Source organism: Cynocephalus volans, chromosome 1 (assembly GCF_027409185.1).
Source record: "Cynocephalus volans isolate mCynVol1 chromosome 1, mCynVol1.pri, whole genome shotgun sequence".
Lineage (NCBI taxonomy): Eukaryota > Metazoa > Chordata > Mammalia > Dermoptera > Cynocephalidae > Cynocephalus > Cynocephalus volans.
In genome coordinates, this window is record NC_084460.1 from 84,515,207 (window position 1) to 84,587,295 (window position 72,089).

Below are 72,089 nucleotides of genomic sequence, written 5' to 3' on the forward strand. Positions count from 1 at the left end.
CATAATTCCTTTGAGCTCTGTTTAGTTTTATGTGGATTGTCTTATGCTTATTTCACCAGGGTAGTTACAACTAGGGTGGCAGAATTCAACCAACTTAAGAACTACTTCAATACAAACCAAAAAAGGGAGTCTAAACTCAAAGTAATTTTTATGAATCCATGTTAATGAGTGAAAAATGTTTATTTTTAGACACTGTTAGAGCAAGTTTGGACAAAAATGCATCTAGTTCATTTACAAAGTAGTTTTTGGCAGCATAACTTAAAAACTACCCTATTTCCCTACTGCTAATTTAAGAGATGTTTTAGTTAAACATTTGGAAAAAATAATTTTAAAAATTTGGAAAAGGATTCTGTTTTTATTTTGCATTTGCAGAATTTGTATTTTTCAGATGATGAGCATTTATTGAGTTTATCCTGTGTATGCTCAATAAGCACAAAAGTCATGAAAAAACAAAATCTGCATGGGCCAAAGGCACATTTGCATTGCCTTCCTTTGACTAGCTAATGTGTTTCTTGCTATTGTCTTAAGATATCATATGTAGGTTTATTTTTGTTTTCATAAATAAATTGAAGATTTGGCAAAGGTAATTTTTTAAAAAATACCTCAACAGAAGGAGAGCTGCAGTTTGGGGTAAATTTATTTCAGGGGAGTGTTAGGCTGTGTCACAAGGTCCAAAGCCCACCCCTAGGTTCAGGGATTCTCCAGTAAGACTCACAGGACTCAGTGTTAAGTCATACTCATGATTATGATTTATTAAAGAGAATGGATACACAGCAAAATCAGCAGAAGGAAAAGGCTCATGGGCTGAAATCTGGAGGAAATCAGGCACAAACTTCTAAGAGTCCTCTCCCTGTGGGTTCACACGGGACATCCTCAACTTCCTCAGCAACACACTGGAATAAGATGTGTGAAATATTGTCAACCAGGGGGGCTCGATAGAGACTCATGCCCAGGGTTTTCATTGGGGGCTGATCACATAGGTCTCCCTGTCTAGCGCAAATTCCAGGCTTCCAGAAGTATAGCAGGTATTCAACACAAACCGTATTGTTTGTACAAACAATTTAGACACAGTGAGCCACTCTTATGTTAATGGTGGGGACCCTCCTGAAATCTATGTTCTCAGATGTCAGCCAAGGGCCAGCCTCACAAGCAGGTCTTTTCAAGTAGCAGCTTAGGCCTGTTGTGTGAGTCTTTGCTGCACATAAGCCTATTTGGTGTAATACCTTAGCCTATCAATTTGATCTCCATCTTTCTGACTCCTGTGTCTTAGATGCAGGTGGATATTAACAGCTAAAGAATATAGCAGGAACAAATGAACAAGAAAGTGGTAAAGTTGATTGGTCCAAGGTGACACAGAAATTAGTGTTAGGGCTAGACTAGAACCCGGGCCATCCTTGAGCCAGGCAGGAGCATTTGACAAGATCTGGGAGGCATGGGAGCCACAATTCTTTGGGGGGAAGGAATGAATGAGCTACCTTTCTCTTTGCCTCTATTCCTCCTGAGTCATCTTGCCCTTGACGTCTTTGTCTCCCTCCTTTTCTTTCCTGGGAGAATGGGGTTGCCACAGCTTACCTTACCTGGGAAAAGGCAAGAGAGATTTAGGCACTGTTCCTCCTCTGGTGGGAATTTCACCTTGGAGAGCACATGAGACATTGCAAGTTAGATATTGGTGAGAAATATAATTGCTGAAAGCTGTGCCACAAGTAAATAATTATACATTATTTTATTCCTTTCCAAATTAGTTGGTTGGAGTTTGAAAGAACTTAAATTATCTTGGAGCATTAGTATTGCAATAAACCCTCACGTTTTCACAGGGCTTCCCCAATTATGAAGTGTTTTCCTCTACATAGTCACAATTGGTTATTATTTAAAATCACTAAATTTTGTAACCAGAAAAGAGTGGATAAAATTATTAATTCTGTTTTACAGCTGGATACATCAAAAAAACTCAGGGATGTTAAAAGATGACAGGTGGCAAAACTGAATCTCAGACAAGGGCTTCAGATATTTTTCCCTGCTATATCACAGTATTTCTATGATTCTGTGGTGTTTTTCAGTCCTTGTATAGAATCTTGCAAAAAGGAAGGGGATTGATTCCAGGTTAATAATTTTATATCCATCTCATCTGTATTTTAGTTTGAATTTAATGGTATTCTTATACCATAGGTCTCCTCTGTAGAATTTAACAACACAATTCTAAAATTTATATGAAATGTCAAAGAATGTAGAATAGCCAAAACAGTTTTGAAAAAGAAGAACAAAGTTGGAGCACTGATATACCCAATTTTACAATGTACAAAGCTACATTAATCTAGACATAAAGTGTGATGTTGGCATAAAGCTGGACATAGAGATCAATAGAATACAATAGATAGCTCAGAAGTAGACCCATATATATAAGCTCAATTAATTTTGATACAGGTACTAAGGTAGTTCAGTGGGAGGAAGAATTGTATTTCCAATAAATAATGCTGGAGAAATTGAAGGTCTAAAAAGAAAAAAATGAACCTTGACCCTCACCTCATACCATATACATAACTAGAAATAGACCATATATCTAATATAGAAGCTAAAATGATGAAACTTACAAAATAAAGCACAAGAGAAAATCTTACCACCTTGATTTAGGGAAAAATGTCTCAGATAAAACACCAAAAAGCAGAAATCATAAAAGAAAAAATAGGCAAATTGGACTTCATCAAAATTAAACATATACTCTTCAAAGGACAGAAGATGAGACTTCTAGAATGGTGATATGAGTCAATGACAGAACTGAAAGGAAAACTAGACAATTCAACAATAATAATTATAGACTTCAATACCCTACTTTGAATAACATATAAAAAACTAGGCAGAAAATCAACAAGGATGATTGTTTTAGTTCATTTGGGTTGCCATAACAAAATACCATAGACTGGGTTGTTTATAAACAGCAGAAATTTATTTCTCACAGTTCTGGAGGATGGGAAGTCCAAGATCAAGGCACTGGCACATTTGGTGTCTGGTTAGGGCCTATAAGTGACAAAAGAAAAGTTGATGAATTGGACTTTATCAAAATTGAACATTTTTGTGCTGTAAAAAATAGAGTCAAAATCTACAAAATGGGGGAAAATATTTGTAGATCATGTGTTTGATAAGGAACTTGAATCAATATATAAAGAACTTTTACATTTCAATAATAAAAGGCCAACCTAATTTAAAATGGGCAAAGGATCTGAATAGTCATTTCTCTAAATAAGATATACAAAATCATTAAGTACATGAAAAGATGCTCATTATCATTAGTCCTCAGGAAATGCAAATCAAAACTAAGATAAGATACCACTTCGAACCTACTTGGACGACTATAATAAAAAAGACAATGACAAGAGTTGCAAGGATGTGGAGAAATTGAATCCCTTATACATTGCTAGTGAGAATTGAAAACATATGTCCAAATAAACTTGTATACAAATTTCATAGCAGCCTTATTTATAATAGTGAAAAAGTGGAAACAATACAGATGTTTATCAACTGATGAATGGATAAATAAAATGTGGTATATCCTCACAATGGAATATTATTTGGCAATAACATGGATGAAACTTCAAAACATTACACTAAATGAAAGAGCTAGGTACAATATGCCATATACTGTACAATTCCATTTGTGTGAAATATTCCAAATAGACAAATCTATAGAGATAGAAAATAGATTAGTGGTTACCCAGGTTTGGCAGGGGGCTGGGGATGGGAAGAATAGAAAGTGAATGCTAATGGGTACGGGGTTTCTGTTTAGAGTGTTGAAATGTTCTAAAATTTGATTGTGGTGATGGTTGCACAGCTCTATGAATACACTAAAATCCATTGAATTGTATGCTTTAAATGGTTGAATCATACAGTGTATTAATTATATCTCAATAAAGCTATTTTAAAAGAGTTAATTAAGAAAATAAAAATGCAAGTCACATACTGGGAAACATTTCTGCAAAATATATTTTGATAAAAGGACTCATATGAATAATAAAGAATGCTTACAACTCAATAACGGGAAAACGAGCAACCCAATTTTTAAAAATGGGTAAAAGGCTTGAACAGACACTTCACCAAAGAAGGTATAGGAATGGCAAATAAACACATGAAAAGTTTTTCAATCAACATTGTTAGTCATCAGGGAAATACAAAGTAAAACTATCCTGAGCTATTACTGTACATCCAGTAGAATGGCTAAAATAAAAAACAAAACAAAACAAAAACCTGACAACACACAGTGTTGATAAGAATGTGGAGCAACTGGATGTCTTGTACATTTCTGGTGGAAATGCAAAAAGGCAAAGCCAGTCTGAGTAGCTATTGGGAAGTTTCCTAAAAAGTTAAACATACGCTTACTACACAACTCAGCCATCCCACTCACAGGTATCCACTCAAGAAAAATAAGAACATATGTTCTCACAAAGACTTATACTTGAATGTCCTTGATAGCTTTATTCATCATAGCCCAGACTGGAAGGAACTCAGGTGTTCATCATCAGGTTAATGAGTAAAGACACTGTTCTATAGCCATTCAATGGGATCCTTCTCAGCAATAAAAAGGAATAAACTTCTGAAGCACATAAGAATATGTATGAATCTCAAATGACTTATGCTGAGTGAAAGAAGACAAACACAAAAGACTATATATTCTATGAGTTAACTTATATGAAAATCTAGAAAAGGCAAAACTTTAATGAAGGAAACCAGATCAGCAGATGCCTAGGGCTAGGAGTAGAGGAAAGAGATTGACTGCAATAGGGCATTGAAGTAACTTTTGGGGGTGACTTCTATTTTATGTCTTGATTGAGGTGGTGGTTACATAATGGCATACATTTGTCATATGCCATTGATGGAAACATTGAGGAGTTTAAAACCAAATACATTGAACTTACAATATGATTTCTGGTCAGTAATCTCAGAGGAGGGGTATACTCCAATTTTATTTTGGGTTACGTGAACCCTGAGACAAGGATCTGAGAGGCAAGAAATTTATTTGGGTGATGTGGAACAAAGAATTAACATAGGAGGCCCGGGACTGCTTTCCTTTGGCCTGCTTGCAAGGTTGGCCTTGGTTGGCACCTGGGAACTTGAATTTCAGGTTTCCCACTGTTCCCTTATAAAAATGGCTCACTGTACCTAAACTGTAGGCAATAATATGGTTTATGCTGAATATCTGCTTTCCTCTGGGAGTCTGGGATTTGGGTACATGCTAGGCAGAGGCTGTCTCCATGACCAGCAACCACTAAGAACCTCGGACACTGAATCTCTAATGAGCTTCCCCAGTACATATTTCACACGTTTTTACAACTCGTTGCGGGGGAATTGAGCACATCCTGGGTGACTCCACTGGAGAAGACTCTTGGACTCTTACACTTCCGAGGTTCCCTCTGGACTTAGCCCATGTACCTATTCCCTTTGCCAGTTTTGATTTGTGTCCTTTAGCTAATAAATCAATGCCATGAGCATGACTACGTGCTAAGTCATGTGAGTCCTCCTAGCAAATCACCAAACCTGGGGGTGATCTTGGGGACCTACAACACAGGAGGTGATACCAGGAGACACTCAAAAGGGAAGGGATGATGGTCCTTAAAAGGGAGTATTATCAAATAAGTTACCAGAGTGGGCGATTGGGGCAAAATTCTTCTGGAGAACTCAGAGCCAGAACATGCACTTCAGAGTTATGCACTCAAGGGTTAAGGGGGATGTGATATTTATCCACCAACTCCCGAACTGGAATTAATTCCCTGGCACTTCCAGCCTACACTGTGCACAGGCTGAGTGGCTTCTGGTGGCTATCGACAGCCCTGAAGCAAAGAGCTGGATTTGGAAGTTGGGCCTGTAGGTGTGGAAATTCTCTCTATATAAAAAGCATGAAATCAAACATGAACATAAGGACTATTACCCTGTCGTTTTGCATGCTGCGCACCACCTTCCCTAGAAACACACAGAGAATGAATGACTTGGGTTTTATTCCCACTGGGGAACCCTTGCCTCCTAGGAGCGTTCTTCCTAAGCTGCAGCCTGGCCCAGTGCACACAAACACAAGAGGGAGTCTGCCTTACACACAAGATGGAGATGAAGTCTTTCTTCTCCTCTCTCTGCCCTCAAGTCCTGTTCACAGGATGCCCTGCCTCTTTTATTTTTTAAATTTTTTTCAACTATTTACTATCTCAGTCTAATTCATACAGTCAGTAGGAGGCTTGCTGTCCCAGAGATGGGTGTCAAGTCTGAGCTTCTGGCTCAGGACATATGGCTCTTCCATCTGGCTCCATACAGAGAGATACCTGGGTATTTTGTGCACCCACTGGGGCTGATCCATCCAGCCTGCTCTTGGTAGAGTTCCTTCATTTTCCAGAAATCTCTGGCTTACAGTTTCTTCATTCTATCTTTTTCTACTTACATAGCTAGAAATTCATCATCTGTAACATGGAAGTATTAAGAGTACATACTTCATAGGGTTGCTTTGAGAATTAAATCAGGTAATACAAGTAAAGTGCTTAAAACAGTGCCTGGCACATAGTGAGCACTCCATAAGTTAACTATTATTACTACCCATGTATAATTACTATACAGTTATCTTACAGTATATATTTGCTTCAACCTACTCATTGCAATGCAGCAGCAGACTATAATGGCAATAGGTCCTTCAGGAACTATTAACTGATTTTCAATTTCAGCCTTTGAAAGATTATCAAAACTTCTAGGCAAAATGCTATCTCTCTCAGTTATGAGTGATTTACTTATGCAACTCCTATAAAAGAGAAGCCAAGGCCATAAAATTAAAAATGCTCAAATTAGAAACACACAAAAGCCATAGAGCCTTACAAATGCAATGAGACAGGCCAGTCCCGGAGTTACAGGCAATTAACAACAAATGTTTATCAAGGACTAGTGCAAGGAAGAGGACACACTTCGAGGAACTCCTTCGTGAAGACTGAAGACTGCACTACAGGTGAACTTGGAACAAGAGAATAAGTAAGATCTCAGGGCTATCTTGCAACTGGTACAAGGGTTGTAAGAGCCCAGCAGGCCTGTGCCAATGGGTGACCACGTGTGGCAGAGCTTCTACAGTGCAGAGAGAAAAATTCAGAATGGAGATCAGTTCTTAGCCACATGTGGCTAAGGGCTGTCAAAAGGAGAGATTTAACTGTTGATATCAGAACTCAGTGCGTATCATTTGTTATCAGGTTTATTAGTCATGCTTATGTTTACCAAATATATAGCTTATCCTAGAATGGGGAGTTTGATTATACTCAACTAATCTTTGTGGTCTTTATTAAAACTTTTTAAATCTTTTTTTGATATGTTGTGGTATAAAATAAGGTACTCTACTGATAAAACACCTATTTAAAACTATCATCTATATGACAATTAATTTTAACAGCAAACATCATGCCTGATACAGATGACAAAAATAGCTGTAATCTGTGAACTTAAAGTTTTCTTTCTTTTTAATGTGAAAATTACCTGTTTTCTGAAATGAGCAATAATGAAAATTAAAGATGTACAGTTTAATACCTTAGATTTGCTAAGCATTCTCTTTCCCTTTAATCCACGAAGTAACTAATTAAGAAATTCTCTGGTCCTTAAGATTATCCTCACCTTCCCCCCCCCCTTTTAAAGCATCATACTTTAGAAATCCATTTAAAGATCATTTTTTTTTTAAGGCAGTGTTAAAAGAGGGACTGCAAGAGCTAAGTCAAACTGTTTGTATTTAACGACTGGAAACTGCTCTAAGTGAACAAACCATTGCCCTCGGCTGCAAAGGGATCTGTTGAAGTGTTACTCTCTCTAGTTCTCTGGACCTGTGTAGGCATTTCATCAAAGAGCAAAAATGCCAAAGGACAAAAAGAGCCACATGATTATGGTTTAGTTCCCATTGCCATAACTTTGTTCTTAATTTAGCTGACTTTTGTTATCAGATTAACACTACCACACACTTTGTTTAAATCAGAACATGTTGAATTGGCTTTCTTTAGCCCTTCGAAAAGCTCCCTCCTGTTAAGCATGTTAGTCTTGGGCTTTTAAAAAAAGAACTTGACCTTTGGGAACTCCCGCCTAGTTTATCTAATGAACACATAGAGTGGACTTTTTTTTTTTTTTTTTTTTGCCGTTTTTTCGTGACCGGCACTCAGCCAGTGAGTGCAGTGGTCATTCTTATATAGGATCCGAACCCGCGGCGGGAGCGTCGCCGCGCTCCCACCGCAGCACTCTACCGAGTGCGCCACGGGCTCGGCCGTAGAGTGGACTTTTAAAAGAGTTATTGTCCTAAAATATATGAACTCCATTTTCTTTCTTTTTTTCAGTTTTTCAGTTTTTCTAAGCAGAATAATTGATCTATAATATAGTTTCTTTTATTGTTGCTGACATTCCATTTTTTAAATTTGTATTTCTTGTTTAGTTCAAGTCCATAGACATTCCTCTTGTGTTGCACAAAAGAAATCATCTTTTCCACCTCTTCCAATGAGTTAACATTCCATCATAGATTTAATTTGCTATACTGTTTTAATTATTAAATCGTATTTTATGTTTAAAAAAAATAAGATAAAATATACGACTGGGAGGGATTCATCTTCTAGAATTTACCTCTGAAAGCAGTACTAGAGTGACATCCACTGGGCAAACAGCTCTAGTGGCTGTGTGAGAGAGATGTTACCTTGAGTGACAAGAGAACATTCAAAAGAATATTCAGAGGTGGATGCTCCATCTAAATAGTTAAACAGATCTATCGAAAAAGCTAATGATTTCTGCATTAAAAATTTAAACCCACTATTGTAGACATCTCTCCACGTTATTTCTGGAAATCATATGCCACTTTAGATTGGCAAAATTAAAAAAGTTTGACAGTACACTCCCCTGGTGAGGTTGTGGGAAAACAGGTATTTTCATAATGCAAAGTGCTACAACCCCTCTAAAAAGGAAATTTGACAGTACAGATGCTCCTCGACTATGATGGGCTTATGTCTTGCAAAACCTATTGTAAGTTGAAAATATCGTAAGCCAAAAATGCATTTAATACCCTGATGAATGCATAGTAAAATTGAAAAATCTTAAGTCGAACCATTGTAAATAGAAGACCATCTATATTTAGCAAAACTATATATGCATTTATCCTTTGACCCAGCGTATTAGTCTAAATCTGTTGCTTATAACAAAATATGTGGAACTGGGTAATTTGTAAGAAAAAAAAAAACTTATTGCTTATAGTTTCTGAGGCTGAGAAGTCCAAAGTCCAGGGAACACATCTGGTGAAGGTCTTCCTTGGTGGTGGCTTCAGCGACACAAGGTTATCATATTGTGAGATGGTATGGTGGAAGCAGAGAGAGAGAGACTCTCACATGCTCTTCTTTTAAAGTCCTCAGAACCATGCCCATGACAACCACTATTAATCCATTCATTATGGCATGGTCCTCAGAATCTAGGCTCCACCTTCCAATTTCCATAATAGGATTTCCCACCCCCTTAACAGTCACAGTGGGGAATCAAGCTTCTAATACCTAAAATTTGGGGGATGCAATTCAATCCTTACCACCCAGCAATCCCACTTTAGCCTGAAGACACACTTCCAAAAATATAAAAATACCTATGTGCAAGATTATTTATTACAACATGATTTGTAATCACAAAATATTGGAAACATTAAATATCCAAATATAGTAGAGTGGTTGAATGAACTAAGTACAATGCAGTATTATACAGGTATAAGAAAAAGAACAAAGAAGATCTGTATAAACTGCTACGGTGCTCTTCTCAGGATATATCGTTAGTAAGAGAGAGAAAACTTTTAAAAACTGTCATCCACATCAGTGTTGTTTGTTCATCTAATCCAGGACATTATTTAAATTTCTAGTACTAGAAGTTTGGGGTGAATCAGGAATGGTGGAGGTGGGTGGGGAAGGCATTTGGGGCCAGGTGTGATACTGATCTTTGCCTTCCATGGATCAGCCCTGCCGATATGCTCACTAATGCAGTCTGTTTGGGGCAGGTCACTTCTCTTCATTTACAGATCCAGATAGACAGAGATCACAGCAGATAATAAACATGTGTGTGTGGGTTTAGGTGCATGAATTGAACCAAACATTGACTGCCATGTTGTAGTTCTCACAGACCTTCATGCTCAAGTAGATGGCAGCAGTGGATCACAGCCTGGGAAGTTCCTCTACTCCAAGATTTTACACTATTCTGTTGACATGGGTGTATATTGATTTATATTTCTGCCTCATTCCAAGTAGCCCCTCTTTGGTATGAAAGGGTGAGGTGGCATCAGATGGGCAAACCCAAACTGTATTTTTCCAAATTGTAAAATCTGCTTCTGTACAAATATGCTCCTATTTCCCTTCTCCTTGCTATTATTCCAATGGGCTCATTATTTTTATTTTACTGTTTCTCATCCTGTTCTCTTTCCTCTTCTCACTTTGAATTTCAGAGTTACCTTTGTTGCACAGTTTTGTTAGAGCACTGTTTTCATATGTTTATTTCTTCTATTAAAACTATAAGACCCCCAAATATTCCACTTAGGAAAATACAGCAGGCTGGTGTGTAACAGTCACCTGTGCTGCAGGGACCTGGCAGTGGAGAGCTGTTGGGCGAGCACACCAGAACCAGAGGCAAGACCCTGTCTTCCAGAGACGTCTCTCTTGCGCCATCTACTGACAATGCTGAACATCGTGCCCCTGGCCAAGGAAAAAAACTTTTCACAGTGGGCGAAAAGGATGAACTCGGAGCTCAGGCAGTAAATCCACAGGAGGAGTAAACCCATAGGGGGAGTGTCCATGTATACTTCCTATAGCTGTTCCCCCAACAGGTTAATTTTTTCTTAACATATATTCTTATTCTTTTTCTTTCTGCTTCTTAATATGTAATTCACAAGTATGTACACGTTTTTAAAAATTGCTTAATATATATATATTTTTTTCTTGAACCAAGCTAGAGGGGCCTTAAAATTTTTTCCCTATTAGGAAAATGTAATATTATCTTTTTCTTTCTGATTCCCTTCACCTTTTATGAGGGAGGAAAATACGGTGAGTTTATTTTTGCAATTGGTCTGTAAAACAGACTTCCATTCACCATAGTAGTAAATTGATAAATGTATAGATAAGAAAACATATGGGTTAATAGAGTTGGATACATATAAAAAAAGAAAGCAAATAGAAATAGATTGAGAGAAGAATGCATACACAGATAAAAACATTCATAGTAAGATAAATGTGCTTTTTAAAAAAAATTAAAGTGTGTGGGACATAAATTTAATCAATGGTGCTAGAAATCTGGGACAATTTGGGATGGAATTTCATCCTAGGCATGGGACCTATCTTTGTTCCCAACATGTCAGGCTTTTTCCTCTTTGCCCTGACATACTCACCAATTTAATATTGAGGGTAGATCACTTCTCTTTAACTAGTTTTCAAGACCAATGATAAGAATGTGCCATTATGGAGGTTGGCATATGAAAGGAAACACACTCTTGCACATTACACTCAGGCACATACAGCCCTGACAGTCACACAGGGATCTGAGGGGTGGCAGCTCTGACCTCTGGGAGTGAGAGCTCCCCCCTTCCAATTTTTTACTCTTCCTAGTGGGAAATCTCATGTGTTTCTGTAGAAGCATGCTCATATTTGCTTTCTAATGCTGTTCTTCCAATGATCTAATTTGGATATTGATTTTTTAAAATCTTTTTCTCCTCATTTCGTAATTCTGTATGCGTACCTCTTTATTTGTGTTGTCATATTGCCTCATATATTCCCAATATTTCTGTTGAGTTCTGCATTTTTAATGAATTTCTTATTCAGTGAAATATAGTCATATATATTAATAATGTATTATCTTTTGCAATCTCTTTCCTTCTTTTAAAGATATTTGAAGTAGGCTATAAAGTAATTTACTGTCTAAGCTTTGTCCAGTCACTAACTTGCATTGCAGTCCCAGTGAATTATTTATTCTGCTTCTTCAGGACTCAAGTTCGCTATTAACAAATGAGGAAAACAAAATTATTTCCTTGGAACTGAATAAAACCTAAGTGGTTCCTGGGTGTTTTGTTATACAATAAAAAGCAATACTAAGCATGTAAACGTTCTTTCATACCTATACCCTGAGTTGTTCTAATATTTCTATCACTTGGTAATTATAAGTGCAATTTTGTTGGTTAATGATAGGTCAGTACAGTTAGAATTAGTAGAAATGGGCAGAAAGGGGTTTTCCCTGGCAATAAACTTTCTTTCTTACATGACTTGCTGACGTAACTCTCTCCTGATTTAAGGGATGCATCCATTCACTTAAGCATTTTTCAAGGTTGGCCCTGTACTAGGTGCTTAAGATACAAAGATGTACAAGGCTTTCAGGAAGTCAAAGTCCAATGGTTATAATTTCAAACTTAGGGGTCGGCCCGTGGCTCACTTGAGAGAGTGTGGTGCTGATAATACCAAGGCCATGGGTTCGGATCCCATATAGAGATGGCCGGTTGGCTCACTGGGTAAGCATGGTGCTGACAACACCGAGTCAAGGGTTGAGATCCCCTTACCAGTCATCTTTATTTTTATTTTATTTTATTTTATTTTTTTTGTCGTTTTTTCGTGACCGGCACTCAGCCAGTGAGTGCACCGGTCATTCCTATATAGGATCCGAACCCGCGGCGGGAGCGTCGCCGTGCTCCCAGCGCAGCACTCTACCGAGTGCGCCACGGGCTCGGCCCCCAGTCATCTTTAAAAAAAATAAATAATAAATAATAATTTCAAACTTATGGGAAAGTTGTAATGAGATAGGAGGTGCTTAGTCCCCCTGGGTTTGGGTTTCAGGTCACTCCCCTGATCTCAAACCACTCGCCTAGGATTCAAGCCCCTCCTCTTGATTCCTGAGCTACTGTTGCTCCTTGCACTGTTTTGGGCACCAACACTGGAGACTGAGACTGCAGGAGGTGGACTTATGTAAGTCCAGTGGCTGAGCATACTCAGTAGAAAGGAGTTTATCCTATGAATGACCTTCCACTGGAGGCATTAGAGAGCACCTAGCAATTTTAGGTGTACTCTGTGGAATTTGACCAATGAGCATGCTCCAAAGAGACCAATTGTGCATGTATGTGCAAGGCTATGTTACATAACCTGTTACATAATCGGGGACCACCCCTCAATTGAATATTCATTAGATAGCATGAAAATGTATATAGCCAAACTATACAAGTAGAATCCAGGAAGAAGGTGGGGTTGTTGCTTGCTCTCTCTGGAGCCAGCCTGCACTTTGCCTGTGAGATGCGTATCTCTGACTTTTTGTGTTAAACTTGCCTTTAGCAGGCTGCTGCTCACTCTCTCGAACCAGCCTGCATTTGTCTGTGAAGTATGTTATTTCTTACTTTTGTATTAAACTTAGTGTGGCTGCTGCTCACTCTCTGGAGCCAGCATGCACTTTCCCTACGAAGTATATTGCTTATTCTTTACATTAAACCTGTTTTCACTTTCTCCTGTGACTCTGCTCTTGAATTCTTTCCTGTGGCAGAGTCAAGAACTCGGTAGAGGATGGGGTGGGTTGAGGTTGGCTATCCGACCTCCCCAGACCCTCTCCTCTGGTATCAGTAAGTCGAAATGGAAAAAGTTCCCATATATCCTGTACCCAGATTCCCCAAATGTTAACATGATACCACATTTGTTTTATCCTTTCTCTGCATATACATACTGTCAGCCTAAATGCTCTCTAAAAGAATGAGTTCAATCACTAATAGGGCATTGCAATGGGAATGCCTAGTACATGCATACCATAGTAAACTATGTGCGTTTGCAGGGAGGTAAAGGAAAGGAAAACAAAGGTTTTTAAAGGAAAAATGATGAGTATTACATAATTGTTTTGAGATAATTTTCCTTAGCTACAATGATCAATAAAAAGGGTGAGGCCAATCTGAGGTTGGACAGGCAGTTGCCAGGCAGATGTTCTCACAGAAATATTTGTGTTTAAGTCTGCAGTGGCCTTTGTGTAAGGTTGTGGGTTTGCAGAGTCCTTTGTGATAGCTTTTGTCACCAGGCACGTCTGCACGAGAACTCCCCTGGCTCTGTCAGGAGTTTTAACAAACGCGACTCCATTCTGATTCTGATTCTGACACTTTCACAACACTGTGTACTATATGTTTACATTCCTTGACTTCTAAACATCTCCGTGTTTTCTAAAAACAAGTACTTTCATAACCAGTCCAATAATCAAAATCAGGAAATTAATGCTGATAGAATACAAATGATCTCACCATAGACCTTATTTAGATTTTGTTGTCTGTCCCAATAATGTTTCCTATAGCCAAAGAAATCCTGGATCCTGTGTTATACTTAGTTGTCATGTCTCTTCAGTCTCCTTTAATCAGGAATAGTTCCTTAGTCTTTTATGACATTGACTTTTTTAAGCAGTACAGGCATTTCACAGAATGTCCTTTAGTTTGGGTTTGTCTGGTGTTTCCTCATGATCAGATTTAGGCATGAACTTTTGTTAGGTATACCACACGGTGTTGTGTTCTTTTCAGTTTCAGTGCATATCAGGAGGCATATGATGTCTACCTGTCTCAATACTGGTAATATTAGCTTTGATCACTTGGTTAACGTGTGTGTGCCAGGTTTCTGCACTATCTATCTTCCCTTTATAATTAGAAAGTCTCTGGTGAGGAGATACTTTGAAACTATGCATATATCCTATTCATCCAGTTAGCAACTATTAATGATTCTTGCCTGAATCAATTACTATGATTGGCAAATAGTGATTTTCTATTTCCACCATTCCTTCTGCATTTATTAATTGGCTTTCAGGCCGGCCCGTGGCTCACTTGGGAGAGTGTGGTGCTGATAACACCAAAGCCACGGGTTCGGATCCTATATAGGGATGGCCGGTTAGCTCACTTGGGAGAGCCTGGTGCTGACAACACCAAGTCAAGGGTTAAGATCCCCTTACCGGTCATCTTTAAAAAAAAAAAAAAAAAAAATTGGCTTTCTACTGTATGGAAGAATGTCCCCTTCTCTGTTTAGTATTTATCCCAGGTTCAAGGCAAGAATCCACACTATCTCTGCTGCTATTTAATATTGAACTAGACATATTAGTTAGTGCAATTAGACCAGAGAAAAGACAACTGAAAAATTGGATAATGTCTATCTCCCTGAATATACAAGTTTGTAGAAATTGAAACACACAGGCTGCTGATGTGCCCTCTTTCTACATCCTCTTAGGCTGTAAAAAGCTGCAATGAATGTCCTTCCTTCCTTAACAAGAAAAAAAAGTCAGATAAAGAACAAAGTTATAATCTTAATTGAAAACATCTTATGCAGCTGTGGTTCTAAGGTGACCAAGTAACCTGAATTCCTGAGGGCAGGCCCCTCCACGTAGAGACTTCTCCCTTGTGACATCGTGGGAGTTTGCACTCGCTCAAAAGCTCTTGTGTCCTCCTCTGGTGCTCGGACTGCTGGGTACATGACTTTTTGGGTAACTACTATGATTTTTCTGGGTTTTACATTTTTATAATAATTTTTAAAACCCTGAGAGCATTAAAGCAAGTTTCCACACTCCTAGAACCAGTTTTAAACCTAATTAATCAACAACTACCTCAATTAAACTCCTTTTGAAAAGCCCCTCCCTTCTGAAAGTCAGCCAATCACAGATTCCCTCCAATAAATTCACTTCAGGGTAACAACAGTCTTACCAGAATGTCTACTCTTCTACAGATGATGTCAAACCCTTTTGCCTCTGAAATCCACGAACTCCATACTTCCCCAAATCCTCATATAGCATCAACAGCCTGCTCTGGCTGGAGAGACTGCCTATCCAGTGTAGCTCTTTCTCAGTAGACTACACGATAAATCCAGTTTTGTCTTTTTAGTTAAGATATTGAATGGTTTCCTCATCATCCTTTGACAAACCAAACCCTCAAACTAACTAAAAAGATCATTCTGATTGCTGTGTGGGCAACATGTCATAGAAATGCAACAGAGAAAGTAGAAGACCAAGTAAGGCTCTTGAAAATCTTGTGTGGGGAGCAAGCCCCTGAAGTTAAAGAGATAATTAATTATATGGGAAAAAAATACCATATAGATTCAGAAGAAATATTTGCAACTCATGTCAGCAACAAAGAGCCAGTTTCATCAATTAGAAAAAAACTGAATAACTCATGTGAAAAAATAAGCAAAAGATATTTAGAGAATTCTTAGAAAATATAAATGGCTATTAATCACATAAAAGAGGTTCAACCTCCTTCAATGTAATAGAAATGCAAATTGAGACTATACTATGGTAGCCATTTTTCACGGATTAGATTTATAAAGCCCACAAATCTGATAACAAGCTTGATTAGGGATGGTGTAGCAAAGTCTCTTCCTTGCATTGCTTGTGGAAGTGTAAATAAGGACAGCTTTTAATGAGAACAATTTGGCACTAACAAAATTTTTAAAATATACCTATTGTTTGACCTAGCAATTCCTCTTTTAGGAATTTATCCTACAGTTAAGTCAACATATGTGCAATGACCATTGTGCAGGTGATCCACCACAGCAGTATGTAACAGCAAAATACTGAAAACGAATTAAATGTCCAAATGCCAAATAAAGTACAATACATCCATGCACTGAATTCTTTACCTCTGCTAAAAAAACGAGGACAATCTCTATGCTATTTTGTTAGAGTGAAAGAAGAAAAAAACTGTGTGTGATAACTGGAAAAACAAAAAAGAATCTGGTAGTAGTGATTACTTTGCAAGATTATTAGGCACAGGGAGGCAGAAAAGACTTATTTCCAACTTTATTCTCTGGCATTGTTTGAATATCATACCAGGCATATGTATTTCTCATTAAAAATAAGCAAAATAACGAAATTTTAAAAGTTTGTTGTAGCTGTCTGGGTGATATACTGGTAAGAGGAGTAGTGCCAGAGAGTAAGCACAATTCAAGACATGTTTTAGAAGACCAGAGATGTGCCATTTACTTTGCTAAGGAGCACTTAGGGAGGAACAGGTATAGCATGTGTTATTCAAAGATACTTTCTTTTCCAACTGAAACATAATTGATTATTTCTGTGTGTGGGGTACAGAGTTGAATATCAATACCTGTGCACAATATGTGATGATCAAATCAGGATTAGCATATTCATCATTATAAAATGTAGCATTCTTTGTGTTCATTAACCAATTTCTGGCCGAACCCCCTTCACCTCCCCTTTTCCCACCTCTAAGTACCACAGTTCTGTTCTCTCAGTGATTTTGATTTGGATACGTTAGGTTTGAAATGCCTATTAGTCATCCTTGTGGAGATTTCAAATAAGCAGTTGGAACCGAAGTCTTATCGCTCAAGAATGGAGTCTGGAACGGAGGTATTTTAGAGGCATCAGCATATAAATTAGCACTGATAAGTACAAGTACAATGTTAGTCACATGTAATGTAAAATTTTCTAGTAGTCACATAGAAAAGTAAAAACAGGTTAATTTTAATGTATTTTATTTAACCCACTATATGCAAAATATTATCATTTCAACATTTAATCAGTATTTTTTTTTTTTTTTTTGTCATTTTTTCGTGACCGGCACTCAGCCAGTGAGTGCACTGGTCATTCTTATATAGGATCCGAACCCGCGGCGGGAGCGTCGCCGCGCTCCCAGCGCAGCACTCTACCAAGTGCGCCACGGGCTCGGCCCTTTAATCAGTATTAAGAAGACATTTTACATTCTTTTTTTTCATACAAGTCTTCCAAATTTGGTGCGTATTTTACACTTTCTGCATAACTCAATTCGGACTCGCTACATTTCAAGTGCTCAATAGCTGCGCGTGGTGAGCAGCTACCTATTGGACAGCACAGCAAGGATATTTAAAGCTATGGGACTGGATGAGTGGAAGAGAGCCCAGAACTGGGCCTTGCAGCCCTTGAAGCTCCAGAGTTCCGGCAGGAAAGGAGGAACTGACAAATGAGACAGCAAATGAGACAGTCCAGTAAACTGGGACGAAAACAAGGCAAGTACAGTATCAGACTCAGCGGGAGCGGGCAACTGCATCAACTGCATCAACTGATGCTAAGTCGAGTACGATGAGGACAGAGAAGTGACCACTGTATCTGGAAAGATGGAATGAAGTCAGTCATCGTGGCAAGACAGTTTCACTAGACTGGGTGCTTCTCCATTGGAGCAGAAGACAGGACAGAAGGTTGAAAGTGGAGACACCTATAGACACGTATAGACATCTCAAAGGCAACACATTCCAAACTGATCTATCTTCTCTGACACTCTCCTCCCACGTTCTTCTCTTCCTACATTTTGATCTTTATTGGAGGCCCAAATTAGAAATCTGGGAGACATATCCCAGTCCTTCCTGTCTTTTAGACCTCATATGCTATCACTTACAAAGTCATTCCCATTTACCTCCTAAATAATTATTGATTCTGTTTCCTTTGCGCACCATCCCTGTTTCTGGTGAGAGGCCCTCGCCATCTCTAATCTTTACTACTGCGGCACCTTCCTAATAATCTCAGTCATTCAGCCTCTAGCCTTGCCGCCAAAATTCTGTTGGCAAAGCCTGGGGGCCCCCTGAAAATGCTGTGTTGTCAGACTGAATCTTTAAAAACACAAATCTTGTAGCCTTGATATCCTTGCATGGTCCTCACGGAACAGGTTTAGTGCTTCTGCTCGAGTCCCTCCTCTCCTTCCCACATCAGTACAAACACAAACACACCCAGTTCTGTTTCATGCTTGTCTTTATTATCTCTCCTAACCGCCCGCCCTCCCACCGGCACCCCGAGTGGCTCGTTCTTACTAACTTTAACCTAGGTATCAACTTCAAGGGGCTTCAGCGTCGTGCCCTCCCCAACCCCACCCTCAGGCTGGTTGAACTGTGCACCTGTTCTCCCTTTCCCCAGTGCCCTTCCCAGGCCATTTCTCTGTAATTCAGTGCCCATTTCTGCCGCTGCTCTCACCTTTCACATCCGTTGGTTCATGCATCGTATCGTGTATCGGTTTCTGTTCACCTCTCCAACTAAACCCTGAACTCTTTGAGGTCAGATAGCGTGTCTCATTCTATTTTGTATTCGCAGTACCTGGCACACGGCTGGGCACATCAGCAAGCGCTCCATCAAGTCAAGGGCGCCGAGGAGAGCAGTGCTGCGAACAGGGCAGCGCGTTCTTCATGTTCCTAGCGCAGGTCGGATCACCCGGGAGGAGTCGGGTGCCGAGGCGAGCGGCAGGCCCACACTTGCCCGGGCGGAGTTGCGCCGATCCGAAATGCGCGTGTGCGTGGGCAGGGCAGGAAAGGACCGGGCGACGAGGCCAGCGGGGGAGGCGGGGCGCGGGCCGGAGGAGGCGCGGCCGCAGGGACACATTGGCCCGGGGAGGGCGGCCCGCAGCGCGCCCCTCCCGCCAAGCTGCCCCGCACGTGATCCGGTCCACGTGATCCTGCCCACGTGAGCGTGGCCCGCCGCGGCGTCACGTGAGCGCCCGCCTGCACGTGACCGCAGAGTCTTGCCTGGGCTCTGGCGGCGGCTCTTCCTGCCGGGTCCCCCAGCGGCTACCGCTTTCGCCTGTAGCCCCGCCGCCGGCACGATGGAGGAGGAGGACGAGGAGGCGCGGGCGCTGCTGCCGGGCGGCCCTGCCGCGGCGGGAGAAGGCGCCCGTGCCGCCCCGCGGGCGCTGCCGGCACTCTGCGACCCCAGCCGCCTGGCGCACCGGCTGCTGGTGCTGCTGCTGATGTGCTTCCTCGGCTTCGGTGAGCAGGTCGGGTGGGCGGCGCTGATGACAACCTGCGTCTTCCCCTCGTTCTCTCGGAGCCGGATCCGCAGCCACCTCTCCGGTGCCACGCGGCATCAGCGCGGCTTCTGGCTGCGGCTCCTGGCTGCGGCTCCTGGGCCTCCCTTCTTGACCCTTCGCCGCCCCACCCAGGCTTGGGGACGTTGCTGGTTATTGGGTGTCCCGAACGTGGCGGTCGGGGGACTGAGCTGGGCGAATTTTGTCCCGCTCCTTTGCTCTCCAACAAGTGCCAGAGGCTAGCACCTCGCCTCTGGGGCCATACATATGAAGGAATCTCTAGATCTTCAAGGTTCCTCTCTTGGTACACTGTGCTCAGAAGAAATTCAGAAAGCATTATCTAACCCCTTCCCCGCCTTCTCAAGTAACCCCAAATGATCTCTCTCTCTCTTTTTTTTTTTGTAATGATTTTGTTGTCAGTCTTAACGTGTTTCTCATCGTCTTTGGGAAGCTGTATGCGTGTGTGTTGCTGATAGCTTCCGTGAGTGGGTGTTCTCAATCTTCCTTTCTGCCACTGTGAAGCAATCGTACTGGAATGCACTTGTGGTAGGCTTGGCGGTTGGTGTCACTTACGAAATCGGATGACAGTGCTTGAGATCATTTTAAAAACGTCTTTCCTTCGTATGTTACAGTTTTTAATTTATTCAGCAGCTATTCTAATGATAATATTAGTTTGGTAGAACCTGCGTAATCAGCACGTTTAGGAACGTTATGGTGGATAACTTGATGCTACTGCTGGAATATATAAGTAGACCTAAAGGATGCTTGGGGCTTTGGTTTCTTTGCGAATTTTTTTAACCCCCACCTTCCCTTTTTTTTGGAAAGATGATTTCCGTCCATTAGCTTTAAAGTCTGACATTGAATCTCTTGCAAGCAATTAAAGCAGCAACCGGAAGTGTCTGGGTTTAGGGGGGAAAAAAAAGAAAAAGAAAAACAACAAAACACTTTAGAACAGTTGTCCCTTCTCTAGCAGACAGATTAGGTTTGGTAAGTTCTGGTTATCTGCCTAGGTTTCAGAAGCCACATTCATGCCTTTCTAATGACAATTTTTGTTCCTTTGAACTAGAAGCTTCGTGTGCTTAATAGAGAGAGTTAGCGAACAAGTGGAGGAGATTTTTGTAGCCTATCAAAGAATCTGGCAATTATTTTACCAATAAAATAAATCTGAGTGCATGAATTTCAAATCTCCACTTCTCTCTTTCTAATCCCTCAAAAGACTTTATTATGTTTTAATTTAATCCTTTAGAACTCAGTTTTACTTTTCTTTTTGTTTTTAAGATGACCGGTAAGAGGGTCTTAACCCTTGACTTGGTGTTGTCAGCACCGTGCTCACCCAGTGAGCTAACCAGCCATCCGTATATGGGATCCGACCCCATGGCCTCGGTGTTATTAGAACCACACTCTCCCAAGTGAGCCACAGGCCAGCCTTCAGTTTTACTCTTCTTCATTCCTGGCACTGTATTCGCTAAATTATTTGAGCTTGGTTATTCTGTTTATAGAATTAGAACTCGTTTCATGTATTGGTTTAGTCAGAATAGCTAAACGCCTTTCCTCTTCTCAAGATAGGTGGTGACCTCAGCTAACATTATTAGGAAACTGCTAAGGATATTTGTAAAAATTTTAATGTATGTGTGTTTTGGTAGTTTTAAATAGGGGAAATGTAGCTGCTTCACAGATGCTAATAAAATAACAGTCGGGAAGCATGGTGAAAGTAATATGGAAAAACAGTTGATTGTTGACTTCTTAATTCAGATTCCCAATATTTGCTGTATATGCACACTACTAATTTGTGGAAGTTATTTGGCTACAACTTAGAAAATACAGGTGGAGAAGGAAGTGATCCAAAAAAGTTCATAGTGTCAGCCCTGGAGCCCATAGTATAAACTTTTAAAAATTACCATTTGAGTAGTATTTGAATCTTAACTCTTAAATGGACAATATTACTGATAAAATATTTGCTCTTCCCTTTTCTAGGCAGCTATTTTTGCTATGATAATCCTGCTGCCCTTCAGACTCAGGTTAAACAAGTAAGTTGATTTTTCACCTTTGTTTCTTTTGCGTGCTTTGGAGCAGGTGTAGCTGCTGAGGCATCATCAGCTCTCAGGTTGCCTAGGCTGAAATGTCCACTGAATCCATTTTAACATCTGTAGTCACCAAATCCACAAGCTGCAAGGAGTGTTCTTAAGTTGAGATGAGATGCTACAAAGAATTCATTTATAGCACACATGTGATTTGAATTTGTATACCTTAAATAATTATGTGCTATTTCCATAGTGTTGCTAAAAATATTAGAAGATTTTTGTTTGTATTTCATTTTCCCGTTGCTTAATCATCTGAAACAAATAATTTGGTGGGATAGCTTTTTTTGTCTTCTTAAGTATTTTGTGTTGTTATTTTGTTTTTAAAATGTGGATACTGATTACAGAGGATTGTCCATGTCAGTATTTTTAGTCTGGTATTGTACTGTAAAAATATATTTGATATTTCCAGTTTTGGGGTATTTAGATAATCTTTTTCTTTTTGTAAGTTTTTTAACTTTGGACAAAGGATTGGTCCTTTGCATTCTAGAATGAAAGAGAAAGGAGGTAGGAGCTGGCAGGGGAGGCTGGATGATGGAGATGGAGATGGTAGCCTGTCTTAGATAGGCTAAGATTATTCTTTTCTATGTGGGAGGAGTCCCCAGTGCAGGTGGTGTTGAGGGAATAAGATTATAGAAGATATAGGTAGGCGGAGGTGGTCCCTGTAGCATGTGTCTGATCGTGGAATCCACAAAGCCCTTGAAAAGGGCATGTGGACTCAAGAAGTTCCCAGGGTTCCCAGGTGTGACCATTTTTCTAGGGCAGGGGCCATACCTTTCATGAGGAAATTAGTGACTTGTGAATGGTTAAGAAACTTGTGCTAACGCTGAAAGAATAGCCACTTACTATTTTAGATCATCATATTATAATTTGCTAGTTGCTAAACTTAACTGTTTGGAAAAAAAAAGTTTTGTTTTCTTTCCATGTAGGATATGCAGGTGGATACCACGAAATTCATGCTGCTGTATGCCTGGTATTCTTGGCCCAATGTAGTTTTGTGTTTCTTTGGTGGCTTTTTGATAGACCGAGTATTCGGAATACGGTAAGCTTGGAAAAAAACCTTACGGGTAAATCTCATCTGATTTAGGAAAATACAGAGCTAGATTAAGGTATTTCTCGAAAGAACTGTAAAACCTCTGTATTGACTGGTATTCTGCCTGAGTTTTAAAAATGATGATTATATCTCTGGAATTGGTTTTTGAAACTTGGTTGGTATTTCACTTAAGGCTGAGACTAGTAAATGGTGCTGATGGAATACCGTAACTCAGTTATAAATTGTGCCCACACTTGGGATCAGAGAAACCAGAGTCTGAATCCCATTGCTGCCACTTGCTCAACTTCCTAGCTGTTCTGAGCCATTTTTAGCTTCCTGAGCTTCAGTTTCCTCATTGGTAAAATATGGATAATAATTTCTACCTTGCAAGGTGGTTAAGAGGATTAAACGAGATATGTATATTTGGCACATATGTGGTACGTGCTTTTCCCAGCCCCAGAGAGATTTTCTATTTCTGCCTTTCTTTGGGCATCAAACTTTTTGTGACCCCTTCTATTAGATGCTGTGGGAGGAATAACACTATAAGCTTTGTCACTTTTCATTCTTATGATTGTGTGTATGTTGTTAGTGGACACTTAAGAGGGATGTAGACTGGGAATGTTTTCAGAAGGCAATGACCAAGATGATGAAGAGTCTTCAAACCATGTTTGGCGGACAAGGGTTGAAGAAATTGTAAGTGTTTAGACTTGGAGACTAACTTTTAAAATTTTTGAGGAGTTAGAGTATGAAGGAAGAGTTAAATTTATTTTGCTTGGTCTCGGAATAAAATTAGCTTGAAACTTCAGGGGAACAGATTCTACTTAATGTGATGAAGAGTTTGCTTGGTCACCTTAACAGGAGGTGACATAAATTGTCTTGGGACCATAGTGGATTTTTCAGTGCTGGAAAATGTTCAGTAGAACATGGTATGGCCATTTCACAGAAATCTTGAGAAGGATTTAAGTTTCAGAAGTACAGTTTACTCAGATGACCTTGAAGGACTCTTCTAATACTGGAATTTTTTTATTGTGGGGGACATTAGGCAGATATTCAGACTGTAGAATGTTAGACTTGTAATTGTATTAATATGGTTGATATTTGTCCTTGTAAAAATTGTTTTTCACCATCAAGAATTATAACCACTTTAAACTACTTACCGTAGAATTCTTTGCAGTCAATACTAAACTCTTAATAGAAATTTTATAAAGAAATTCCATTTTTAAATAGTTCAGACCCTGGGAACTTCTTGAAGATTATTGAATAAGTTTTATTTAAGCGATGATAATGGCTTAAACTAATATATGCCATTACTAAAGCCTCTGGAATCCCCTCAGAAGTCTAGAATTCTGTAGGTTAGCAGTCAGCCTAGGAAAGTTGCTGATTTCAGGGCCGACCCCGTGGCGCACTCGGGAGAGTGCGGATATAAGGATGGCCGGTGCGCTCACTGGCTGAGCGCGGTGCGGCCGGTCACAAAAATGACAAAAAAAAAAAAAAAAAAAAAAGTTGCTGATTTCAGAGGCAGATGAACACTTCATTTTTCTTTCCTTGGAGGGAATGCACAGGGGACTAGGAAACCCAAAGTGAACTCTTACTAAAAAGACTTAAGATTACTAATAGTAATGTAAATAGAAATTAAGAAATTTTCTTTCTTTCTGTCACACAGATGGGGCACAATTATTTTTAGCTGCTTTGTTTGCGTTGGGCAGGTAAGGAAGGCCAAAGCATTCATTGATTACTTGACAGTGACTTTTGTCTAATTAATTTTATGTTTTTTTTGGTGGCTGGCCGATTTGGGGATCCAAACCCTTGACCTTGGTATTATCAGTACTATGCTGTCCCGGGTGAGCCACCGGCCAGCCCCATGTCTAATTAATTCTTGTCTAATTAATTCCACTGGCAAAGATGTGTTTAATGAATGCCTGGTTTAATTACATGGGGCCCATAAGTGCCCATGTTTAATATGTGTAACTGTATTTTAAGCCTTGAAGTAAATGAACATTAATATTTTAATTTCACAGATTTAAGAAGGAATATTTAAGAAGGAATATTTAAGAAGGAATTCCTTCTTAAATTTAATTTAAGAAGGAATATTCAAATCATTGTAGAAATTGTGATTTGTCATAAGTTACTTTCTTGAATACCTTGAATTTAGCTTTTCATTGATTTTCATTGATTTAGCATTAAATTCTACATTATAGGTTGTTTTTGCTCTGGGTGGAATATTTAATGCTTTTTGGCTGATGGAATTTGGAAGGTTTGTGTTTGGGTAAGTTATGCATAATTTCATTTATCCTAACATATAAATTGTTTTAGTGTTTATTAAGAATTAAGAAATATATATTATTGTCTCTTCTGGAAATTACTTCAAATCTTTGGAATCTAATCACATGTATAAGACTATTTCTTAGTAGTCTTAATTTTCCTTTAAAATAAGAAACAATTTTGAGTGGTCATAGTTAATTCTGGGTGTTTGAATATTAAATAGTTTTCTAGAGGTGACATTTTTCTTTTTTTGCTTATTCTGTTGTACTGAAGACTGTGATTAAAATCCCATTTAGAAATGTATAGACCATCGATTTGTAAGTTGGTGATTCATGGACACTTCACCCGTTCCTAGTGGGTGATGTGCAGGTCCTTTCTAACCCTGTTCAGGAGTGTTGAATGAACACAATACCTATAGGCCGACTTCTCTGCCTAGTACCTGTAGGCCGATTGGTAGTATGAATTTCAGGTTCATTCAGAAAACCCATTCTGAGTCCAGCCCTGGACCCCATGGAACACAGACGGCAGAACTTGTTTAGTCCTAAATGCATACTTATTCAACATTTTCATAGGTACAAGGGACATGTAGATGTATGTGACGTACCCCCAAAAGTGCTCCAAGTGAGAGAGGAGGAAACAAAATGTATATAAAAATATGAAGGAGATTCAGGACCAGAAATGTGGTCAGAAATGGCCTCATGGATAAAGTGGGCCTTGACAGAAGTATGGGATTCAGATTAGCAGAAGGGTGGGAAAATATTTTTGGACTAGGACAGAGGAGCGAAGAGGACTGTGGAGGGGAGGAAGTTCCTAACTGCAGGTCTTCAGCAGGGATGGTCAATATGTGGAACTCACTGAAGGAAAACTAAAACCCAGGAAGCATGAGAATGCGGAATAAGGTAAATTGGGGGATTGACTGGTGGAGAGTTTTGCATATTGGCCTGAAACGTGTGAATTTTTATGTTTTCACAAAGTGTGGACCCCTCTCCCTCCCCACATCAACATTTTGTATAGAATAAATGGTGATATACAGTAGCCCAGGATCCTTTTATTGCCCATCACAGTTATTATTGTGGCATATCAAATGACTCCAACACTTGGCAGTGTAAAATAACCCTTTCATTATGCTCGTGGACTTTGTGGGTCAGGAATTTGGACCGGGTGTAACATGAGTGGCTTTTCTGTGCCCCTGATGACTGGGGCCTCAGCTGGGAAGTTTCATGGAAGGCTGGGAGCTGGAGTCACCTGAAAGCTCATGGACTCACATGTCTGGTGTGGGCTGGGATGCCTCGAAGACTAGGACTGCCAACTGGAGCATTTATACGTGGCCCCTCTGTGTGCCTTGCTTTCTCATAGCATGTGGGTAGTTGACCTTTTTAAAAGGTGGCTCAGGACTCCAGGTGCCTTGGAGTGAAAAGGCAGGTATCATCTCTTATGACCCAGCCTTGGGATCACACAACATCACTTTTGCCATATTCTGTTGGTTGAAGCAGCCAGAAGCCCACCTAGATTCCAGGAGTGGGGAAGGAGAGCCCACCTCTTGATAGAAAGAGTGTCAAAATCGCTAACTATAGTATTTCCTTAAAAGCTGTGACTTTTCTTCCTTTTCTGTTTTTAGGATTGGTGGGGAATCCTTAGCAGTTGCCCAGAATACATATGCCGTGAGTTGGTTTAAAGGTAAAGAATTAAACCTGGTGTTTGGACTCCAGCTTAGCATGGCTAGAATTGTAAGTATGATAACAACCCTAATGAAGCCAAATAGGAAGCAAAAGACTGAATCTTGCAGTTACAGTTATCTCTTAAAAACCACAGGATGAAGTGTATGGAAAATTAGGTATTGAGTTTATGTCTTTCTCTAGAACATAGTATAGCATTTACTTTAAGGTAAGGCATTTCTAACCTTGTTTCAGTTAGTAAATAGTCTAAAATGGCTAACGGAACATTCGTTAATTCAAAGAATCTGAGTATAGGGAGGGATCTTGTAAGTCTTGTTGTCTAATTTCTTACCAATTTTTGGCATCCCTGCTATAAAAGTCTCCACATACGGCCCTCCAGGTTCTGCTTGCACATTTTCATTGACTGGAAGCTTGCTCTGCAATGGGGTAGCCCATCTACTTTACTTTTAACTTTATGAAACTCAATCTCACGTAGAGATGAAACCTCCCTTTACAAGTAGCTTTTACTGATTGCTGCGACTTTTGCCTAATGTAGTTAGTGTTTCTGTCCTCTGCTGTGTGACAGCACTTTGCTTATCTGAAGACAGCTCTTGAGTTCTTGGTCAGACATGCTCATTTCCTGTGAAGCCATATGACATGGGTCCTGCTTCCCTCATCGTGGTACTCATGACTCTCTGAACCTGTCTCAGTTAGCCAGTTAGTACTCCTTCTGGTATTTGAAACCTAGAAATGATCATGATATTTTATATTTGGTCTGATAGACTACCCACAGGGAACAACATTAACGTTTTTATTAATGCTCTTGTCAGGTGTTTTGACAGTCCCAAACCCCATTAGGTTTTTATCCTCATGAAGTCCTACGAATAGAGGATTTTTAAAAAAAAATCCTTGCCATGAAAAATCAAGCTTTCAAAGACCAATAAATGGCATGAAAATGTAACATATTCTTAGGGAAGAAGAAATTTAGTATAAAAACTTTTTAATACAGTATTTCGTCATATGAGTGTTTCTATGTTTTGTACAAGTAGGTTCTTTCTAATTTTTCACTATTTTAAATAGTGCTGTAGTCCAACATTCTTGCTAAGAAACTTGTCTGCATCTCGGATTATTTCCTTAGACTAGGTGGCTACAAATGGAATTACTGAGCCAGAGGGTTTGTAAGGGTTTCTGAGGACTGTTAAGACATATTTCCAAATTAACCTTCCAGGGATGTTTACCTCTCCATCCGTGGGATATAAGAGGATCCTTTTTATTATAGCTTTGATAGTACAGGCTATTATTACTTCTAAAAAAGTCATTTTATCACTTTGATGGGAAAATTGTAAATCTTATTTTAATCTGTAGTTCTTTGATAACTAACGTGGTTTCCCATGTTTTCTAAATTTTATCTACAGGGATATTGCGAGAGGCTTCATTACGTGTCTTGAGCAAGTCAAGATATGTCTGTGGCAGTTTGTGGATCTAGTTGTCTAATAAACTTCTCAAAGAAGGAAATAAGATCAGAGGGGCACAGCTCATTCTCAGTGACAGCCAGTTACTAATGATCATCAGGTTCTCTTCTCTGTTGTCATAACTTAGTTATAATACATGAAACTGTGTTCTGAGGAGCTGTAAATTTGTATAAGGGAGTCTCAGGCTTCGAAGATGCAGGGTGAGGGTTTGGGGAGTGGTGGGGGAGACTCGAGCAGGTGGAGTGAGCCATCTCTCAGGCAGCCACCTCTGCTTCCGCCAGGTGTGCTTGACTTTTATCTGATTTATGTATTTAGGGCCCACATAATATGTTGTGAGATGAAAGGATTTTATGATGAAAAAGTTTGGGAGCCAATCTGTTACAGAGCTTGCTGGGGAGGATGCAGATTCAGTCTTTTTGTGCTTCTCTTGATCCCTCTGCATCTTCCAGGATGATCACAGAGGTTCTCGGTTTACCTCTCTGTGACTTTTCTGTTACCTGAGCTGTGGGTTTGAATTTAGGGACTTGAAATGTTATCATACACCTTCTTCAGACAGTGAACTTGTCATTTTTCTTGTAATTCGTGTTTTAGCTGGGGGTTGGAGGTCCCCCATTCTTTTGATTTTCCTTCACAATTTGTTACCTTTAAACTTATTATTTCAGCAAATGTTGATTGAGTACTTGCTAAGCCAGGTCATGTTAGGCATTTTAGAGTTAAAGGATTATTAAAGCAACATCCCTGTCTTTGAGGAGTTTATATTTTTGATGATATTGTAGAAAGTTTCCAGGTAGTCTCTTATTTATCTTCTTGTTCATTTGAGAATTGTCACTGGCTAGCATTTTGTAAGAAATAGCCGTGTGGAATTTGCTACCGAGTTTGCTGTGAGAATGTTGTTGAGGACATGTTCGTTCCTCAGTCTTCAGTAATGTCTGACCTGTCGATAGCATTTTACATGGTTGACATTTCCTTCACCTTGGTTTCTTTTCTTGGGTTCCAAGGTACTACTGTCTCATAGTTTTCCTCTTGCCTTTGTGTGCACCCCTTTTCTACCTCTTTTGTTGGTTTCGTCTCAGTGTTCTCATCCTGTAAACGTGGGAGTGTCCCAGGGCTTGGTCATCGGACATCTCCTCTTCTCATTTTCAACATTCACAGCCTTGGTGATCTTACCTAGTTTTTCCATTTTAACTTGGCCTTTCCCCTGAATTCCACACCCATATGTGCAGTTGCCTACTGGACATTTTCACTTGAGTGTCTATCTTGTAGGCATATCAAACCTAACATGCCCCAAACTCAGCTCTTGATATTCTACCCACGGTCCCCAAACCAGCTCCTGCTGTAGTTTTCTTATCCTCAGTTAAGGGCAACTCTTCTCTGCCAGTGGCTTAGGCAAAAACTCTGGTGTCATCCTGAGCTCTTTTTCTTTTTTTTCTCCTCACACTCCACGTACTTTCTGTTAGCAAATCCTGTTAGCTCTACATCAAAATATATCCACGTGCTGACCACTTCTCAGCACACCCGCTGCCCACCACCCTGGTCTAAGACCCAGCGTCAGTGTTCCAGATCATGGCGGTAGCGCCTCACTGGTGCTCCTGCTTCTGCCTTGGCCCCCGCTTCTGTTCTGTTTTGAATACAGCAGCCAGAGAGAGCCTGCTAAAGCATAAGTGGCATCCCAGCTCACACAGAATAACAGCCCAAAGTCCTTGTTTTCCCCTCTCGCTTCCCTCCCCGTGTCTTCTCTCTGGGGACCTCATCTTGTCCTCTCTCCCCTCCATGTACGCTGTTGGCGGCCTCTGCCCGCCTCGTCTCCCTGGAGGTCTCCAGGCAGGTCCCGCATGGCCTGTGCCCTGCTGTCCTGCCTGCAATGCTTTCCCCCACAGTTCCTTCAAGTTTGTATTACAAAGTCACATTCTCAGTGAGGCCTCCACTCCCAATTTTAGATTCTCCTTCCCTTCTTTATGTTTTCTTTACTTTTAAAAGCATTTATCACTATTTAATATGCTACGTGTTTTTTTTGCTTTTTTTTTTTTACTTCACTGAAATATAAGCTTTATGAAAGTTGGAAATTTTTCTCTTCTGTTCTCTATTACATTCCCAACACCTGGTACAGTGACTGGCGTGTAGTAGGGGCTCAGTAATTGCTGAGTGAATGAATAAGTGATTGAGGGTATCTTCTCTATTACTTTGACTGTCTTTACTTATGGGCAGAGGAAGAATTTTTTTTCTCCTAGAGTTCAGTACTAGCAAAAGCTGTACTTTTTTTGAGCTACTGGTGTACTTTTGTTATAGGTACCCTGTGAATTTTATCACTCATGTTTCATTTTTGCTTTGTCTGCTAGGAAGTTCTAAATATATTATGTTACTTTGGATACTAATATTTTCTAATAAATTCACGTTTTTTTGTGTAGTGACCATATCTGTGACTTTATCTGTTTGTTAGTTTTTTCTTTATAGTGTTTTTAAAAAAAATTATCCCATTTAATCTGAATTCTAGTATAACAGTTTTTCTAAGCCACCTCAAATCCTTTTTTTTTGAATAATGCAGAGGTATAAATAATTGAAAATTCTGTTAATTTTTTTCCCTTCTGTTTAGGGTAGTACGGTGAACATGAACCTCATGGGGTACCTGTATTCTAAGGTTGAAGCTGCGTTGGGTTCTGCTGGTCCCACAACACTGGGGGTCACACTTATGATTGGTGAGTGAATCCTGATGTCCCAGCTCTTGTCTCTTCTGAAAGCATGTCCTAGGAAGTGTTGTGGTAGAGAGGAAAACACTGGAATCAGTGTCAGACTACTTTGGTTGTAGCTTGCTTCCGCAGTTCATTGTTCTTTGACTTAACTAAAAATAGTCATCATTTGCCCTGTTTGTATTTTAATTTCCACTTTCTTAAAATGTAGGATCTCATTCCTCCTTATTTACCTCAGTGTTGTCGTTCGTATCTTGTATCTACAAAGAGATGGTGTATGTGAAAACTCTTTGAGACCAATCAGAATTTATTCATGTAAGGTGTTAATAGTCTGTAGCAAAAGGGAGATTTGTTTCCTTTTGTTCATATTTACTCAGCCTGCCTAGAGAGCTTAGATTTTATACAAGGCAGATTTGATGTGGTATGCTTGAAAACCCACTAAGCTGGGAGTCAGGAGCCTGGGTTCCAGTGTTGTCTCTAACTGGTTCTATCATCTGGGACAAGAAAGTTAACCTGTATCTCAGTTTTCTTTTCTGTGGAATTGTGGGTGTTTGACCAAAACTGTTATAGGTCTCTCCTGTCCCTAAGTTCTGTTAGCTAAGGTTCCATTGTGCTAGTTACTGGGTGGGTCACTGAGAAGTGTACAAGGCCTTCTGGACTCAGCACTTCAGCTATCTCTCTGAGCAGTGAATTTGTCTAACTGAGCACCATGGTGTACATATGGCTGCTTGCAGGGCTCTAGAGAGACCTGTGGCATGGTGGGGTAGGAGCTCTGTGCTCAAGATTTGCACATCTTTCATTCCTTATAGTTCCTTTGTATAGCCTGGTAAAAGGAGGGCAGTGGAGAGGTAGTACTAAAAAGACAGTCATATCTAAAGACTTTTCCTTCCAAACCCTCCCTCGCAATTCTTTTACCTTACTTAAAACCTCTTTGTTACCCTCAAATGCTCGTAGTTTCTACTTCCCTCCACAATGGAGAATTTTAGAATTTTAGAGCCAGAAGAAAACCTGTGCCATCATTAAATCAAAGCTTCTTATTTTGTAAATGGGAAGTAGAATCCCAGAGAGGTTAAGTTCTGTGTCCAAGATCATTCAGCTTATTAGTACCACAGCAGACCCGTGTCTCTTGACATTCATTTCACCAGTTTTTCCGACTGGACCATAAAATGTCAGCCAACTAAGATTCACCTATTTTACTAAGCTTTTGAAAATTCTTCTTGAGAAGTGTAAACTTTATTCACTCTTTATCCTGATTTACTTTAGTGAAATGAGATCAGAATAAGTGAGAAATGCTGAACTCACAGGAAAGAGAACCCGAGAGAGCTGTGTTTGGGAGGGTGGGGCCTTTTCGACTGCCAGAGGGTGGGTGCAAAGGTTACAGACTTTGGGCAGGAATCAGAAGGAAGAAGAGGTGGTTAGAGAATCAGACTTCTTTTGTAATTCCCAACCCCCATCCATCAACAATTGGTGTTTTGACTGAATTAAATGAGGATTAACTTGCTAGCTGGTTGTCAGCTTTTCTCAGTCTGTATTCTGCATTATAAGACTAGACTAGTTTTTTCTAGTCTTTTCCTTCTGATCTCCAACCTTCTACTGGGAAATGATATAGTAAAAGTGACTATTTGTTGAGTATTTACCATGTGCTCATCCTCTTCTGTCCTGATTTAGTAACTGTAGGCTTTTCTCATTCCTGTTTTTAGATGATATGTTTTCTACTGTTTAAGTAATGTGCTGCCTTTGAGGAAACTTCAGTCTGGTTTTCTTTAAAAAAAATTTTTTTTTCATTTAGGGGCTATAACGTGTATTCTTTCACTAATCTGTGCCTTGGCCCTTGCTTACTTGGATCAGAGAGCAGAGAGAATCCTTCATAAAGAACAAGGAAAAACAGGTAAGTCTAAACAGAAGAAGAGTGAGACTTTGGGGAATTACGTAAGTTCCTAAGGCAGTGTTGTAAACCCAGTGGGCTTAATATGTGTTTTTTTAATGGAAATAAAAGTTTTATGGAAATAAAGTGGTTTTTTGGGAATAAAACTTTCCAAGTCTACTTCCAGTTGCCTAAATTTTTGGATATGTTTTTTTTTTTTTTTTTTTGTCTTTTTCGTGACCGGCACTCAGCCAGTGAGTGAACCGGCCATTCCTATATGGGATCCGAACCCGCGGCGGGAGCGTCGCCGCGCTCCCAGCGCTGCACTCTCCCGAGTGCGCCACGGGCTCGGCCCTGGATATGTTTTTTTCCCCTTAAACGTTTTGGCAGAATTTGCATTCTCGATTGTACTTAGTATATTTGCAAAATGGTTATTGTTCCCGGAAGGGAGCAGAAGGTAGATATTACTCTTAGGTTCTGCTTTCTCTGTAAGTCTTTATAAGGTATCCCTGAAATGACGTTTGTGTAATTTACTAGAAAAGTATTTTTTAAACTGAATTGCAAAGGTTATTCACATGATTAAAAAAAATAATCTTGACTATAGATGAAAAGTCCTTAAGTATGAAAATTATGCTGATAGAGTCTTCCTTTTCTTCCCTAAGGCGAAGTTATTAAATTAACTGATGTAAAGGACTTCTCCTTACCCCTGTGGCTCATATTTATCATCTGTGTCTGCTATTATGTTGCGGTGTTCCCTTTTATTGGACTTGGGGTGTGAGTATTCTCCAATGTTCTATTTTTTATGGCTAAATTATGACAGCTCAATCACATGTAGTTTTTTTAGCAGTAAATCTTGCTTCTCTGGTTGTAGTTTATATAGGAATTATTTTATATCCTGGGATACAACTGATTTTCTTAAGGTTTAGTATTGATTTAAAACACTTATTATTCTTTTGAGGAGAAACCTAATAACAGTTTTAGATGCAAAATATTGATTTGTTTCAATACTTGATTTTGGACTAGTATTCTTTTTTATTTCCTCTTTATTCCTTGATTAGGAAGCCTCTTATTGAGAATGGAGACCATGTATTGGTGCACTGCGACTGGGCACTTCTCCGTTTGCTAGGACTGTAATCTTGCCAGACTTAATTTCAGGGTTCAAAGCAAATTCTTCTTTGCTTCTACTTCTCTCTCCTTTTTCTTTGGCAGCTGCTTAAACAGAGCAATGTGTGAGTGTGAGTGTGTTTGTGGGGTGTATCTTTATGTCTTTACAACCTTTAAATTCAGACTGTCATTTTAAATCACTTAAGGCAAGAACCCTACTTATCATTTAGCAAAGAACCTATCAGTACTGATTTTAAGAAAAAGAAGCAGCCTTAATTTCCTTTACTGGAATATTTGGTTTTTGAGAATTTGTGTGTACTGTTTGCCGAATATATAAAAGGGAAAAAAAGGCATCATATTTTATTTAGTCAGTGAAGTATTTCTATAAACACTTAAGCTTTAGCAGATTGCTTGAAGATGAATATCAAATAAGGTGGGGAAATCAGTATCAAGAAAGAAAAGTTTATTAAATTTAAGGATTATTTTTATTCATCTTCATTTTGCCTTTATTTTTTGAAAACAGAGTAGTTTTCTCTAATATGCTCATTTCTCTATCTTTTTAATTTTAGGGTTTTCTTTAAAGAGAAATTCGGATTTTCTACCCAGGCAGCAAATGCAATTAACAGGTATTTTATTAATTCTGTAAATGCTTATTGCATGGGAACTGTGGGTCTTTAATTATAACAAAATGTTATAAGAGGCAAAAATGATGCATGTGACCTAACATCCATAGTGTGAAGCCAAAACAGTATTGGGACTTGAATCCTGAATGGCCATCTTTGCATTAATAGAAAACTGAAGAAAGCTTGGAGTGTTCTTAGAAGACTGTTAAATGAGTTAGGATTTGCCTTGTGTAATATTTTTAGGGATTTTTTGATATTTATTTTTAGCTCTGTTGTATTTCATTAAATAGCTTATTTGTTCTCTGGGCAGTGTTGTATATGTCATATCAGCTCCCATGTCCCCAGTATTCGGGCTCCTGGTGGATAAAACAGGGAAGAACATCATCTGGGTTCTGTGTGCAGTAGCGACCACTCTTGTGTCCCACATGATGCTGGCCTTTACGATGTGGAACCCTTGGATCGCTATGGTAATGTCTCTGTTAACACCTGGGGAGCGGGCAGACGGTGTCAGGACTTCCACAAAGACTTTGTCAAGTCCATGTCAGGAGGTGCATGAGCGAACTCAGGTGGCAGTGCCTATGACAGTGAGGAACAAGGACTTGATTTCAGTTCCTACAAAATAATTATGTTTTAAAGTATAAATTATAAGTGATTACTGTATGAGGTATCTTTTATTTCATTTGGTTTTGTATAACAGGGTAACCTCAATGCTGAAATGGAATTTGAAATAAAATAGACTTATAAAAGCCAGGATGCTGTTAGTTCCACTTAATTTTCTGAACTTCATTAAAGGAAATCATTCTGTCATAGGTGGCCCCCAAAAATCTATCACCTAGCATCCATTCTTTTTCTTTGACTCTTGGTAGAGTCAAAGAAATTACCACTCTTAAAAAGTGGTAATTAATTCATCAGGTTTTTGTTGTTGTTCTTCAGAATGTCATTTTTAAAAGCAGAGGCTGAACTCTGCATTTCTTACTGGTTAATGAAGGAATATCTTGAACATAAATATTTGTGCACTTGGTGAAATATTTCTGTAAAAATATTTCAAACAGATACAGCACCAGTTCCTGGAAGCTCCCTGAGCAGAAGCTTTGCTTATTCAACATCTTGATAGATATTGTGAAACTTCTCCAATAGCTTTCTAGCCACGTATAACTTCACCAGTAATACACAAATGTGTTTTGTTGTATCCTTGTCAGTACTGACATTGGCATTACTTTAATCTTTGCCAATCTATAGGTATAAATGATACTTATTTAAATTTGAATCTTAAGGTTTTTTTCTCATTGCAGAAAAAGTAGTCAGCATTAGGTGATGTTTAACAGCCACTGTGGTGGTTGATTCTGTCCTCTGCTTTGCAGTTGAGTGTTGATGAGCCAGAGGCAGGATAATAGGCTATTGGCATAATATTGCTTAATTCGTAATTCCTAATAAATATGGAAAATTGCCTGCCTGAAACATTGGTAAGAACTTTTTGCAAATTAGCTTTATTTTCCTGCTTGGCCCTTTACTGCATCCTGGCCCCCAACCAGTAACGTGTGCATATAATGTGATGATGACAAGTGAGAGTGATTAAGACAGTGTGTTCTTAGAGAGGGCGGAGACATTTTTGTATATTTTGAATATGAGTTTTAGCCTGATTTCAACAAAATTTGCTGGAATATTCATGTATTAGGTGCTATGTCACTTTTGCTAATCTGCATCAAAGGAAAATCACCTTTTGGTTAACATGTAAGATTTTTACCCCTTTCCGTATTGCTTTCTGTAGTGTCTTCTGGGAATCTCCTATTCACTGCTTGCCTGTGCATTGTGGCCAATGGTGGCATTTGTAGTTCCTGAACATCAACTGGGAACTGCATATGGCTTGTAAGTAGTTACACTAATGAATCGTATATTTCTATCTCTGCTGTGTCAACTTAATTATCATATAAAACTACAGGTCTCTGAATCTAGTCAACTTCCGGCTTCTAGGATAGGTTTAAATCTGGAGGTAACAGGAAGTCATTTAATCTATTTAAGATACTGTTGTGGCAACAAAATAGCTTCATGCCTCCAGCAAGACAGCTGGAGTAAGCCCATAAGAGGTAATTGCTGATGTTACCATCCTCCTGCCTATTTATATGAGGACTTCTCTGAGAAGTTGAGTCCTGTCTCTAGCCCAAAAAGGAAAAAAGGGAGAACCACACATGTGGTTGGTACTCACGTACCCTTCCTTCCATTCAGCAGGAAGATGTTGAGTACATACTGCACTTAACGAGGTAAGCTCCCTTACCTTTGAGCAGACAGTCTAGTAGTGGAAATAGTCATGGGTTAAAGACAAAATCTAATCAAGTCATCCTTGGTTGAAAACATTTCTTAACACTCACAGTATGTGGCTTACAAATACTAATATTTGTAGTGAAGTGTTAGACTATGTGTGAAGACTTTTGACAATTAAATGTATTTTAATATTCCTTAAATTGTAGCATGCAGTCCATTCAGAATCTTGGGCTGGCAGTCATTTCCATCATTGCTGGCATGATATTGGATACTCGGGGATATTTGTTTTTAGAAGTTTTCTTCATTGCCTGTGTTTCCTGTGAGTATGCCATTTGGCAACATTTAGTTTCTTTTAATATGTAGCAGAATGTTCTCATTTCTACTTTTAGATTTTTCCGCACCTTTGAAACCAAATCCCTAAGGCGTGTCTTACAGATTTGCCTAATTCTTAGCCTATGTATCAGAGTTTCACAGCTGTTGATTTTCTAGCTCTCTGAAGATTCACAAGCATTTTTCAGGAGATTCCTGTCCTTAAAAGCAACAGTGGAATCTGCTTCATATTCTGTTTTAAATATTTTTTGTTTTTCAAAAAAATTGGAATTATTTCATGTATTTTTTGAGATCACAATGGATTAAAATTAGAAATCAATAACAAGTGAAACTCTGGAAACTACAAACACATGGAAATTAAACAGCATTCTACTTAATGACATATGAGTCCAAGAAGAAATTAAACAGGAAATCAAAAAATTTCCTGAAAGTAATGAAAATAATGATACATCAAAACCTGTGAGAAGTATACTGCAAAAGCAGTATTAAGGGGGAAATTTATCGCATTAAATGCTTACTTCAGAGGAATGGAAAGATGGCAAGTAAACAACCTAACATTTCCCCTTAAAGAACTAGAAAAACAAGAACACTCCAAACCCAAAGTTAGCAGACGGAAAGAAATCATTAAGATCAGAGCATTAATGAAATAAAAACCCCAAAAACGATACAAAAGATCAATGAAACAAAAAGTTGGTTTTTTGAAAAGATAAATAAAATTGACAAACCATTTGCAAGGCTAACTAAAAAAAAAATGAGAAAATACCCAAATAACAAAAAATTAGAAATGAAAAAGATGATACTACAGCTGATGCCTCAGAAATACAAAGAATCATTAGAGACTACTATAAACAACTATATGCCAACAAATTTGAAAATCTGGAGGAACTGGATAAATTTATGGACACATACCAGCACCAAAACGGAGTCAAGAAGATATAGAAAATCTGAACAGACCAATAACAATCAAAGAGATTGAAGCTATTATCAGAAGGCTCCGAACAAAGAAAAGCCCAGGACCAGATGGGTTCACTGCAGAATTCTACCAAACCTTCAGAGAGGAATTGATACCAATTCTATAAAAACTATTCCAAAAGATTGAAACAGAGTCCATTCTCCCAAACAGATTCTATGAGGCAAACATCACCCTTATACCAAAACCAGACAAAGATACAACAAAAAAAGAAAACTGCAGTCCAATATGCTTGATGAATATAGATGCAAAAATCCTCAATAAAATACTAGCTAACAGAATACAGCAACACATACAGAAAATTATACACCATGATCAAGTGGGTTGGTTCAACACACACAAATCAAGGTGATACACCACATCAGTAAAATCGAAGACAAAGAGCATATGATCATTTCTATAGATGCTTTTTCAGGCATTTGACAAAATTCAACATTCGTTTATGATGAGGACTCTACAAGTTAGGTATAGATGGGAAGTATCTCAACATAATTAAAGCCATATATGATAAGCCCACTGCCAATATCATCCTGAACAGGGAAAAGCTGAAAGCTTTGACCTTAAGAACAGGAACTAGGCGAGGATGCCCACTCTCACCATTCCTGTTCAGCATAGTGTTGGAAGTACTAGCCAGAGCAATCAGAGAAGAGAAGGAAATAAATGGCGTCCAGATAGGAAAAGATGAAGTCAAACTCCCAGTTTGCCAATGATATTATCCCATATGTCAAACAACGTAGAGCCTCTACAAAAAAACTCTGAAAGTTAATAAATGATTTCAGCAAAGTTGCAGTATACAAAATCAACACAGAAAAATCATTAGCATTTCTGTACTCCAACAATGAACGTGCAGAAAAAGAAATCAAGAAAGCTAGCCAATTTGCAATAGCCACCGAAAAAATAAAATACTTAGGAATAAAGTTAACCAAGGATGTGAAAAATCTCTACGATGAGAACCATAAGCCACTGTTGAGAGAAATTAAAGAGGACACAAGAATATGGAAAGATACCCCTTCCTCTTGGGTTGGAAGAATTATCATTGTGAAAATGTCCATACTACCCAAAGTGATCTACAGATTCAATGCAATCCTCATCAAAATTCCAATGACATTTTTCTCTAAAATGGAAAAAACTGTCCTAACATTTATATGGAATAACAAAAGACCCCAATATCCAAAGCAATTCTGAGCAAAAAAATAAATAAATAAAGCTAGAGGCATAACACTACTGACTTTAAACTGTACTACAAAGCTATAATAATTAAAACAGCATGGTACTGGCATAAAAACAGACACACTGATCAATGTACTAGAATAGAGAATCCAGAAATCAACCCATATACCTACAACCATCTGATCTTTGACAAAGGCACCAAGTCCACACACTGGAGAGGAGACTGCCTCTTCAGCAAATGGTGCTGGGAAAACTGGATATTCATGTGCAGCAGAATGAAACTAGACCCATATCACCATATACCAAAATCAACTCAAAATGGATTAAAGAATTAAATATACACCCTGAAACAATAAAACTCCTTAAAGAAAACATAAGGGAAACACTCGAAGAAGTAAGATTGGGTACAGACTTCATGAATATGACCCCCAAAACAGAGGCAACCAAAGGAATAATAAACAAATGGGATTATATTAAACTAAAAAGATTCTGTGCAGCAAAAGAAAGAAACAAAGTGAAAAGACAGCAAACAGAGTGGGAGAAAATATTTGCAAAATATACATCTGACAGAGGATTAATATCCAGAATATACAAGGAACTCAAACAATTTTACAGCAAAAAAAAGTAACCGGTTTAAAAAATGGGCAAAGAAGCTAAATAGGCATTTCTTAAAGGAAGATATACGAATGACCATCAGACACATGAAAAAATGTTCAGCATTACTCAGCAGTCGGGAAATGCAAATCAAAACCACTTTGAGATACCATCTCATTCCAGTTAGGATGGCTAATATCCATAAGACTGAGAATGATAAATGCTGGCGAGGTTGCGGAGAAAAAGGAACCCTCCTACACTGTTGGTGGGACTGCAAAATGGTACAGTCTTTATGGAAAATGATATGGAGGTTCCTCAAACAATTACAGATAGATCTACCATATGACCCAGCTATTCCACTGCTGGGAATATACCCAGAGGAATGGAAATCATCATGTTGAAGGGACACCTGTACTCCAGTGTTTATTGCAGCACTATTTGCAATAGCCAAGAGTTGGAACCAGCCCAAATGTCCATCATCAGATGAGTAGATAAGGAAACTGTGGTATATCTACACAGTGGAATACTACTCTGCTATAAAAAAGAATGAAATACTACCATTCGCAGCACCATGGATGGACTTAGAAAAAACTGTATTAAGTGAAACAAGTCAGGCACAGAAGGAGAAATACCACATGTTCTCACTTATTTGTGGGAGCTAGAAATCAGTCAATAAATATACAAACAAACAGTAGTCAGGGAGGCAGGGAAGACAACACAACAATCACAACAATTCCTTGAACTTGTTAAGACAAGTGAACAGATATGATGTTGAGGGAGGGGGGAAAGATGAATTGGTAAAGGGACACGAAAATCAGCTACATTGTATATTGAAAAATAAAAATAAAAATAAATAAATTAGGAATACTAAAAAAAAAAAAAAATTAAAAAAAAATTTTTTTTACCTTTAAAGTGGAACAATTTAAAGAGTCCTGAGTATGTCCTTAGCGTGAATGTGTGGACATTGGTGTTATTCAGGTGTGATTGTCATGGTTTATTTATTAGGCAGTTTTAAGTTGTTTTTATTTTTAGTATTTTATTTAATTGTTACCTATATGGTTCATTGGTTATAAATAGGAAGCATGAGAAAACTGTTGAAAAACTATAAAAATAAATCAGCATTTTTCCATAGATAATCTTTTTAAAAATTTTTTCCATAGATAATTGTGCTTATCTGAAAAAAAAAATTCTCCTATAACATATCAAGATGTCTTTTATACCTCAATCGTATGTTTAAAATGGCAAACCACAGTGATGATTTTATCAAACTTTATTTTCATTTTTAGGGAATAAAGACTATCGATACTTGAAGTGTGGTATTTGCAGATCATTGCTTAGGAGTAGACTTGAATGCATTTTCTTATCTCAATTTTAGAAACAAACACATCAAATTTTAAAAAAGTGTGTTTTTAGAAAGCGGGTTATGTAGGAATTCGAAACGTTAGATTATTAAGTGTTTTTTTGTTTTTTTGTTTGTGTATTTTTGATGCTGCAACATGTAGTTTAATTTCAGTCGGGTCTCACACCAAACACCATGCTATTTAAAAATGTTTTTGTTGCTATTTCAATATAAAGTAAATTAAGCAGTGGGCCTCACTTGTTAAGGGAAAAAGCTAAACACCTCAAAAAGCCTACTGTCTGTGGGCTTCTGGGAGTCTAATGAACATATTTTAATGTTTGGTTATTTAATTTGTAAAATGGACATAGGGTTTTCAGACTTAAAACCCCCAAAAGGCTTGTGATAAACAGTCTAGAGGCTGGCAGGATTTGGGGGAAAGTGCTGGAAGGGACCAACAATTACAAAGGGAGGAGACAGAGAGGCCTCCTTTCTCCTCTGGGGTTCTCAGTTTCTCAGTTTCTGGCTTTGCCAGCCCTGGGCTGGGTAGTCCATGGAGAAAATGGTGTATAACTTACTTTTAGTGCTTTTGGAAAATAAAATAATGAATAGTAGTCATTATTGAATAGTATTCAATAGTATTTTTTCAAAAATAAAGTAATGAATAGTGAACAATGTTTTTAGTTTTAAATGCTATTTAATAAAGGTTTGATTGTGTTTAAGCTTTACTTTGTAATTATGATTAAGTAATCATTGAGAAGAAATACATAGTTTTTAAAGCCCCTGTGTTTTTTCACTCCTAGTGTCACTTTTGTCTGTGGTCTTACTCTATTTGGTGAATCGTGCCCGAGGTAAGTAGAAGTTCTGGTGTTTTCTTCTCAAACTCCCACGGATCTCTTGTGGGGTCCCTGGATTGTCTGCATACCTCTTTGGGGGCCAAGTGCTTTAGTTCATGTAATAATGACTTTCTGTTCACAGTGACGGAAACACATTTGATAATGTAATATATAGTTATGTATTCTGAGTCTTCACATTTATTAAAATTGCTATCATTTTTTTTTATCTTCTAACTAGATCAGTTTGTTTTGTCATACAAAACGTTAGATATTTTTAGGTTAGCGTAAAGAAATATGGCATTTAAAAATAACCTAGAGTCCCTCCTGTTATCATTTTATATATTTTTTAAAAAGCATTTTTATCACTGTAATTTGCATTTTGAGGTTGAAAGTATTTCGTTTACATTTTTTTTTTTTTTTTGGCAGATACAAATTATATGCATTAGTGCTTTTATTTTTGGTCTTTATAATATTTTGATGTTGTCCTTACTAATTTTTTCTAACTGCTTTCTCCTAAAGAGTGTTATATACTTAGCAGAATGTAATACACATGTTGTTTAAATAATTTTAGGTCATTTCCTTTAATATTTCTTTGTTTTCACTATTATTGAATATTGATACAGTCTCCCAGTTAACAAAATTTGGAGCAATATGTAAGTCCAAATTAAAACAAAAAAAGCTAAAATTAAGGAGTGATTATGCATATCACATAAGGATTTTATTTTTTTCCCTTGGGAAGTTTCCAGTAGATAAACTATTTCTTTTTCCTCTCCCAAAGCTTCTTCTATTGCTTAAAATAAGGTGTATCTATGCAGATCGGGGGGGGGGGGGGGGAGGGAGGGAGGGAGTGGGTGTCAAATTTTACTTACAGTACTTACACTGAAAGGATTCCACATGTATTTGTGTTTTAGGTGGGAACCTAAATTATTCTGCGAGACAAAGGGAAGAAATAAAACTTTCCCATACCCAGTAAGTATTAAAAGAAAAGTTTTATTTTGAAGATCTTAAATATCAGCATTTTATTTCAGGGTATTGAGTTTAGACTTTTAAGAAATTCCTTTTTTTTCCTTGAATTTCAAGTGCTAACCATTATGTCAGTTACTGTTATAATGAAATTGTTTGTTTCAGAAAATTTAAAAAGATGAATTTCAAGTTTTAAGATGAGAAAAAAGAGTTGGGCTAAGGTGCCTTCTGAGAGAAAGTGAGAGAGAGAGTCTGTAGTGCTGGTTTATTGTAGGCAGTTGTTTATTTGTCCTACGTTCCTGTTCTGGGCTTCCTCTTCCATTCTCTCAGATATTTTCCTTTTCTTAAGTAGGTGAGATAATTTTTCATCTTCTGGTACCAACATGCTATTCTGTGTTCTCTGACTCATTTGGAACAGATTAAAGTATACTGTGTGGGGTTTAAGTTAAATTAATTTTTTTCTATAAGTATATGCTAACACTTAATGGTGATTTTGTTTCCTCTTCTTTCTAATTTTATTAGACATTGAATTTTTTATGATAAAAAATTTTTTTTTGTAAATATATGTGTCATGTAATTATAAGTTTCGTGACCTTTGAATAAGTTAAAGTCTGGTAGAACAGGCTGTGGTTATTTTTGGTGGGGGTGGGGGGGTTGGTGATTTTATCCCTATCAAATTCATTTTTAACATAGTAATTCTGGTTTTAGAAATATGTCTTAAGAAACTAATCAAAAGTATTATGAATTTTAACCTTTATGACAGTCTTGTTTATTATGTAAAAAAATTAGAAACAACATAAATGTGCCAAAGTAGGGAAATGGTTAAATATATCGTGGCACATCCATACACTATGTTGTTAAAATCATGTTTGAGAAGGATTTTTAATGTCAGGGATACTTAACATGCCGTATGTTAAGTAAACAAAAGATAAAAATGCAAACAATTTTGAATAAGAAAAAGTATGCAGGTGTGTGTATGCCTTAAACCCAATTACTTGTGTACAAAAGAAAGTATGCTGAAAGAAATAACCCCCAAATATTAACAATTCTATTTGAATGGCAGGGTTACAACGATTTTTTTTCTTGCTTTTCCATGTTTTCCAAAATTTCTATATTAATCCTCTGTTACTTTTGCGATCAAGAAGGGTTAAAAAATTATCCAGAAAAATATGTAACTTTTAATATTTGACACTACATGTCTTGTAATGCTTATGGTTTTTATTTTGTAAACCAGATGGGGCTTCATGGGTTTTTCTCTACCTTTTTGATAATTTATTGCATTATGTTTTACAGATGAGAAGTTTAAATGACTGCATCATGAGAATGGGCTGCACACGTCATTGGTTTGAAAACCTCTGTTTAAAAAAGTTTTTTATTCAGAGTTTAGTCATTAGGAAAAATAATGGACTCGAAAATTTTATTTCAAATTTACCTATTTCAAAGGGTATTTGTGAGGACTGTTTCAGCCTGGCTTTTACATTGTGTGTTGCTGAAGAATTCTACTTTGAAAAGGCTAATCCACAGTGAACAGTTTAGAAAATTGCTCTGGAACATCCAGGTGAACTTCAGGAAGGACAGGAAATAATGGAAAACATAGGATCTTATATTGAGATAATTTTCACTAAGTGTATCTTTATGGCCTTTTCTTTATCTTAGAGCAGAAAAAAAAAAAAAAAACTTGAGGGGGGTAGTAAACTGGTTTATGCAGAATAAACATTGGCATTGTGATAGGCATTCCCTTTTGTGAAAGGGAAAAGTGATAGGGAATTCAAAAGATAAATTTTTGAAGTCTCTTTATATTCACGACTAGCAGATGTGCTGTTCTTGCTCTAGTTATGAGGGTGGCTGAGCAGTGACCCTTTTGGGTTTCTCATCTCTGTCACTGAGGACCCTAATCACTTAGGCACATAATTTTGTAGTACACACTTTCTGTCGTTTTTTTCTTACAGGCTACTAAATAAAAAGTGTCCTTCAATTTATGATAATTTCCTATCTCCCTGGATAAATAAAAACATGACAAGGAATACTTGATGTTTCCTAACTTTTGATTTTTAAAAAAATACTAAAACACTGATTTTAACTTTTATTCATGTGAAATATTATAAGGGTACCCAAGTTGGAATAAAGAAAACTTGCTTGATTACAGTCACTGAAATATTATGGGAGTAGCTTTGTCTCCAGAGTAGGGCTTTAGGTACATTTCTGGTTTTTTTGTATTAAATAAAATATGAATATGAAGCTTCTCTGATAAACCTTAAACCTTTTTTAATGGACTTAGCCTTAGAATATTAATGTCAAGGAATTTTTTTTTATATGTTTTGCTCTCTATGGGCATGCAGATATTTTAGACAGCAAATATTAAACCAATGTATTTAGCCGATTATATTGTTTAAAGTACATTACATAACATTGTATGCCTAAAAGTTCTGGAACAGATTGAAAGTGCATTCCTTATGCAGGGTAACTTTATTTACCACTTTTTTCTGATTTTCAGTTAATCATGTCATTATTCAGTTGTTAGTTCTTTAGACTTTGACTGCCATGTGACTATAATATTGGTCTCACCGGTGAGGCAGAGTGCAGGAAGTTGCTGCTGCCACCGCAGGGCTTGGGTGGCCAGGCCCCTGCCTTACTCTCCACCGCCTCTGTGCTCCAGCCACAGTGAGCTGCTTATGTGTTTTCCAATGTGCTGTGTTCCTCTGCTCTCAGGGGCTTTGTCCACTCTGTTCCATTCACTTAGGACATTTTCTCCAGGGCTCTCTATAACCTGGTTTCACCTGATTTATGGTAGAAAACCATAGCCCCCATCCCAGAACCATTCTTCCTCATGGAAACCCTCCCAGACCCTTCAGCCTATGTCATGTTCTTCTAAAATTCCCATCATCTTTGAAAAGCCCTGTATTTTTCCTTCTTAGCTTACCTCATTGTCTAATGAAGAATTTGTGATGGTGTGGGTGTCTGTCTCCTCCTCAGATTGTAAGCTCCATGAGGGCAAGGACTGTCTGTTTTGCTGATAAGGCTGTATCCACAGTGACCAGCACAAAGTAGGCACAAAATAAATATTTTTGAATGATGCGTAAATAAAAAGGAAAGCAAGTTGGAATAAACTTTTTGGAGGATAAATTGGCAGTATGAATAAAAACACTTAAGAGGATGGTGGTGGGCTGCATGCTTTTTGTCTTGTGATTCCATTTTTAATCATTTGTCCTAAGGAAATCATCAGATATACATGCAAATATATCTTAAGAAAGTATCTTCATTGCAAGATTTTATAATAGTCTAAAATTGGAAGCCACTCAAATTTATAAGAATAGGATATTAAGTCCATTGTATCACATGCCTGAAGTGAAATATTAAGCAGTCATTAAATGGTGTTGTTAGAAATCATATTGATGTGGAATAATATTGATGGCATTTTTATTTGGAAGATTCTTAGTGCTGACATTTTTGTAAAAACAAACAGAACTTGTCTGAAGGATATATACACCAATGTGTCTGGGCGACAACTTTCTTTTTGTTTTATTTATATTTTCTAATTTCTCCACAATAAATATTTATTGTGTAATAAAAGATATTAGAAATGGAGAGTAGAAAGGCGGTTACCAGAGGCTGGGGAGGTGGGGGAGGGAGAGGTGGGAGAGAGAGAAGTTGAGCAAAGGGTTCAAAGTTTAAACAGGAGGAATAAGTTTTAGTGATCTGTTGCCCTGCACGGTGGCCACAGTTAATAACATACTGTATATTTAAAAATTGCTAATACAGATTTTTAATGTTCTCACAAAAAGACTGGTGAGGTGATGGATGCATTGATTAGCTTGATTGAATCTTTCTGTAATTTATACATAGATCAAAACATCACATCGTACCCTGTAATAAACACAGTTATTATTCATCAATTAAAAATTTATAATTTTGTTTTAATTTTTAAAAAACCCACATAGAAGATTTAAAAAAAGAACATAATTCAATGCAAGTTTGAGTGCTACTGTTTGAAGAAAGTGGTAGTGTTTAGAAAGGAGGAAGGTAAGAGGTAGTGCTTTCCAAAGAACTTTGAGGATGTAAATGGAAATTAAACAAGCGCAAGATTAGAAATAGAATTTGCATTGACAGGAAAATTGCATGTGAAGGGAATGACTGGAGGCAGAAGAGAGATGGGATAAAGGGTAAGTGAAATAATGCATCTTTTTTTTGGTTTTGGTATTCAGTGGTAGCAAAGAATAGCTCCAACTTGTCTGCAAGTGGTTCATGATGTCTGGAATGCCTCAAGCTCAGCCTCACCCCTTCGCCTCTTCCATTTGAATGTTTTTGAGTGCCCCAATGGGGATTCAGGTGTTGAGCCTGAGCAGTGATTTGCTGCTGAGAGGTTGATGGGTTAAGCTTTGAGGTTTTATAAGAAATACTGAAAAGTCTTGACATTCGGCCAAACAGCCAAACTTACCACAAATTTATTAGCCCTCATTTCCCTCAGGAGTTCTTGTGTGTGTAGTCATGTCTTCATGAGCACACGTCTTCTCCTTGGTGGATCTTATCAGTTCCACATCCTGGCAGCTGCCCTGCCTAACCTCTATTCCCTAAACTGATTTTTTTCTCTTGTAGATTTGACTACAAGTCTATTGTGTAATAAAAACCAGTGGACCTACAGGGCATTTCATTTAGGATCACCATGTACTTGTAGGATTTTCTCATTTCATTGTTTTGAAGAGGATCACCTTTGCATGTCTCCCAAGTTGTACTAAGTGGTAGCTTTCTGATTAGCAAACTAGAAAATCAGGAGAGTCTAGCACTCGCATTCTTAATTTATGAAGCATAAGGATATGGTTAATTATCGTATGTTTGACGTATACTCATTGATGGATGACCTAAAACATTGTCTACTGAAGTATCTTCACCTCTTGTGTTTAGCTGATGGGTTGGGCAAGCTGGGCCCTCCAGGATTGCATTCACATTCCTTTAGACACTCTGGCAAGTAAATGAAGCACCCCAGAGAGGGAACGGAACTCACCTTCTGGAATTTCTAGGATCCAGTGGGTTGTTCCTTCAGCTGAAGGTGTGCGTTGATGACACTTTGAAGCTTCTTGTAAGGCATATCTCCCTCTCTCCAATATTTGGGCTTGTTACAGTTTTCTAAGGAAAATCTGATTATTTGGGGGCTCTGTGTCTTAACATGTTCAGGGAATTCTTAACCTTTTGGAGCAGATCCTATCTGCCCTGCGGAAGAGGTAAATAAAAGTCTCAGGACAAAAGGCAAATCCTCTACTCCTCCCACCTCAGCAGAGCCCAGATTTCACAGGGTAAAGTGGACAAGAAGGTGAATAGTCGATGGAGTGAGGCAGGAGGATGGTGAGAGAGAGGCTGGGCTTGAGCTGGGAGAAACAGGGCTCAGGAGCTGGGACAAAACACTGGGCTAGCGGAAGAATGGGAAACCCTGTGAGCAGCAAGAAGCCTGGGCCAGGGACATGGAAGGAGTGGGAAGGTGGGCCTCTTGGAATTGTAGTTGTCGGCCATGAGATGGAGTAAGTGTTAGAGGAAAGATAAGAGTCCTCTGGGTTCTGGTGAGGTCTGTGGAGCTGGAGTCCAGGCTTGGTGGATGCGGGGGTGCAGGGTTGGGTCTAAAAGAACAATCATCCTTAGTGCACAGTTAAAAATGTTTTCCATGACTTCAGTTTTTTTCACAATTCTGTGAATATTTTTAATAGATGTTTGTGTGATGTATCATAATCAGGATGCAGAACAAATAGTTCCAAAATGAACATTTCACAGGCAAAATATCCTAATTGCCTTTTAAGATAACATATATGTGTTCCCTTCATGTGGAAGTATGAGCATACTTCAGAAGGTTTGTGGAAAAATAGAATTAAAAGATAATACAAATCTTTCCATAAGCTTTTGAAGTACCCTTGGATTTGAGTTACCTTAGAAAGTTTTGGTTGATTTTACAGCACTTAGATTTTTTAAATGCTTTCCTAGACTAATGACTAAATACTTAAGATTTTTACGATCATGCCACTTTAATATGTCATTTCACAGACTCCAATTTTTTACCTTTTAACATCTCTGAAATTGGGATCAATTATCTTTGATAGCATCTTACGATTCTCAGAAATTACAAGCATGATGCTTGTAATGATGCAATGTTGCTTGCTGATGTAAGATAGGTGTGGAATTCTGTGTTATTCATTTCTGGCATCATTGAACCTACATCTGTTTACTGGAGCTGGCGACTTGAAGATGTGGAAAACATGGACCGCCTTACTCAAGGGTCGCATCTGTGAGTGAGGGAAATGGGCACAGGGTCAGTGTTTCAGTGATTGTGCCACAGTGTGATGAGAGGACTATCACTGAGCAATGACTAGGGACTTAACGAGGTTCAGAGAACCTAGGATGCTTCCAGGATTCCCAGAGGAGATGGTCTTGGAGCTGCATCATAAAGGATCGGTAGGAGGATTCATCTAAGCAGCGAAGGAGCGGGGTGCGAGTTAGGAGGAGCGGTCTCAGAGCAATTCCTGAGTCTGCTGGTTGAGTGAAAGCGGCACGAGGGAGTTTACGTTGAAAGCTTTTTACAAGACAGACCACATTATGCCATCTTCAGGATCGTGATCTTAATCTTTTGAGCTTTTGGAATATTTTTATTCTGGGGGTTGTCAAGACAGGATTTGCATTTTAGTAAGGCGACCCCGGAAGCAGTAGGAAGGGAATGAATTGGGGGCTGAAGGGAACAAGTCTGGGGACAGGAGAATGGTTAATGGGTTGGAGCCGTGAAGCTGGAGATGACGGGACTTGAACTAAGGCAGTGGTGGTGAAGACGGAAAGGAGGAACGTGTTCTCATGATGCTTGGGAGGTTGAACTGAAAGAATGTGATCATTTACTGGATGTGAGGTGGGGGAGAAGCCAGAATTACGGACAACTCCCAGATTTCTGGTTTGGATGGATGGTGGTGCTATTAGGCTATTAAGTCCACAGGTGAGGAGCTGCAGGTTTGAGAGGAAAATGAGTTCAGTTCTGGCTTTGTGGAGCTTTGTGCTCAAGAGACCTGTATGGACAGAGACACGGGTTTGAAACGCGAGAGAGGATTTCCCTGGAGAGAGGATTGGGAGCCATCATTGGAGCCATCAGGCGTTTCCCAGGAAGAGAGTGGGATGAGAAGACAGAGGGCCAAGGATAGATCTTGGGACACGCCCCTCACACAGGATGGCAGCAGGAAGCAATCTGTGGAAGCAAAGGAGAGTTTAAGGAGGGAGTGGGCGGTAGTGACAAATGCCGTGGAAAGGTCAAGCAGGATGGGGGCTGATAGTGGCCATTCAGCTTGTGACTGGCAGGTCATTGGTGGGTTGTTGAGAGCTATTTCAGCAGAATGAGATGGAGGGATGGCAGCAGCCAGCTTGTAATGATTAGGAGTATGAATTCAGGTAGAAATTGCAGTGAAAAGTGGAGACTACCCTTGCAAGAAACCAGGCTATAAAAGAAGAGAGCATAAGGATTCTTCAGTGGCTGCTTCCTTGATTGCCAGGTTAATGCTTTATAAAGGTCTCTTTGTTAATGTGTTTTTCTACTCGCAGAGTGGAACATTCTCAGGCTCTGCGATTCTTCAATTTTCTTGAAGTGGCAATTTTTGCTTTTTGTTCATAATTTAACCACTATAAAAATGCCCAGCTATCGCTTGCTGCAAGAACATATATTCTACTTCTTATCATGGAATTCTTCTTGAAGCCATTACCTTTGAAGTTGTTTGATACATTAAAAGAAAACCCTCAACAAAACAAAAAGTTGGGAAATCGAAATACTAAAGAGATTTAGCTTGTGTACAAGAAAGTAAAAGATAATGAGAGTACATAATTTTATAAGCTCAGGTTATGTTTAATTGCAAGCGATTTTATGAAAAACTTTCTCTTTATGGTCTTTGAAATATGGGCCAAAAAAAAAAAGTGAGATTGCTTGCAGGTATTGTGTGTCCTGGCATCACTCTGAGTTGGAGTTCGTGGGTGTTAGAACAAATAAATCCCGTACAACTTGTGATTTAGTTTTACAGGCACACATTCATAAATTGGATTTAGCAGTAATTCCAGAAAAACATACACAGGAGAATTGTTTGCTGTATATTCATTTATTCCACAAAGATTTAGTGAGTACCCATATGTTCAAGCCTCTGCTAGGTTTTTTTTTTTTTTTTTTTTTTTGCAGTTGGCGTGTATGGGGATCTGAACCCTTGATCTTGTTGTCAGCACCACACTCTACCAACCGATCTTCTAGATTCTTTAGGAGGGGAACCGAAAAGACTTAAATAATGCCTCCTATACTTGGTAGAAGGAGAAATGGGCCTTAAGAGAGGTGTGGACGATAGTTCAGAGAAGGAGAGGGCCTTCTGATGGGTGATCAGGTGAGGCGTCTCGGAAGAAGTGGCATTCGAGCTGTTCGCTGAGAGATAACTATTCATTCTCTCTCATGAGTTTCATTCTCACATAAGTTTGTCATGTGACACCCTTGACTACTCTCTCTATTGAAACTGTTCACTCATTTGATTTCCCGATACTCTGTTATCCAACAGCAACTCCTATCCCTGTACTGTCAGGACTTTTTATGACTCCTGTATTTCCTGGGTCCTCTGTTCTTTTTCGTCACTTCTCCCTCAGAGATATCACTTACTAAGGTGGCTTTGAATATTTGCCTGCACAGGTAACTCCAAACCCGGAGCGAGCTAAGCTGTCCCTGAATCTCCATGGCACATTTCCAGCTGGAGCTCTCACTGTAGCTGCTCACGCTTACCTGGTCACAATGCACAGGCCCACTCCCTGCCTCCCTTCCTTTATTCTTCCACCCACTATTGAATGTCTATTTTGTGCTAGGGGCTAGTTTATCATTCTTTAGATTCCTCAGGCTCGGAGTCTCGATCATTTTGTTATGTCTTCCTACCAATCATGTCTAAATAATCATTTTATTTCTCTTCTTTCTTCCAATATGTTTTAAACTCTTTAGTTCTACTCACGCCACCTTAGTTCTGCCCATTGTCTGTGTGCTGGGGTCACCGCAGTGGTCTTCTGAGTATTGATCACCTTCCTCTTCTTCATTCTCAGTATCACCATTGCTTACTGTCTACCATGTTCAGAATGTTGCTCAGATGCCATGTTCTATGGATTGAAAACGCAGCAGTGAGGGAAATAAAACAGACCTGCAGTGCTAAAGGAGCCCCTCGTCAACTCCAAGGTGATAACTCCCATGGGTGAGTCAGCAGAGCAGAGTGAGATCAGAGGCAGCTGAAGGAGGTTGGTCCCAAGGCCTGGGGAAGGGGAGTACTTGGCACTTGGGGAAGGTTTTGTTCGGGGATGTAGAGTGGTGGACCCATGGCAAACACGGGAGGGAGGGTGGAAATCCACGGGTGTGGTGGGAGAGCTGGGATTGGAGAGTTCAGCTGGGACTAGACTGTGATGGGGCTGGACTATGCCAGCGTGAGGAGTTGGGGCTTTACCCTGTGGAAGTGCAGGTAGAGGGAGGAAGTGACCATCGGGGAGGGTGTGACTTATGTAAAATACCGTTTTAAAGAAAATCTGGAGGTATGGTGTAGGATGGCTTTGAAGGGAGGGGAGGCCAAATAGGAGACCTAGCAGAAGTCTAGTTGTGACATTTTATTTTTCTGTACTTCATTCAAAACATGGGGGCTGCCAAATTAAGTTTCAAAATCACAACTTTGATTGTATTGCTCTCGGCTCAGATGCTCTTGCTAGTTCCTCCTGCCTTGAGGAGTGGTTCTGGCTTCAGGGGGGCTTCATAATCAATCACACCAGCCAGCCCTTCCAGCACTGTCTCCAACTGCTTCCCTTCAGGAGCCAACCAGTGGCTCACACAAATTAAATTGCCTGCAATGATCCCTCTTTCCATCTTGTGCACTGCTTGGGAGGCTCTTTTGATGGAAGTCTCTCCCAGCCTTCAGCACGCTCCGGATGCCTTTCGAGGCCCTCTCTGCCTACGTGCTCCCTGACCCCCACTCTTCTAGTACTTTCTGCCTGTACATTTTGATAATCAATGATGTGAGTTCTTCTGTAGTTGGTTAAACTTAATTAAAGCTCATATTGTTGTTTTTATGTTTTTATATTTTGTTTCTCTAACAGTATGTTACCTCCTTAAGGGCTGGGACCGTGTCTGACACTTACGTAAGTGATTATAGCCGTTATATTTTCATCCAGTATAGCCCCAATATGGTACTTTGAGCATGTTAATATTTGCTGACCTTCAGTTTTGTTTTAACCTGTCCAGGACAGAAAGATTTTGGAAAGTGCTTGGGGCCCAAAAGTATAACAAATTTGAGGATCTCAGCTCTCCCCAGAGTGGTGGGCAGTGAATGGGTAGACTCAGGAAGAATTTTTGTTTTTTTCTGGTTTCTTGTCTCCTTCTATACTTGGTTTTCACTAATCACAAGGAAGTGGGGAATATCCTCTTGGCTTATGTTGGACAGTGGATTCCCAGCTCCACTTACAGTGAGGCCCTTTCCCCAAAGGGAATAGTCTAGTTTGATTCTAGTATCTTGAGATTACTGTACCTGAAAACCCACAATATGATGTCGACTAAGACTTTTTTGATTACAACTTTCCAGAAATAAGTTAAGAATGGATGCTTATACGTTGCTGTTAAGTAGGTCAAAAAACTGTGCAGAAGCAAAATTAGCCTTATATGGATCAGAGAAATAATTGCAAGCACATAGGTTAACTATAAAGACTTAAAAGCAGGAAAATTTTGGCTGGGAGTGTAAAGTAATGCATCCTGGGAATTCTAGATTTGTTTTCTTCTCATCTCCAGGGTTGACAGGCTAGTGGGCATTAGAGGTAGTGGCTTAATGTGACCTGGGATGGCTCCAGACTTTTATTGGAGGAGTCTGGTGCACTAGTTCTCCAGTAATGTGCAACTTTGTTAATTCGTAAGGAGTGATAATTAGTACTGTAAGTTGGCTGAAACTTCCCTCTATGTTACGCAAAGAAAGGGACAGAGACTGATAATTTAAGCAAGAGAGCTGAGAGAATGTTCAAGGGAGCAAACAATTTTAAGCTATCTCAGCTCCTGTAGAAACACATATTTATGTGAAAACAGCTGACTTGCTAATTAGAAAACATCCTTGCCTGTTCATTAAACCAATTATCCCGAGGAATTCTGCTAAACAACACTTAGTCTAGTTCTAATTATTGTGTGGCCTTGAAAGCAATAAACTGTAGTTTTAGAATAAAATTTTATAATTTAGATATGTATATGGTTTACTAAGACATTTCCCATAATTACAGTGGGATGGTAATGAGGGGTTACACTTTGGTTCTTATAAAAAGGATTTATCTACCTTCTCTTCAAGAGGAGATCATAACGAATTATTAGATAATGTGTATATATATCCAAGAAGTCCTTGGAGATCATTATTATTTAAATATAAGAGGATTTTTTAAGGTTATCTTTTTGGATTACTTTGGAACTTAAATAATTAAAAAATTTTTTCTTTTAGGAAATGAATATCATTATGACTTAAGACAGTGGTTAAGCTTTGTTGGGTTTTTTTTTTTGTCATAAACTGAGACATCATGTTTAGATAAAAATAAGGTGAATCATTTTCCACGCAGCCTCTTTACTCCCTATCTCCTACTTTATCCTGAAGAGTTTTTCCTAACAAGAACACTGGTTAAGAAATGTAGTAAAAGAGCACACGAGATATACCCAGTGATCTGCAGTTAACAGCAGCTATATAAACGGGAGCTGCCCTAAAAAGGCCAGGAGAACTTGGGCTGGCTCCTGACTGCTTGGATGGGGCCGTGTGCATCAAGCTTAGGAGCGTGTGCTTCAGAGGCCGTTGCTGGGATTCGACGCTTCCATTCAATGCTGTGTGATCTGGGCATTTTCCAGCTGCGTGGGCGTGGACACGCTACTTAAAGCTCTGTGCTTCAGTTTCCTTCTCAGTAAATGGGGACGACAATAGCTCCCACCTCCAAGGGCAATGTGAGGATTAAATGAGTTAGGCCGTGTGTGGAGCTCTTACATAGTAAATGCTTCATTTACTCATTCGTTTACTCATTCGTTCACTCACTTATTCATTCAGCTGCTATCTTTTGTGCACTTACTCTGTGCTGGGCCCTGCTGTAGAGGCTGGTGTTAGGGGTTCAGCAGAAAGACAGGGTTTCTGTCCTATTGGAGCCTATATTCCAGTGGGAAGAGACAGATTATAAACAAGCAAGTGAGTTAACAAGTCCAGGTGTTAATAAATGTTACAAAGACAATAGATGGGGAAATAAAAGAGAGTGACTGGGTTATGGGGAGATAGGTCAGCATAGCTGGGGTGGGCAGGAGTGGCTCCTGAGAAGGTGACAGTTGAGCTGAGACCTGAATGATGAGATAAATGTCAGCTCTCATTGAAACAAGAAAGTTTTCCTTTTTGTTGGTAGCTCCCTCCATATTCTTATTGTAAAATCTCTTAATGTCAACGTAAAATCCTTTTCAGCAGGACACTTTCAGGAGATCTTGAGCCCCTCTATGTTCAGATAAACCATTGTCAACTTCACCTTGGCAGCACCCAGATCTGCCCACCCCTGGGCATCTCTTCATTGGCTGCAGCTGGGTGCTCCTGCACCCTGTTCTGCCTCAGTTGCTGGAGAAGCCTGACCCTGTTGTTGCCCCCCAACAGGAAGTACAGAACTGGGTTGAGGCAGGCGCTCATGCTCACCACAGGTCTCCATACCTTGTAGGCCAGGCTGGCCACTGTCAGGAGCTGGCAGTTCTGGGAAGGCAGGATGCGGATGGTGAGGTAGAAGGAGCGGGTGACATGGAAGGGCACAAAGCAGACGGTGAAGAGGCCGCATACCAGCACGATGCTCCGGATGGACTTGGCCCGTGCCGTGCTGGCCATCCTGGTGAGGGTGTGCTCTGGCTTCGTCAGGCTCCTGAACATCCGCGAGTAGCACACCAGAATGACCAAGGAGGGAAAGACGAAGCCAGACAACATCAGAACTATGCTGTAGGCAAAAAAATGATGGAAATTCTCCGGGCTGCTCGTGTCGTAGCAGATCACCAGGCCATTGATGTGTTCCGTTTTGGAGAAGGCCAGTGTGGGCAGCAGCTGGAGGACCACCAGGGCCCAGGTGGTGGCAGCAGCCAGCAGGGCGTGCCGGCGGGTCCGGTAGGGCAGCGAGCGCAGAGGGTGGCACACGCCGAGGAAGCGGTGCACAGAGATGCAGGTCAGCAGCAGGATGCCGCTGTACAGGTTGGCATAGAATAGGAAGCGCACCAGCCTGCAGAGCAGCGTCCCGAAGAGCCACCTGTCACTCAGGATGTAGGTGACGATGAGGAAGGGCAGCGTCAGCACGTACAGCAGGTCGGCCACCATCAGGTTCACCAGATAGATGGTGGTACAGCTCCAGCGCTTGGCTTGGCGCCAGGACAGCCACAAGACAGTGCCGTTCAGGGGCAGCCCTAGAGCGAAGATGATACTGTAGGTCACGGAGAGGTAGATGTGCTTGTACTTCTCTGAGAACTGGCAGCGACCGTGTTCCTTCGTGGCATTCGTGTCCAGATTCTCCATCTCCTGTGAGGCCCCCTCTGAGAATAGAGTGCCACCGTGGTTCCTGCTTCTGCCTCCCCTGGGAGGAAACAAAATGCACAGGTGAGTACATGCCCTCAGCCGGTGTTAGCCTCTGTCTTGACCTGGCAACAGCTCTGTGCTCCCAAAGTGTAGTCAGAGTCCTTGTCTGAGAAAGAACAGCTCCAGGAAGAAAAGAGTTAAGCCCAAGGGCAAAACAGTCTTCAAAAGCAGGGCTTCTAGACTTACCAGGTCCAAAGGGCTGGCCTTGTATTGACTTATATGCTCTGTCTGTGTTGTGATAGGAAGGTCAACTAAGTACACATGGTGGCAGGAAGATGCTGCTGTCATTTAAACAGGGCACACAGAACCTCCAACTCTGTGTCTCTTCTTCTTGCTAGATTCCTTTGCACAGACTCAGGAAATCTCTGAGGGAGACACTTCAGCCTGAGAAGCTGGTGTATTCCCAGGAGGTGATACTGCCCACAACCTGGCCCTAACCACACAGACCATGTGGAATGGAAAGTGATCCTTGGGGGTTGGGGAGGATTAGGGAAAGCACAGGTTTTGCCTGTGGGCTCTGCTGAAGGATTTTGATTTGTTTTTCTTTCAGGATTTATTAACTGCATATTTGAATACTGAGGCTGATTTACTTACTAACTACCTCAGCATCCCGAACATCAAGAAAACAAATCTGAGCCATGAAGCCAGGTGCAGCTGGTTCCTTATTCCCACCCCTGCTGCCAAGGCAGATCCAACAGGTGGGCCCAAGTAGCCAAGGAAGCTGGGTGTGGAGCCTGCAGGTCTCTGTTGCGCTAGGGGTCAGTGCGTCTGACCGACACAATCAGCACGGAGCCCGTGGGGGTTGGAGAAAGTAGTTCTAGGGCTTAACATTAGGGACTTAACATTTAGAAAGACGAGTTAATACAAGGGAATAGAGGAAAGTTTAAGAGAGAGAAATTGAGTTTTAGGGATGAGTTGAGTTTTGACTGCACGCTGTAATACGTAAGGCTTTATTCACAACAAAAGGAACAGAGACTTCATTTACTCCATCAGTCAGCAAACACTTATTGAGCATTTACTGAGTCTGGCCCTTGGGAATTCATAAATGGATAAGACACAGCCCTTGTTCTCCAGGATCTCATGGTCTGGTGGGGAAGAAAGAAATGGATGAAGCTAATTGTAGTATGATGGAAAAAATGGTCAACAAAATGCTGTGCGAATCAGGAGGGAGCTAGTTCTCTCCTGAGGGGACCCAGTAAAGGCTTGTTGGAAGAGGCGACATTTGAGCTTGGACAGGAGCTTGCTAAGCAGAGAAGGGTAAGGGGTGTTGGGGTAGAGGGAGCAGCACACACGCGGGGTGGGCGCTGACAGGGCACAGTGTGTCCTATGGATGGCAGGTGTCAGCGTCGGGGATGATGCCACCATCAGGGACAATGCTACTGTAAGGAGGATGGAATAAGGCTGCCATGATGGTTCATTTCAGATGTCAGCCTGACTGGGTTAAAGAGTACCCAGACAGCCGGTAGAGCCTTATTTCTGGGTATATCTGTGAGGGAGTGTCTGGAAGAGATTTGCATTTGAATCAGTGGACGGCAGGAGATCCTCCCTCACCCAGTGCAGGTAGACACCACCCAAGAGGGCCGAGGGCCCGGACAGAACAAGAAGGCAGAGGGAAGGCAACTTTTGTCTCTCTGTCGGAGATGGGATATCCATACTGTCCTGCCCTTGGACACGGGAACTCCAGGTTCTCAGGCCCTCAGACTCTGGGACTTGCACCAGAGGCCCCCCCAGGTCCTCAGGCCTTCGGCCTTGGACTGAGCTACGCCACTGGCTTCTCTGGCTCTCCACCTTGCAAACAGCATGTTGTTGGACTTCTCAGCTTTTATAATTGCATGAGCCAACTCCTGTAATAAATCCCCTCTTAGGTATATGAGAGATTCTATTGGTTCTGTCTCTCTGGAGAACCCTGACTAATTCAGCTGACTTTGGGGAAGATACCCAGTAGCAGCACAGGCCCAGGCCTGGAGCAGAGAGAGACCTGTGAGGGGACTGTTGCAGTACATGCAGGTGAGAGACATCAGTACCTCAAGCAAGGCCATGCAGATTGGATGCAGGGCAGGGATGGGACCCCAGAGGCACTGCTGAAGTAGGAGGGACAGGCCTGATGGGACATGGAGCATGAGCCAGAGGAGGGTTGAGGGTACACTGTGTTCTTCAGCATCGGGGACTGGGTGGGTGGTGAGACCAGGGCTTGAGATGGGCACATGGCTGAGGTCTGGCATCCTGAGGTGGTGGGAAACGGTGTCTGTCTGTGCCCCAGCCTTTGACAGGGCTCACCACCTTGATGACTGACTTTAAAATCTACCCGCCCGGCAGAGCAAAGCTTTCTGGCTGGATGAGTAAAAAAAATGTAGTTTTCATTCACTTCATTCCCTATAATCTTTCAAGCTGGGGTGCTGGTAAGGGCTTAGTTATTTTCAGGGAAACTGCCTTCCCAGCTTGGTGTGGGCTCTCGGAGTGAATCTCAGGAAGGAAACCAGCCTTGGGCCCAGCAGTTCACACACGAGATCTTATCCTCAGAACAACCTTGTGAGTGAAGCATTATTACCTCTGTTTTACTGATGAGGTCGAGTCAGAGAAGGTAACCCTCTAGGGCTCGTTGGGACCTTTAATATGGGGGCTCCTGCTTTGGTGTAGTGAAAAGTCTCACTCCCCACCTCTGCCAGGGACCCATGTACAGCCTGAAGCAGTCACCTCATCTCCCTGATTCCAGGTTTCCTCAGCTATAGGATGGGATAATCCCTATCTGGTGAAGTTGCCGTGAGAATTATCTAGAATAGAGGTGAGTGCCCATAGGCCTGCTGCAAGGGAGAAACACAATACACTTTAGTTCTCTCCCGCCCCTTCCTTCACCCTCTTCTAGAGACTGGTTCCCTGGAAACCTGAGGTCTTTGGTTTATGTGGGTGGATGGCAGGGCAGGTGTGGCTTATTCACCCCATAAATGAACAGGGTCACTTTCCTTCCTGGCTATTACATTCTATGGACTGAATTTTGTCTCCCACCTTCCAAATTCAAATTCATATGTTGAGGCCCAAACCCTAATGTGACTGTATTTGCAGTAAGAAAGTAATTAGGGTTAAATGAGGTCATAAGGGACAGTCCCCCAATTCAATAGAATTAGTATTCTTTTAAAAAGGGACACAGAGAGCTCACTCTCTGCTGCGTGAGGGCATAGACTTAAATCTATAAATTGATTTTAATACTTAATATTTCACTTGTTTCTGGAGAACTTTCTTAAACAAATGAAGCTATTTAATGGAGTCTCATAAGTGCCTTCAGACAATAAAAGATTGTTTTTACAAGTTTTTGTTTTACAGACACTATTGATTAATATATACATTTCTTAATTTACAAAGATGAATTAGGGAATTTTTCACATTACAACATAATCATTTGATTTTTAATGTGTTTCTTTACATCAGGCCCCAGGTACATTTAATTAGGTGGTGGATTAGAGTAGGAGGTGGTTTACTTTGAATTAATTTTCCTACCTGTTTCAAATCCACTGGGCAATTTGATGTTATTTGGCCGACTGGCCACTGGGTGGCGATGAAGATCAACAGACAGGTTACAATTCCCATCCCCCCCACCCCCACCCTTCACATAATAGTACAAGCCAGAATTGGGGTTTGCTCCTCTCCAGGGATAGCAGCTGTAAAGCTAGAGCTTACAGACCCCTCGAGTCTGTTGCACAGATTGGGTTACAAAGCCCTCCACACGCAGGTCTGTGAGCTAGGTAATAGGGAAAAAAAAGGTTCTGGGAGCCGTGGGTATAGAAAAATGAATGGGTTTTATTCAGATCTAGGAGCAAGTGTCCTACTGGCTTCTCTGAGAGAGTTCTGAGAAGCACTGTGGATCAGAGCTGTTAGTCTTTTATACTTAAGTCCACAACCCTGGACACCTGGGTGCCCATACACTTACATTAAGTAGTAACAAGGAACACCTGAGGATATTTACAGCAAATGCTCGGCAAGATTCTGAACATCCAAGGGGCTCTGACATTTTCCTATTTTTCCCAACAGCAGCTATGGGTGAGATATAATTCACTGAGGCCATACAAAAAATCCTGCTAACCAAACTATTTCCTATTGGTCTTTTACGGTTACTATATTAAGTTCACACAATGAAATGGAGTTAGGGTCAGCTGAAGGCTGCCTGTTGTGACAATTTTACAAAAGATCCTGTGAGAGAGGCATGGCAGGCATTATGCCCCCATTTTACAGCCGAGGAAACCGAGATTCAGAGAGGTTAAGTGGAAGTCACTTCTGCGATGATTTGGGGAAAACCTGGATATGTTTTACAAAGAGAGACTCAGCAAATTTTCAGATTTCTGGGGAATGTTTTCTTACCTACCTGTCACACCCACCCCCTAACCCCTGCCATCACCACCCAAAAAATGAAAGATGTGGAAATAAAATAGAAAATCATCCCTTAAGTCACTAGACGTAGTGCCTTTGTTATAGATGATGGAATCCTAGCTCAAAAAGCATGATCTGGAGATAATGGTAAAAAGAGAGATAACAGGATATATAGAATTTTTTAAAAAACTGTCAAGAATGAGAACTACATAACAACCATCTACTCAGTTTAAAAGTATACCTTGAATCTTCAGATAAAAGGTACTGATATTAACTTTTTAATGATTTTGTATTATATTTTTACAGTGTTGGCTTATACCTGTTCTGTACCTGGACCCCTCTTCCATGTTTGAATTGTCTTGAAACATGGTGTTACCGACAGGTCAGGCTTGGCTTGCTCTCTCGTCTTAAACAAATGACCTGAAAGTCCAAAAGTTGATGCATGGATTGCAAGGTTTATTCAGATTACCGGTACTCAACTAAATGTCTAACCAAGCAAACAAAGAGAAAAGAGGAGCAGTGGGGTCCAGTTTAGCCTAGTCTTAATCGCCGGGGCCAACCTATTCCATTAACAGTAATTGATAAAAGCAGTTCTCCCCACTGTTTTCAGCATAAAGAAGAAAAGTACCAACTAGATTTAAATCAGAAAAACAAAGCATAGCCAGGAGCCCTCCAGGGTGCACCTGTACAGAAGTGGATAGACTCCAACCAAACAGAAGAGGGGTCGGAAAATCAGAGAAAGCTAAAGAGAATAAAGCATTGCCTTGTCAGAATTTAGGCCAGGGACTCCAGGAGAGATCTACCAGCAGCAGAGACATGGGAGCAAAATAGTCCCAGTGGCCATTTGCCTCTTGCAGCTAGAGTCCTCTCCGGTGCCCAAAGCTTTCCAATTTTTGCCAGTGATTAAATTAGGCTCTCAGATTCCAAAGTCATAGAAATAAACAAAGTACCCAACAGTAAAGCAAGCAACATTTTATTAAAAGAGGAGATAGACTCATGCATAAGGGGGGTAGGAACAGTAAAGCTAGCCCACCCGAGGGGAGCTGTCCAGGGTCTTTTATAGGGAAAGGAGTTAAGGGATATAGGTCAGTGTCACTGGAGGTGCTCCGTTCTGTTCTTTCTGGTTGCATCATGGGTGCATGCTCAGTAGGTCCAAAATTGCAGTGGTATTCATCATTATCACCCCAGGAGGGTCATCGTAGCAGTCACCTTGATGCTTTGTGCACATGTGGGAATTCCTAAAGGGGTCTTAAGGCTAATCTGTAGCTTTTACAATTATGGTAACAAGCCTTGGGGAGGGGGGTTGCAACTCAGTAAATATCTGTTTCCTCTCTTATCTCTGTCTGTTTTGTTGGGGCAGCCCATGAGGTAATCATTTGAGGGGTCTCATGACTGAGGATTGGAAAAGTAACAAAGTGTCCTCTGCAGGGAAAATGGAGGCAGTTTGGTTCACAGGCCTAGCCTTACTTTGTTTCAATGGGAGTCCAAAGGCTTTTATTTTTTCACAGTAAAAGCACATTGTCCCTTTAAATACTTAAGAAGACTGTCCAGAGACAGTGAGTACTTAATTTCAGTAATTAATTTATATAGCAACTTGCACATTTTTGTTTTCTTTTGACAAGAATCTGACATAATTGGCAGCTTCAATTTTGTGTAAACAGGAAACATTGTATTGTCACAACAGAGAAGGTGGCTGCTCTGAAACTAATGTTTGGAAAAATAATTGCTCCGGTACTCTTTTCATTCCATCTGTACAAATGTCTGATACTCCCAAACTGACTTTGAAATCAGAATTTTTAGCTTCAATTAGTGACGCAGTAAAAATAACCATAGCTTTATTATCCTGTGCTTGTGAAAGCCCATCACTGCCTCAGGCTCATGACCCTGAAAAGGGATCTTGAAGAAAGTTTTTTCCTTTTTCTTTCATTTCGCATCAGACAAAGATCTTCAAATGCATCACAACTGAGTCCTTTCCCCATGTGCTGTGCATGAAGAAACGGAGATGCTGGTTTGGTTTGGGGCAAGAGAGGAGATCAGTGGCAGAGCCTGGGGCTCCAGGAGGAGTGACAAAGTTGCCCAAGGCATCTGCAGAGTAGAGGGTTCATATCCCAGGACCCCTCCCTTCAGCCAATCTTACCCTCAGGCAGCAAGTGTCACCACAGCCTGCCTCAAAAATGCTGCTTCCTGCCACACCTCTCCCTGGTGTGCTGTCCATAGTCAGAGCTTTCCTGTTGCTAGGGGGTTACTAGGTGGGGGGCGGTGTGGTGGGAAGAATGCACAGCTGCTCTGGACACAACATCGGAAAGGAGTCAGCATGGTGTTTCTTAGTCTGAGTCACCCAGTAAGTGGAGCCGGGGCTAACCATGCTGCCACTTTATTTGGGAGTGCAATCCCAGGCAGCAGGAGTGAGGGACCTGGGGGGAGTGAGTTGCCAGATGAGGGAGAATCAATATGAGGATCTGAAGATACATTATTGAGTTGGCCCCCACAAAAGGCAACTGAGTGCTTAATCCCAAGACACTCCCCTCTGAGAATCTGAATCTGAATCAACGTTTCTCAGAAAAGCCCTCTGAGGGACAGGAAGAGGAAGGCCTTTACCTACCAGCTCCCATCTCCCACTGGCCAGGCCCGCACTTCATGGAGGAGCATTTAGGGTTGCTGTTTCTGCAGAGGCTTTGAGAGAGATGGTTCTCCTCAGAAGGGGGCTGTAACAGCTGGTGCATGGCCTGTCCTGTGAGCATCAGAAAGAGAAGACACACAAGAGAATGAATATTCTTTTTTACTGAACCCCATTTTACTTTTGCATTATGAGGTGTTACCCCAACCTCCTCACATATTTCTGGGTTCTGCTGCACAGGAGGCAAAGGGCTCATGGTTCATCTGGACCCTGATTCTTTTGTATGGAGTGATTCTTCCAGTTTCTCTTCACTTATTTTTTCTATTGAGTTGTCTGTCTTTTGGTTATTGATTTCTAGGAATTCTTTACAGGTTTTGGGTAAAAGTCTTCTTAGGTATTCATGTTACAGATATTTTTCCCTATTCTGTGCCTTGCCTTTTCTCTGGCTTAATGACACATATCTATATATAATATTTTTGAGAACTAGAAGCTCTTAATTTTAGTATAGTCCAAATTACCAATTTTTCTTTTATGATTCATGCTTTTTGTATCTGGTTTAAGAATCTCTCTCTACCTTGAGGTCATAAAGATATTTGTGATATCTTTATTTATGAAAACCTTTCCCCTTTAGATCTAATTGATTTTGTCCCACTAAAGGATTTTGTACGTGTGTGTGTGTGTGTGTGTGTGTGTGTGAGAGAGAGAGAGAGAGAGAGAGAGAGAATCATGATCAGATTTGCATTTAAGATAAAATGACCCTGCTTCTGTTTGGAGAGAACAGGGAGCATTGGGAGTTTGGAAGCTGTTGCTCTAGTCTAGGAGAGAGATGAGAGATGGGTGGATTCCGTGGATATGCAGGTCAGTGAACATGACTTAGTGGTGGATTAAATATTGGGCTGAGAGAGGGCTCAAGGACTGCGCCTGATGACTCTTCTTTTTTACGAGCCGATGCGTTCACTCTTGTGTCTGTTATTTCTCTACTTCACTGCTTGTCCCTATTCAGTCTCTGCTTTCTCCTTGCCTCTCCTGACTCTGTCTTCCCTTTGGGTATCCTCTGGCTTCCGCTCCTATTGTAGGTTGCTAACTCTGCACACAGAGCCAAAGAAATTTTCCCGAGACACTCTGATTGGCCCAGGTATTCACCATTATTCCCTTCGGGGTAGGACGGCAACAGCCAGGCCTCCCATGTGCTGCGGGGCGGCACACAGATTGGCGCTGGCTCACTCATTATGACCAGGGGCTGGCGTGATGGGATTCACTGCGTTACAAGCAGGTCTACCCTTGATGGACGAACACTTGCGGTTGCTCTATCTGCTGGGGCTATGAGAAACACAGTTCCGCTCAGAAGGGGGCTGTAAGCAGCTGCTGTGTGGTGTGTCCTGTTAGTGCAGAAGAGCAGCAGAAAGAGAAGATGCACTTAAGAGAATGGATTTTCTTTTTCATCCCATTTTTCTTTAATAATGTCGAAATTGTGAACTTGCTCTCTAAAACACATATTTATAATAGAAATTTCTCATGATTCTAAAATGAATGTGGGTAGCAAATTTGAAGCTGGTCTTCAACACGGTTTCATTTATTAATAGTATAACAGAGCTTTGGCTCTGAGATGTTTTGTTCATGCCTAAACCGTAAATTTGAATTGACAGTCCTATTAATGATAGAATGCAGTTATGTGTGTTTATGGTAAAAGAACAAAGTGGATATTTTTTAACCTGATTATATATAAGACAGATTAAAAACAGTAGTCATAGAGAATGAAAATAGGCCTTGATTTCAGGTTCAGTAGCACATGTCAGAGATGAGGTCTCTGAAAGCCCTGTAGTGAAATATGACGGGAAGGCGTGGAGTTGCACGGGGTTTCATTTAAACACAAAGCACACGTATTAATATTTTCATTGATTTATTCTCATGCCAATATGTTCTGACATAAATATGGTGATCTATAATGTATCGACTATAAAAGTCAACATTATTTTTAAAGCTGACTCAGGGAAATAAAACCTCATTGTTAGTGCTGATATATACGGTATGTTATCCTGTTGAAAAATTAACCTCTCTTGTCCTGCACCAGATTGAGCTAAATAAGAGGGGTGCATTTTAATGGTTTCCGGCCTTTTGTGCATGCTTTACTTAATGGCCAGTGTTTGATTTGCAATGGGACCGGCCCTTGGTGTGATGTAAAGAGCAGCACATATCCAACACGCTTCAGAACAGACTCTGCCAAGAATGACAGCTGATCAGCAAAAACCTTTGCCTTTTAGAGGATCAAAAGGCCTGTGAAATGCTCCTGGACAGGTACTGTGGTGCCTAGAACTTGTATCTTTGGTAAACAGTGAGAGCAGTGATGAGAATAGAAGTGGCATAGAGGCCCTGCAACAGAGAGGTGTGGGGGAAGTGTCCCCCCAGGTGATTGCAGCGAAGAGGCCCAGTCCAGAATGCTCGAGGCCGAGGGCTGCTCGCCCTGTCTTCTGCATAAGCCAACCACAACTGTGATGTGGCCTTCAGTGAAATGATACTACGAAATGCAAACTGAGCTTAAGAGAATTAACTTAGCAGCATAGGAGAGAATGCTAATGAGACCTGGGGAGATTTGAATGACTTCTCCTTCTGCTCAGTTTCAGAACAGTACAAGTTTGCTGAAAATAGCAAAATACTGAGAATTTTAGTGTGAGAGAGGCCCCTGGGTGCCTGGTAGGTGTAATCACTTGATAGAGGAAGAAACTGTTAAGCCCCATGAGGTTAAGTGAGTGATTTGTCCAAGGTCACATAGCTTGTTAGTGGCTGAACTGTACCCAGAGTCCAAATCTCTGGTTCCCTGTCCCAGGACTCTTTCTACTCCACATTACCAATTAGAAGCAATGACTGATAGCACACGTGTATGAGGGTGTTCCACAGGACCACTTGAATCTGGTCTCTAGTCCACCACTGTACTGCAGCTGATCTTGTCAAGGTTCCCAATGGCCTCTAAATTGCTAAACCCTATGGATACTTTGCTGTCTCAGTTTATACCTCCAATCGGCATATGCCACAGTTGAGCCCTCACTGGAGCAGTCTCTTCTCTCGCTTTCTCCATAGGTAGGGCTTCCTTGCCAGTGAGAAAAACCCATGCCATAGGTGACCTAGCAAAATGCTAATTCATTGGCTCATACAATCAAACTGTCCTGGTGAGGCTGGTGTTAGGTATGGTCTGGTGCAGGTGCTCAGAGGGTGCTCCCAGGGCTGCTTTCTATTTCTTGGCTTCACTTTCTCCAAGATGGCCCCATTCTCATATGTACTGTACTATCCCCTCACAGTGACAAGATGGCTCCATGGACTTTACTCTTTCATGGAGTGACGTGCAAACCCAGCATGAAAAATTGTGCCTCAGCCAGGAAGTCCTGGGATTATTACCGATTGGTCCTATTTTCTTGTCCTAAACTCTGTACCCATCCTTGAAGCAATTGTTGTGGCCAGGGGAATGCCGTGCATTGATTGGCCAAGGCCTTGGTTGGATGCTCCACCCCTAGGACCTAAGGGAGAACTGGCTTCACCCAAATTCCATGCACATAGAGTGAGGAAGGACAGTTCTCTTAAAGCATATTTGGTGTTCTGTTACCACAAGGAAGGGACTGAATACTGGGCAGCAAAAATCAGCAAATGCACATCAAAACTTCTCTAACCTCAACTTTCTTAATATGCCTCCTACCTCACTCCTCTCAGTCTTGTTCATGGTGTCACCCTCCCCAGCTTGGCCTCTGATATTGGACTTCCTCAAGGTTCAGCTCCAGGCTTTCTTCCCTTCCTTGTCTACACTTGCTCTCAGGATGACTTCATCTAGCGCATTGTGAAAGGAGAGGATGATCGTAGCCCAAAGCACTTTGAGTTAACCTTGGCTAACATTGTGGTTAGAATTGCAGATCATAGAATTTAATGAGAAATAGTATTTAATGGTAAATCTTGAGAGGAAGGAAGACTGTTGACCCAAGTGTATTTGAGAAGGCAGCGCTCTGAGCTACTTTGCAAAGCTCCTTTGCTCCAAAGATAAGGGACAAGGTTGAGGATCATTTACAAATAGTTACCATAAAGTCACAAAGAATAAAGTGTATTAGCTAGATGGGTTAAAAGTCTTGTTAAGGTTAGATCCCTATGTACTTGCTCTTCTCATTGTGAAATTGAATTTCTGGTTAGTTTGTTAGCTGGGAAGGTAAAGAAATCTTCTGGGATATTTCCTGTCTTTACCGCAGAGGTTTATTGTAATAATCTATGGGATATAATCTTTAACCCTGAGGCTACAGCTGCTGTAAGGGTTGTTTCACATATCTGTTATGGGGAATCATATTTATTCTCTTCATGTCTGTTAGGAGAAGTTGTATACATTAGAATACGTCTGGGGTAGGAGATCGGAATTGTGCACCTAAGCTGTCACATGCCACCAGCACCGTTAATGACCCCACTAAGCTTATTCCACAACTCCTTTTCTGTATAAATTCATAAACCCAATTTCTAGCCAGAAACTATTAAGACCCTTTGTCTTGGCTTTCTTGTGATAGGTTTAGTTGAGAAAAATAAATTTGTGATTCTCGAAGAATAGTTTATAAACAGTACTGTTGAAGAAGCTCCTTTTCTTCATACTGTCTACGTCTCAGGAACACCTATTTCATACCCACAACTCTGTTCTGTCCTTTGAGCTCCAGACTCTGATATTGAACTGCATGCTTGGCACCACCTGAATATTTTTTAGATTCCACCAACCTAATGTGGCCAAAAGTGAGCTCCTAATGTCCTTTTCCTTCTCCCACCAAATTTTCTCTCTACTCAACATTCTTCATCATTTCAGTGAACGTATCCAGTCATCCCAGCCAAAACCCCAGACTCAGTCTCCATTCTTCTCCTTTTCCTTCTTTCATATCAGTCATCACCGTGTCCTATCAGATATCTGTCAAACCATTCACTTCTGTTCGCTCACTGCCACCGACCTGGTCTTTCCACTGTAATCTCTTGCCTGCCCACTTCAACTGTCCCCTCACTGGTCTCCAAGCTGCCTTCTAACCACTCCGTGCACAGCAGCACGGTGGAGCTGGATGAAGCATAAATCAGACCATGCTCCCTTCTAAAGAGTCCCCACTGCCCTCCTGTTGTTCTTCAGAAGAAGACCCACGTGTCTTCTGTGGGCTTGTCCTCGCCCCACCCTCCAGCCTCCTCCCATCCACTCCACTCTTCAGTTGCAAGGCCAGAGCCACGCCAGCTGCCTGCGCACGTCAGGCGGGTTATGGGTTGGCAACAGGAGAACGGACACACACACACACACACACACACACACACCCTGATTGCTATAGTCAAAGCCCAGACAGACACACACACACACACACACACACACACACACACACACACACACACACACACACACACACCCTGATTGCTATAGTCAAAGCCCAGACACACACACACACACACACACACACACACACACACACACACACACACCCTGATTGCTATAGTCAAAGCCCAGACACACACACACACACACACACACACACACACACACACACACACACACACACACACACACACACACACACACACACACACACACACACACACACACACACCTGATTGCTATAGATTGCTATAGTCAAAGCCCAGAAACTTCTGAGAAAGAGGGTGGCCACAGAGGACAGGAGTAGATGCAGTATACTTTAACAGAGCTTTTTCCTTATTGTTCAGTTAGTTTCCCACTGGGATGTCCACACACATCAGGACAAGGTCCTGCTGGTTCTAAAAAAACAGCCAGATGTTTGCTATGCCGCAAGTCTTTTTTTTTATTATGGTAAATATACATGATTTAAAATTTGCCATTTAACCTTTTTTTTTTTTGGCAGCTGGCTGGTACAGAGATCGAACTCTGGACTTTGGTATTATCAGCACCATGCTCTGACCAACTTGAGCTAACTGGCCTGTCCACCATTTTAATCATTTTTAAACATACAGTTGCATGGAATTGATTACATTCACAATGCTGTGTGACCATTACCTCTCTCTAGTTCTAAAACTTTTTCGCCATCCCATAAACATAAACTCTGTACCCATTAAGCAATAACTTCCCATAATTCCTTCCCCCCAGTTTCTGGTAACCTCTAATCTACTGTCTCTGATTTTTTTTTCTTTTCTCTTAATTGACCCACGATTATTGTATATATTTATGGAGTATAATGTGATATTTGGGTACATTTACACAGTGTGCAATGATTGTATCAGGGTAATTAAGCATATCCACCACCTGTTTGTGTTGGGACCATTCAACATCCTCTCTACTGGTTACCTGAAGTTCCACAACAATTTGTTGTTCACTGTAGTCTCCCTACAGTGAAATAGAACATCAGATCTTACTCTTCCTATCTGGCTACAATTTTGTATTAATTGACCACCCTATTTCTACCCCTTCTTCCCTCCTCCCCTTACCAGTCTCTAGTAACTGCTATTCTATTCTCTACTTCTATCAGATCAACATTTTTAGCTTCCACATATGAATGAGAACATGTTGTATTTCTCTTTCTGTGCCTGGTTTATTTCACTTAATGTAATGTTCTCCAAGCTCATCCATGTTGCTGCAAATGGCAGAATTTCATTCTTTTTTGTGGCTGAGTAGTATTCCATTGTGTATATGTACCACATTATCTTTATCCAATCATCCATTGATGGACATTTAAGTTGGTTCCATATTTTGGCTGTTGTGAATAGAGCTGCAATAAACACGGGAGTGCAGGTATCCCTTTGACTTGATTTCCTTTCCTTTGGATATATACCCAGCAGTGCAATTGCTGGATTGTATAGTACTTTTATTTGTAGTTCTTTGAGCAACTTCCATCCTGTTTTACATAATGGCTTGTGCTAATTTACATTCCCTCCAACAATGTATAAGAGCTCCTCTTTCTCCACATCCTCATCATCATTTTTTATTTTCTGTCGTTTTGATAATAGCCATTCTAACTGGAGTGAAATATCGCATTGTGCCTTCGATTTGTATTTTGCAGTGTATTTCTCTGATGGTTAGTGATGTTGAGCAGTTTTCATATACCTGTTGGTCGTTTGTATGTCTTCTCTTGATAAATGTCTATTCAGCTCATTTGCCCATTTTTTAATTGGATTATTTGGTTTTTTACTATCGAGTTGTTTGAGTTCCTTGTATATTTGGGTTATTAATCCTTTGTTGGATGAAAATTTTGCAGGTATTTTCTTCCATTCTGCAGGTTGTCTCTTCACTCTGTTGATTGTTTCCTTTGCTGTCAGAAACTTTTTAGTTTGATAAAATCCCATTTGTCTTTTTTGTCTTTTGTTGCTTGTGTTTTTGAGGTCCTTCTCATAAAATCTTTGCCCAGCCCAGTGTCCTGAAGCATTTCCCTTGTGTTTTCTTACAGGAGTTTTATAGTTTCCAGTCCAACACTTTAGTCTTTTTAAAATTTTATTTTATTTTTGGTCACAAAACAAGTCTTAATACATTTAAAAAGAATAAGATCATAGAAAATAATAGAAAATATGTTCTTTGACCACAATAACAAAGAAATTTAGAAAATTCACAAATGTGTAGAAATTAAACAACAGTCTCCTAAATAAACAATGGGTAAAAAGAAAAATCACGGGGAAATTGAAGAGTATTTTGAGATAAAAATCAAAGTGCAACATATCAAGATTTATAAGATGCAAGGGCTCATACAATGCTTGGAGGAAAATTTATGCCTGTAAAACACCTGTATTAGAAATAAGAAAAATCTCAAATCAGTAATGTAAACTTCTACCTTAACAAAATAGAAAAAGTAGAGCAAACTAAACCAAAAGCAAATATAAGTAGAAAATAACAGAGATTACAACAGAAATACAATAGAAATACATGGAATTAAAAAACAATAGAGAAAATCAACAAAACCAAAAGTTGATTCTTTGAAAAGATCAACCAAATTTGCAAAACTTTATCTAGACTAACCAAGAAAAAAAGAGAGAAGACTGAAATTACTAAAATCAGAAATAAAGCAGGGGCATTATTACATTGTCATTATGGGTTTTTTGTGGTGGTAAGACTTAGCTTCTTTCTCTTGCTCATTTGCATTTTTGTTCTACCAGTTGGTTTTGTTCTTTCTCGTGTATTTGTGGTAGTGATTACCACTTTTTAGATTCCAGATGCAGGACTTCCTTGAGGATTTCTTGTAGGGCTGTTTGTGTCATGGTGAACTACTGCAGTTTTTGTTTTTCTGGAAAATACACTATTTTTCCCTTGTTTCTGAAGGATAGCCTTGCTGGGTCTAATGTTCTTGGCTGACAGTTTCTTTGCTTTAGTATTTTGAATATATCATCCCATTTTCTTCTGGCGTGTAGAGTTTCTGTTGAGAAGTCTGCTGTTAGTCGGATAGGGGTTCCCTTATCAGTGACTTGACACTTTTCTCTTGCTTCTTTTTAGATTTTCTGTCTTTGAGCTTTGCCAGTTTGACTATAATGTGTCTTGGAGAGGATATTTTGGGGTTGAATCTGTGTGAGGATCTTTGAGCCTCTTGGACCTGAAGGTCCCCATTTCTC

The 72,089-nt window shown here is 40.1% G+C and overlaps 1 protein-coding gene, 1 long non-coding RNA gene and 1 pseudogene across 6 annotated transcripts; 1 reads left to right on the plus strand and 2 right to left on the minus strand.

The window, feature by feature from the left end:
- Positions 1-741: 741 nt before the first annotated feature.
- LOC134383850 (uncharacterized) lies at positions 742-20,206 on the minus strand. 2 transcript variants are annotated; one of them, XR_010024210.1, is made up of 4 exons: positions 18,919-20,206; positions 2,952-3,012; positions 1,476-1,577; positions 742-893 (listed from the first exon to the last, which is right to left on the minus strand). It is a non-coding gene; the product is annotated as an uncharacterized LOC134383850 (long non-coding RNA). The 2 variants fall into 2 exon arrangements; XR_010024211.1 differs by having other exon boundaries at positions 19,039-20,205.
- On the plus strand, positions 19,448-46,181 carry MFSD1 (major facilitator superfamily domain containing 1). Of its 4 annotated transcripts, XM_063105280.1 has the most exons (16): positions 19,448-19,703; positions 21,716-21,768; positions 22,749-22,861; positions 24,516-24,558; positions 25,051-25,118; positions 26,733-26,841; positions 30,832-30,934; positions 32,715-32,813; positions 33,452-33,563; positions 34,463-34,519; positions 34,827-34,983; positions 36,285-36,382; positions 36,982-37,094; positions 41,979-42,026; positions 42,923-42,980; positions 44,268-46,181. In XM_063105280.1, the coding sequence occupies exons 1-16, from the start codon at positions 19,541-19,543 to the stop codon at positions 44,269-44,271; spliced, it is 1,398 nt and encodes a 465-aa protein (XP_062961350.1). In that variant the 5' UTR covers positions 19,448-19,540; the 3' UTR covers positions 44,272-46,181. The 4 variants fall into 4 exon arrangements, with proteins under 4 accessions (XP_062961350.1, XP_062961359.1, XP_062961376.1 ...); XM_063105289.1 differs by lacking the exon at positions 44,268-46,181 and having other exon boundaries at positions 42,923-42,984; XM_063105306.1 differs by lacking the exons at positions 22,749-22,861; positions 44,268-46,181 and having other exon boundaries at positions 21,720-21,768; positions 42,923-42,984.
- Positions 46,182-55,428: 9,247 nt separating this feature from the next.
- LOC134382228 (P2Y purinoceptor 1-like) lies at positions 55,429-58,775 on the minus strand (annotated as a pseudogene).
- Between the last annotated feature and the right edge of the window lie 13,314 nt (positions 58,776-72,089).

Excerpts from the sequence above, each read along its gene's own strand:
- MFSD1 (XM_063105280.1), top strand. The coding sequence starts at position 19,541 with ATGGAGGAGGAGGACGAGGAGGCGCGGGCGCTGCTGCCGGGCGGCCCT. Across the intron at positions 24,559-25,050 it reads GCTTTGTTTGCGTTGGGCAG|GTTGTTTTTGCTCTGGGTGG; the intron begins GTAAGGAAGGCC and ends TCTACATTATAG. Across the intron at positions 42,027-42,922 it reads TTTGGTGAATCGTGCCCGAG|GTGGGAACCTAAATTATTCT; the intron begins GTAAGTAGAAGT and ends TTTGTGTTTTAG.